This window comes from Bombina bombina, chromosome 10 (assembly GCF_027579735.1).
Source record: "Bombina bombina isolate aBomBom1 chromosome 10, aBomBom1.pri, whole genome shotgun sequence".
NCBI lineage: Eukaryota > Metazoa > Chordata > Amphibia > Anura > Bombinatoridae > Bombina > Bombina bombina.
Window position 1 is genome coordinate 24831925 of NC_069508.1, and position 72089 is coordinate 24904013.

Below are 72089 nucleotides of genomic sequence, written 5' to 3' on the forward strand. Positions count from 1 at the left end.
CACAGTCATACACACAGTCACACACACATATATATATATATACACACACACACAGTCACACACACATATACACACAGTCATACACACAGTCACACACACATATATATACACACAGTCACACATATAAACATACACACAATCATACACACAGTCACACACTCATATATATATATACACACAGTCACACACACATATACACACAGTCACACATATAAATATACACACAGTCATACACACAGTCACACACACACATATATACAGTCATACACACACATATATACACAGTCATACACACAGTCACACACAGTCATACACACACATATATACACAGTCATACACACAGTCACACACACATATATATACACACAGTCACACACACATATACACAGTCATACACACAGTCACACACACACATATATACACACAGTCACACACACACGCACATATATACACACAGTCATACACACAGTCACACACACATATATACATATATATATATATATTTACACACAGTCACGCACACATATACACAGTCATACACACAGTCACACACACATATACACACAGTCATACACACAGTCACACACACATATATACACAGTCACACACACAGTCACACAGTCATACACACAGTCACACACACACATATATACACAGTCACACACACACATATATACACACAGTCACACACATATACACACAGTCATACACACAGTCACACACACAGTCACACACACATATATACACACAGTCACACACACAGTCACACACACACATATATACACACAGTCACACATACATATACACACAGTCATACACACAGTCACACACACATATATATATACACACACACACAGTCACACACACATATACACACAGTCACACATATAAACATACACACAATCATACACACAGTCACACACTCATATATATATATATATATATATACACACAGTCACACACACATATACACACAGTCACACATATAAATATACACACACACATATATACACATATATATATATATACACACAGTCACACACACATATACACACAGTCACACATATAAACATACACACAGTCATACACACAGTCACACACACACATATATACACATATATATACACAGTCACACACACACACACATATATATATATATATATACACACACAGTCACACACACATATACACACAGTCACACATATAAACATACACACAGTCATACACACAGTCATACACACAGTCACACACACACACATATATACATACAGTCACACACACATATACACACAGTCACACACACAAATATACACATACACACAGTCATACACACACAGTCGTACACACAGACATATACACACAGTCACACACACATATACACAGTCACACACACATATACACACATATATACATAAACACAGTCATACACACACACAGTCATACACACAGACATATACACACAGTCATAGACACACACATATACACAGTCACACACACACATATATACACACATATACACATAAACACAGTCATACACACACACAGTCGTACACACAGACATATACACACAGTCATATACAACACACACATATATATACACAAACAGTCACACTATACACATGCACAATAGCACATACACACCTGTAGCTGGAAATATGTTTAGATTATTAACAGTTGAAGTGTTTAACCATGTTTAAAGGGATACAAGGCGTTTTTATGTATCTTCCAATAAACTACCATAACAGTGTCTTAACACTATGATACTGCAATAAACCCGCCCCACCACTGGCATTAAGTGAAGGAGCTGATCCAGACTTGTTACAGGAGAGTCAAGGCTAGCCACTATCATTTTGTTAGCAAATCTTGCATTGTTTTGCAGAATCTTACCTTACCACCTCTGCTGAGCCAATTAGGGACAGATATCTGTAGCAGGCTTAAATTATGACAGTTCTTTCAAATGTCAGAATCGGAAAAATGTTGAGAGTTAGATTACAGTAAAGCTGTACAAAATAAATAATGCACAATGCAAAGGTGTAAAGGTTTTGTGTCCCTTTAAAGGGACAGTTCACCCAAAAATGTTCTCCCCTTTAAATTGTTCCCAATGATTCATTTTACCTGCTGGAGTGTTTTAAAATTGTTTACAAGTAGCTCATTTACCCCTATTTTGGCATTTGAAATAGCTGATTTAGCCTGTGGTTTCCCAACCTATACTGAAAGTTTCTATACTGGAGTATATTCTATTGACAAGCCTAAGTAAACACAGCCAGCAGAAGAAATTACACTCCCAGTGGGGTGCAGGATAGTTAAGTAATAAAATGATAATTTTCCATTGTTCTCTCCAAGTATTGAGCTTTGGTTTTCTAGACAAATATAAGATACGGAAGCAAGTGTGTGTACATAAAAGTGATAAAATAATGAGATCTGATGTTACCTGAAGGTCAATCCATTGTAATAAGCTGAGGTTTAAAAGCACACAACCAGCTACTTTATATACACAAATAAACCTGAAAATGCAATTTCTCATAAATTTTATACTCTTCAGCTGGTATAACAAGTCATTGAAAATACATTCATATAAACACAATTGTACAGTGTACTGTCCCTTTACGTTAATGGCAGTAGATATGTATCAGTGTAATGAATATAGCTGAAGGTAAAACAGAGGGGGTGCTTTAGGAAAGGCTGATAACACGTGGCAGATTAGTCGGTGTGTACAATACAGCGCAATCCAGTACTTATAAAACACAGGGTGTACACAATGAAATAGCCTCTACTCATTAAACAGATTATGAAACTCCCAGAAGTCAGTACAGGTTGTCCTAAACCAAATGAGACTCAGCCGCAATATAAAGAGCATAATCTATTTAACCGAGGGTGTGATAACGGGAGTCCAGCCCTTAGGTGAAACCCATTGCCTGGTTCATTTACAATCCTTTTTGTGTTTTATAATGAAGACCTGTAGGAGCTCATCCTGTTGCATAAAAGGGACATCAGTGCTTCTCTGTGTGTACAATCTTGTCTTGTCCCACACTCCCGGGCCTAGAGGGTCCAATAACCAAAAATAGTAACTTAGACTTTCAAAATGCTACAGTTTTCCGGAACCAGATATACGGTTTGCAGGTCTCTAGACAGCATTGGACAAAGCACCATTTTTTTAACGAAAAGTAAGAGATGTTTAGTGCTCCATCTATCATCCTGTGGCAGACAGGAGCGTATAAATTATCCTTTGGCAGGCAGCAATCGGCTGTCCGCATTTACCAATGCACACGAGCTCCTGTGTGCTCGCGTGCAAACCCGCCCCCAACCTGTGCACAGCCAATCATATGCGGGCAGGAGCTGTCAATCTTCCCGGTCAGACGAGACTGGGAAGATTTAGATTCTCTACCTAAGAGGGGGAGAACAGGGCAGGAGGGAAGCTTGATAAATCCTGACTACAGCTTCACTTGTGCGAACCTGCAGTCAAAGAGCCCATAATCTCTTTTTAGCTGCACTGCTGAGTAACTACATTGCCCGTGACTTTTCAGGATGGACATTAATATTAAAGTGAAGGCCAATTTAGATGAATTGGTGCCCGGTTTTTAATAATATTATTAAAAACAGGGGCACTTTAATTAATCAATATTGACATTTCACTTGTTTTCTTCAAAAACTTACCTTTTAATCCTGACAGCCACTGCAGCGTTTCCTCCATCCGTCGCACGCCCTCTTCCCGGGTCCAAAATGACAAATCCGGCTTCCTCCAATCACAGTGTTGCCTCAGGCCATGATTCCCACGGGGGGAAAGCCGTGATTGGAGGAAGCCTGATTCGTCATTTCTGATTTGTAATTTCTTGTTTTGAAAATGTTTTCACTTGGCTAGTGTTATTCTAGGTCTTGTGATTATACAGCGTTTAGGAGAAGGGTCTGACTCTAGACAGGAAACGAGACCTCCACTCAAAGTTTTTTTTTTTTAAATCAACTTTAACATAAACAACCATTAGACACAATAATTCTGAAAACTAAACATTTTGCTTTCTTGTTCTTATGTAATTCACAGTGGTTTATGCTTGATTTTCATTTATAAGGTTAACATATGTTATTGTAATGAATCAGATTATTTAACCTTATAAATGAAACCACTGTGAATTAACATTAAAGGGACAGTAAATGTAAAAGACAATGTTACAATTACCTGGTCTCCTCTCCAGGCACTAATTAACTGCCATTATCCTTAAACCTTAATAACCTACAATTTCACAACCCCTGCACTGACACACAAAGCACTACCCAGGTGGCATCGCTCTCAGGCACTAAAAATACCCTGTAGGTAGTTGCGCCCTATGATATTGCTAATGCAATCTGAGAAAGGAAAGTGATGAGAAATCTGCGGTACAAAACCAGTATGTGCTGCAGTAAGCAATATCTTCTTAAAGGAACAGAACACGCAAAAAGTTTCTTTCATGATTCAGATAGAATAAAGATTTTTCAAACCTGTCCTCAGGCTTCCCTGACAGGCCAGATTTTCAGGATTGGATGAGAGCAATAACCATGTGTTTACTAATCAGCTGATTGTTTCACCTGTACTCTAGTTCAGATATCCTCAAACTCTGGCCTGTTAGGGAGAAGACAGGTTTGAAAACCAGTGAGCTAGATCATACAATTTAAAAAAAAATTCCAATGTACTTCTATTATCAAATTGTTTCTTGTTCTCCTTAGTTGAAAAGCAGGAGGGTAAAGTACAGGAGTGTGCACGTGTCACTCTGCAGTACTATGTTGCCGCAGGTTTACAACAATGCAAGAGCACTAGATGGCAGCACTATTTAATGTCATGCAGGGTTCCAGACATTTACACGCTATCTCTTCAACAAAAAAAAACACGAGAAGAAAGCAAATTTGATAACAGAAGTAGATTGGAAAGTTTTTTATAATTGTTTTCTATATCTGAACCATGAAAGAAAAATGCTTGGGTTTCATGTCCCTTTAAATTAAATGACAAATTCTCAGTGGTTACAGAGAGATTCTGGTAATTATTTCAAGGTGTCTTGGGTGCTTAACTTATTTCCATACAGAAGAAACAAATCAGCTGTGAGATGGGGCATCTTCCTGAGATACTGAAATATGCAATGAAAACAATCTCAGAACATGAGTTTGGTGTTTGATGCATGAAAGGCAGAATCTTGAGGTCTTTATTCCATTCATCAAAAATGAGCAGCAAAGCAAATCTGACTTGATGTGAAATGACACGTGACTAGAGCTAGCGGTAACGCAGTAATTATTGATTTGACGCACAACAATCGCCATAATAGAGGTCTCAGGGTCACCCCCCTCAGGCAACAAATCATATTGCTAAACCACAAACAGGGAAACGGCTGACAAGGCATCCTGTCCTCAAGCGTAATATTCACCACCGCTAATCATGACCACAGTATATATTGCTATCCACAGTATCAGTAGGGTGGTAAATACATTCATTTGTTCCGTGCATAACATATCACAATTAACCCCTGCATCCCAAAATTCTACAGCAAAGTGCCTCAGTGCATAGTAGTCCATCATAATAGGTAACAAGTTCTTAGTATAGACCATACTTAGAAGTGCTATGATTGCCCAAAAATGTATTCCATTTGGAGTAAACAACTTTCCAGTTTACTTCTATAATCAAATTTGCTTCATTCTCTTGGTATCCTTTGTTTAAGGAGCAGCACTTCTGGGAGCTAGATGAGCACACTAGCTGAGCCAATGACAACAGGCATGTATATCAGATAGCTCCCAGTAGTGCCTTGTTGCTTCTTAACCTACCTAGGTATGCTTTTCAACAAAGGATACAAAGTGAACACAGCAAATAAGATAATAAAAAGTACATTGGAAAATTATATCACTTTTTGCATTCAAAATTTAGCAACAGAAGGAAGACATCTGAGAAACTATAACTCATTATCCTGCTTTTCTCTCAACAGCTTCTCAGAATACTGATGACTATTTGTAATATCACTGGAAAGTGCAGAAATAATGTGTTTAGCTTTAAAGTATAAGGAAGAACAAACTATAATTTGTCAGAGATTATTGCAGATAGTGATTGTTCACATTCTGTGTTTGTTATATATGTTTTTTAGTGATGGGTACACATTATGGGGTCGATTTATCAAAGCGTCAACTGAAAATATGATTGAATTCCACGTTGTATTTGTCACGAGATTGATCCACCCTAGTTATCAAACAGTCAAGATCGGCAAACGTTGAAATTTATAACGTAAAATATGCTCCTGCGATCTCAATCCGACACAGATCGATGCTTGCGTCATTACAGATGTTTAGAATTCAGATTCAATTCTATTTGACCCTTTTCCTAATTTATCAAACATTTAACAGGTACGCTCGCGTCTATTCCGACGCAGAGTACCTAGTTTTCAATCCGCCACCCTTGAGGTCGCGGATGCCATAGAACTCAAGGGGAGTCTGAAAACACAGAAAGCTTATGTTCGATGCTGCAAGAGAATGAAGTATATTACATAACAGTAAATTAGAAACTCTATTAAAATTGTATACCCTTTCTAAATCAAACAATATTATTGCTCCACATTTGGTGCACTAGTAGATATAGGGAAAAAAATGAAAAATACATTACTACTTATGAATTATGCTACAAATTTGTCTCTCATTACAAAGCAAGGGGACAATATTATTTCTACAAATTTGTTGAAAAGTTTTGCACCAAACTTGTCGCACTAATAGATATAGAGATAAAAATGAAATAAATACACAACATAATATAGCTAACTTTCTTTTCTCTTGTTAAGTGTATCCAGTCCACGGATCATCCATTACTTATGGAATATATTCTCCTTCCCAACAGGAAGTTGCAAGAGTCACCCACAGCAAAGCTGCTATATAGCTCCTCCCCTAACTGCCATATTCAGTCATTCTCTTGCAAGCCTCAACATAGATAGGAGGTCGTGAGAGTCTGTGGTGCTTTATACTTAGTTTATTCTTCAATCAAAAGTTTGTTATTTTCAAATGGCACCGGAGTGTGCTGTTTATCTCAGGCAGTATTTAGAAGAAGAATCTGCCTGCGTTTTTTCTATGATCTTAGCAGACGTAACTAAGATCCATTTGCTGTTCTCACACATTCTGAGGAGTAAGGTACTCAGAGGGGGAATGGCGTGCAGGTTTTCCTGCAGATAAGGTATGTGCAGTAAAATATTTTTCTAGGAATGGAATTGACTAAGAAAATACTGCTGATACCGAAGTAATGTAAGTAAAGCCTTAAATGCAGCGATAGCGACTGGTATCAGGCTTATTAATAGAGATACATACTCTTATAAAAATGTGTTTTAAAACGTTTACTGGCATGTTTAATCGTTTTTTAACGAACATTGGTGATAACACTGTAATGTTGGTATAGCCTTAAATGCAGTAAAAGCGACTGGTATCAGGCTTATTAATAGAGATACATACTCTTGTAAAAATGTGTTTTAAAACGTTTGCTGGCATGTTTAATCGTTTTTTAACATATGTTTGGTGATAAAACTTATTGGGGCCTAAGTTTTTTCCACATAGCTGGCTTAAATTTTGAATAGAAACAGTTAACTGAAGCCTCCAACTGTTGTAATATAAGTGGGAGGCGCAGTTAAAATTACAAAATGAATCATCTAGATTCCCTCAGCAGTCCCATGAATACTACAGGACATTTCTAAAGGGCTAAAAAGACTTCAAAAATCGTTTATAGGGAAGGTAATCCACAGCTCTGCAGTGGCAGTTTTCTTGTGTCTGTTTTTAAAAACGTCTATGTCGTTTTTTTTATCTGTTTTTTGCATTAAGGGGTTAATCATCCATTTGCAAGTGGGTGCAATGCTCTGTTACCTTATTACATGTACTGTAAAAATTTCGTTTATTTTACTGCCTTTTTTCACTGTTTTTCAAATTTTGACAAAATTTGTTTCTCTTAAAGGCACAGTAACGTTTTATATATTTGCTTGTTAACTTGATTTAAAGTGTTTTCCAAGCTTACTAGTCTCTTTATTAGTCTGTTCTAACATGTCTGACATAGAGGAAGCTCTGTGTTCATTATGTTTTAAAGCCATGGTGGAACCCCATCATAGAATGTGTACCAGATGTACTGATTTCATGTTAAACAATAAAGATCATTTTTTGTTTTTAAAAAAAAAAAGAAAACATTATCACCAGAGGATTCTGTCGTGGGGGTAGTTATGCCGACTAACTCTCCCCACGTGTCAGATCTTTTGACCCCCGCTTTAGGGACTCACGCTCAAATGGCGCCAAGTACATCAAGGGCACCCATAGCGTTTATTTTACCAGGGGATTCTGTCGAGGGGAAAGTTATGCCGACTAACTCTCCCCACGTGTCAGACCCTTCGACTCCCGCTTCAGGGACTCACGCTCAAATGGCGCCAAGTACATCAAGGGCGCCCATAGCGTTTATTTTACAAGACGTGACAAAGGTGGTGAATAATACTCTGGCAGCAGTATTAGTCAGGCTACCTAAAATTAAAGGAAAGCAGATAGCTCTGGGGGTAGATACAGAGCATACAGACGCTTTAAGAACCATGAATGATACTATCTCACAATATGCTTAGTCTGTGGGTGAATGACTCAGGGTAGATGATTTAACCTGATTCTGATATTTCTACATTTAAAATTTATACTTCAGAACCTCCACTTGTTGCTCAGGGAGGCTTTGGCTGCTCTGAATGAATGTGTACAATCACAGGGCCAGAGAAATTGTGTAGACTGGTTAAATAATATGCAGTGCCGGTGTGTGCTGATGTTTTTCCAATACCTAAAGAAGTTACTAAAAAATTTTTTAATAAGGAATGGGATAGACCAGGGTGTGCTGTTCTCTTCCCCCTCCTATTTTTTTAGAAGAATGTTTTCTAATAGTTACCACCACACGGGACTTCTGGCAGACAGTTCCTAAGGTGGAGAGAAGAGTTTCTACTCTAGCTAAGCATACCACTACCTCTGGCAAGGACAGTTGTGCTTTTTAGATCCAATGAATAAAAAATGTTTATTCAACAGGGTTTTATCCTGCAGCCCCCTTGCATACATTGCTTCTGTCACTGCTGCTGCGGCGGTTCTGGGTTGAGTCTCTTGATGAGGCTTTATAGTTAGCGACTCCATTGGATGAATATATTGACAAGCTTATGCTAGGCAAATTCCTTTGTTTTCTGATGCCTTTGTTCATTTGACTAGACTAACGGCTAAGAATTCTGTTTTTTTACTATACTGGCGCGTAGAGCGCTATGGCTTATATCATGGTCAGCTGTCGTGACTTTAATAAATAAGCTATTTAACTTCCCTTCAAGGGGCAGACCCTATTCGGGCCTGGTTTGAAGGAGATTATTGCTTATATCACTGGAGGGTGGCATCCACTTCCTCTAAGGCAAAACAAAAGGGAATTTTTGCTCAGTCCAAGGCGGTCTGGAGACAATCGGACCTGAAACAAAGATAAGCAGGCCAAGGAGCCTGCTGCTGCCTCTAAGGCAGCATGAAGGAACGGACCCCTATCCGGTAACGGATCCTATAGGGGGCAGACTTTCATTCTTCGCCCATGTGGGCAAGAGATGCCCAGGATCCCTAGGCATTGGAATTTATATCCCAGAGATATCTTCTGGATTTCAAAGATTTCCCCCCAATAAAAAAGGGAGTTTTCGCCTTTCACAATTATCTGCAAACCAGATAAAGAAGGAGGCATTCTTACATTGTGTACGAGATCCATCCAGTTCCAAGAGAGGAACAGAGACAGAGTTTTTACTCAAATCTGTTTGTGGTTCCCAAGGAGAGGGAACCTTCAGACCTATTTTGGATCTAAAGATCTTAAACAAATTCCTCAGAATTCCGTAATTTAAGATGGAAACTATTCGTACCATCTTAACTATGATCCAGGAGAGTCAATAGAGGACTACAATGGATTTGAAGGATGCTTATCCTCACATTGTGATGCATAAAGATCACCATCGTTTTTCAGGTTTGCCTTTCTAGACAGGCATTACCAGTTTGTAGATCTTTCTTTGGGATATCTACAGCCCCAAGAATCTTTATGGAGGTTCTAGGGTCGCTTTGGCGGTCCTTAGGCCGCGGGGCATAGAAGTGGCCCTTTATTTAGACGACATCCTGATACAGGCGTCAAACATCCAAATTGCCAAGTCTCATACGGACGTAGTACTGGCATTTCTGAGATTACATGGGAGGAAAGTGAACAAGGAAAGAGTTCTCTATTCCCAATCTCAAGGGTTTCCCTCCTACGGACTCTGATAGATTCTGTTGAAATGAAAATTTACCTGACGGAGTCCAGGTTGTCAAAGTTTCTACATTTCTGCCGTGTTTTTCATTCCATCCGCGCCCTTTGGTGGCTCAGTACATGAATGAAATCGGCTTAATGGTAGCGGCAAGGGACATAGTACCGTTTGCACGTCTACATTTTAGACCGCTGCAACTATGCATGCTCAGTCAGAGGAGCGGGGATTCCACAGATTTGTCCCCCTGTTAAACCTGGACCAAGAGACCAGAGATTCTCTTCTCTGGTGACTATGTCGGGTCCATCTGTCCAAGGGTATGACCTCCCGCAGGTCAGATGGGACAATTGTTACAATAGATACCAGCCTTTTAGGTTGGGATGCAGTCTGGATCTCCCTGAAGGCTCAGGGATAGGGGACTTAGGAGGAGACCCTCCTTCTAATAAATATTCTGGAATTGGGAGTGATATTCCATGCTCTTCAGACTTGGCCTCAGTTAGCAACTCTGAGGTACATCATTCTCAGTCGGACAATATACACGACTGTGGCTTTCATCAGCCATCAAGGGGGAACAGAAGTTCCCTAGCGAGGTTAGAAGTCTTACAATAATTCACTGGACAGAGACTCACTCTTGTCTATCAGCTATCCATATCCCAGGTGTTGAGAACTGGGAGGTGGATTTTCTAAGTCGTCAGACTTTTTCTTCCGGGGGAGTGGGATTTCCTCCGGAGGTCAAGACCAAGCAGAAGGCTTTGGTGTTTTTGACAGTGCCTGCGTAGCCACGCAGGACCTGGTATGCAGATCTGGTGGACATGTCATCCTTTCCATCACGGTCTTTGCTTCTGAGACAGGTCCCCCCTACCTCAGGGTCCTTTCAACCATCTAAATAGAATCAATCTGAGATGGACTGTCTGGAGACTGAACGCTTGATGGTATCAAAGCATGGCTTCTCGAGTCAGTCATTGATACTTAATACAGACATGTAAGCCTGTCTCTAGGAAAATGAACATAGATATGGTGTAAATATCTAATTTTTATGAATCCAAGAGTTACTCATGGAGTAAAGTCTGGATTCCCAGGATATTATCTTTTCTCCAAGATGTTTTTGAGAAAAGGGTTGTCAGCTTTGCTCTGCCATGGAGCTTAAACCTGGTTCTTAAGGTTCTTCAGGAAGTTCCGTTTGAACCTTTTTTTGCTCCATAGATATCAATCTTTATCTTGGAAAGTTCTTTTTGGGTAGCTATTTCCTCGACTCGTAGAGTCTCCAAGTTATCTGTGTTACAATGTGATTCTCCTTATCTGGTTCCTTCGTACGGATAAGGTAGTCCTGCGTACCAACCTGGTTTTTTCCTAAGGCGGTATCCAACAAGAACATCACTCAAGAGATATTTGTTCCATGCTTGTATCCTAATCCTTCCTCAAAGAAGGAAACGTCTATTACACAATATTGGACGTGCTTGTGCTTTAAAAATCTTACTTACAAGCGAATACAGTTTTCATCAAACGTTCACCCTTGTTTGTTGTCTATTCTGGACAGAGGATGAGGTCAAAAGACTTCAGTAGCCTCTCTGTCCTTTTGGTTAAAAAGCATAATTCATTTAGCTTATGGAGACTGCTGGTCAGCAGCCTCCTGAAGGGATTGCAGCTCATTCTACTAGAGCTGTGGTTTTTCACTTGGGCCTTTTTTAAATGTGGCTTCTGTTGAACAGATTTACAAGACGGAGTCTTGGTCTGCGCTTCATACTTTTTCAAATTTAACAAATTTGATACTTTGCTTCTTCGGAGGCTATTTTTGGGAGAAAGGGTTTTTTTTTTTTACAGGCAGTGGTAACTTCCGTTTAAGTACCTGCCTTGTCCCTCCCATCATCCGTGTACTTTAGCTTTGGTATGGGTATTCCATAAGTAATGGATGATCCGTGGACTGGATACACTTAACAAGAGAAAACATAATTTATGCTTACCTGATAAATTTATTTCTCTTGTAGTGTATCCAGTCCACGGCCCGCCCTGTCACTTTAAGGCAGGTAATTTTTTCACTTGAACTACAGTCCACCACTGCACCCTATGGTTTCCTTTCTCTCTGCATGTTTTCGGTCGAATGACTGAATATGGCAGTTAGGGGAGGAGCTATATAGCAGCTTTGCTGTGGGTGACTCTTGCAACTTCCTGTTGGGAAGGAGAATATATTCCATAAGTAATGGATGATCCGTGGACTGGATACACTACAAGAGAAATAAATTTATCAGGTAAGCATAAATTATGTTTTTATTTTTTGTGAAAAATCTATTTGCACCATGTTTAAGCCATGTAATACAAGTCCCACTCTCCACTTCGCACCAAATTTGACACAACACTTTTCATACCAATTATGACGCAAACTCACAAACAACCCACACACTAGTGAATTTTTCAACCACTTTTGATTGGAATATGCATAATCACATGATTTATGACATTGGCCAATCTGATTCAAATATACATTTTAAACTATCACTAACTAATCAAATTGCTCGATACTTGTGTCATTGATCACTCATCAGAACTTGTAAGCGCCATTTGTTACATTGTGTATTATACTTTGAAAGTATGTGTATGTGAGATTAGTATTAAAGATAAACATTGATGCTGACATTAGGACACACAGTGTAATATTTTAGACGAGGATTTTAAAATTCAAATTGATGTTTGATTCAATATAATCTTAAACTGTTAGCTCAAAGGGATAGCCCACCTAACATTAAACTGTCATGATTCAGATACAGCAGAAATTAAAATCACCTCTCTACTGTCATGCTATTTTCAGTGTATTTCTTCCTTTTCTTGAATTTCTTTTTCATTAAGAAATGTCATCTTATATGCCAGCCCATTTTATAACACCTGTGTAGGGGTGGTTTTTAAAACTAGATTGCAATCAGGAGGGGCTACACAGGTACAGAGAGCAAACTGGCCCAGCTCTTAAAATATCAATTGATTGCAAATAAATACATATGATACTCTGATTACGTTATATTTGCAATTATTCCTGCTCAGAAGAATAATAAATTTACACTATATACATATAGTGGTATAAATAAACACAGAAATATGAAAGACAACATTAGAACAAAAAAATAATTTGGGACGTGTAAATATATTTGCAAAATATTTCTGACACACACACAAGTATGTTCAAAGATATATGTACAAATTCTAGCATTAATAATCATTTATTAAAAAATGAGATAAAAGCATATCATGACTTCTAGATATACAAATACAGATTAATTTATGTGAAAGTATCATCTAACAGATTTTTTTTGTATAACAAATAAATATAAAAATAAACTTTCTATGAGATATTGTTTGTTGAGGTATAAATCTATTTCTTGGACATTAACAGATGAAAAATAAAAGATTAGCTTTAGACAAATGTGCTTGTTCATGGACAGTATTGAAATGGTATAAATAAAGTTGGGAAAAACCTGAATAACCGCAACATCGCTGACTGTTAGTTAACAACAGCCCGATGCTCTTCGCACCGTACTTGACGCATGTGTTTTTGACAGCTTTTTTGATAAATAAGGGGATCGTATTTAGATCCGCTTCATCGAAGTCTGGCGAGCATATTGACATCGGCAATACACTGAAATTGACGCTTTGATAAATTGACCCCTAAGTGTTTGTTATATATTTTTGTAACAGTACAAATATACTTTCCTTTTATTTTGGAAATACAAAGCCAGAGAAGGAAAAGGGGATAATTAATTTGCATAGAATTACCCAGAATCCAAGGCTGCCGTGGAAGCCCTGAGCACGCTTGTGTGGGTTTTGGAGACAAATCTGTATGTACAACAGGAAAAGTGTTTAATTTTACCAATCGTATGACATGTAATAGAAATACTATAAAGAATAAGATGCACAGATACTGATATAAAAATCCAGTATAAAACTGTTTAAAAACTTACTTAAAAGCTGTCAGTTTGGCTCTGTTGAAAAGGTAGCTGGAAAGCCCACTGCAAGTGGGAAATAAGACCCTTCCCCCCTCCCCCTTCTTTTGCATATGAAAAGACCCTTTACACAAACAGGAGCAAGCTGGAATAGGTAGCTGACGGTATTCACATAAAACTTTGGGGCTTGGTTAGGAGTCTGAAAATCAGAGCAATGTTATTTAAAAATAAGCAAAACTATACATTTATTTAAAAAAAAAAAAAAAACTTTATGGGCTATATAAATAGATTATCTACAAAACATTTATGCAAAGAAAAAATGAGTGTATAATGTCCCTTTAACATCAGGTTAATCCCCCTTGATACATGGTGCCCTGCACATAATGCTTTATTGCTGATGCCGCATTATGATATATAAATCATAGCAATTTGTTACCCTCAGATGAGCATTTTCCCCTTAGTGCTGTTGGTATTGCATTAAAGAAACGTGTCACATTGATATTGCCTGTTCTTTTGAGGATATTTTTCTTTATAATCAATGATGTCAAGTGCTGGCCCACAGGTCAACATTTCTTTCAGTCTATCCAGAGGGTAATATATCAAATTATTTTTGTCCTTCAAAATGATATCTTTTTATTTCAAGAAACAATCTTATAATATAATCAGTAACTATAAATTTGAACCTGGTTAGACAATGATTTTGCTTGAACATCTGGAAGTATTACAATATTATAATCTTACAAGACTGATCATGTTTTGAATGTTAGATGATATTTTGGATTCCTAAGACATGGGTCAGTCAAGGTGGTTTCTTATTAAAACGGAGGTAGAATGATGTAGAAAGTTCTAGGTGTGATAACCTCCTGGCTCCCAGGATTGGTTCAGCTGGTCCTAAAGAATCATTATGGATTTGTTAACCATCAGATAGGACATATTGCTGGGGGAGGGATATTACAATATATATGCAGCCACAAATCACCTGCTAGCTCCCAGTAGTGAATTAATCCTCATAAGCCTACCTAGGTATCTTCTTCAACAAAGGAACAAAGCAAATTAGATAATATAAGACAACTGGGATGTTGTTTAAAATGAAATGCTCTATCTGAATCATAAAGCCATAATTATGACTTTAATTTCTCTTTAAGCCCTGTGAGGTTATAAGGGAACACTGTACCCAAAAATTTTCTTTCGTGATTCAGATTGAGCATGAAATTTTAAGCAACTTTCTAATTTACCTCCTATTATTAAATTTTCTTATTCTCTTGGTATCTTTATTTGAAATGCAAGAATGTAAGTTTAGATGCCGGCCCATTTTTGATGAGCAACCTGGGTTGTCCTTGCTGATTGGTGGATAAATTCATCCACCAATAAAAAATTGCTGTCCAGCGTACTGAAACCAAAAAAAAAACTTAGATGCCTTCTTTTTCAAATAATGATAGCAAGAGAACGAAGAAAAATTGATAATAGGAGTAAATTAGAAAGTTGCTTAAAATTGCATGCTCAATCTGAATCATGAAAGAAAATTTTTGGGTACAGTGTCCCTTTAAGTAATTAAATATATTTAAAACAAAAACAAAAAAAAACACAGCACACAAAATTCACCAATAATCTCTTTTATTTAGAAATAAATTAAGGAAGGAAAATTACAACATAAGTAAACTACAGAAAAAAAATAATTTATGCAAAAACACAGAATTAAACTATTAAAATATGTACATTTCCACAGTGGTTTTCTGATGTCACAGCAAAACAAACCAGAAGACATCAGAAAACATTGTCATTTAACATAAGCTGCCTGCTGAAATATTAGTCCAGGAACTTCCTAACACCGGTATAATGTTATTTGTTTGTAGTTCTTATATGGGCAGCCCTGGGATACAACTCAGTGGACCTAATCACCTTTACTGCAGCCCTAGGATACAACTCATTGGACCTAATCACCTTTGCTGCAGCCCTAGGATACAACTCATTGGACCTAATCACCTTTGCTGCAGCCCTAGGATACAACTCAGTGGACCTAATCACCTTTGCTGCAGCCCTAGGATACAACTCAGTGGACCTAATCACCTTTGCTGCAGCCCTAGGATACAACTCAGTGGACCTAATCACCTTTGCTGCAGCCCTAGGATACAACTCAGTGGACCTAATCACCATTGCTGCAGCCAATCACAGCCCTTGATACAATGTCAGAATAACTGCAGTATGCACCCCTGACCCCAGTCCCTCTGGGGGAGATCACACTAAGAGCAGGAACAATAAATAAGATGTATTTTAATTTGCTTAATTTTTTTTCTTATTTTACGGCCCCCTGTATCATGTGACACACATCAGCCAATCACAGACTAGTATACGTATACCATGTGAGCTTGTGCACATGCTCAGTAGGATCTTGTTCCCCAGAAAGTGGGAATATAAAAAAGACTGTGCAAACTGTAATAATGGAAATAAATTAGAAAGTGTCTTAAAACTGCTGCTCTAAATCATGTTTATTTTGACTTGAGTGTCCCTTTAACGGGAGGATAGCACATTTGTATTACACTATTTCTTGCATATAAAGGGTTTAACACACATTTAAATCCAGCTTCAAAACAGCATTGCACTAACTGGGAGCTAGCTAAGCACACCTGCAATTAGCAGCTAGCCCCAAACAGTGCATTTCTGCTCCCTGAACCTACCTAAGTATGCTTTTCAACAAAGAATGAAAAGAGAATTAAAGGGACAGTCTACTTGAAAACTGTTATTGTTTAAAAAGATAGATAATCCTTTTATTATTCATTCCCCAGTTTTGCACAGCCAACCAATTAGCGTGGTTCCTGCATAACCATTATCAGCACGCTATGTATATGGCACATAAGAACTAGAACTGTCTGGCTGTAAAAATCTAATAAAATGCACTGAGATAGGAGGCAGTCTGCAGAGGTTGAAACAGGCAGATTTAGAGGTTATAAACTATAACAATATCGGTTATGCAAAGCTGGGAAATAGGTAAAGGCATTGTCTATCTTTTTAAACAATACATAAAATGAAGTAGACTGTCCCTTTAAGTCACTTTGATAACAGAAGCAAACTGAAATGTATATTACAATTGCTTGTTCTGTCTGAAATATGAAAGCTTAATTTTTTGGGGTATTAAACGTTGTGTCTAATGTCCCTTTAAGGACGCATTATCTCATAGGATTGTCAACAGCAAGTACAAATGTGATAACCGCGGCAATACCGTTACCATCTCTGTAGCTCCCATAAAGCTGTTCTTGCAAACACCACCTGTAAGCGCCATACACATACAAACTGATTCCATCACCTCACGTGGGATTCAACCACTTATTCCGTTTACTGCGGACTCCTTTTTGGTCTATGACAGAAGCAAAACCCTTGCTGTAGTCATTGCTTAAAATAAAAAAAATGTATAAATGACAAAGCTGCAATATCAGCTCAAAACAGAAACAAAGTTACAAAAATAAGTAAAGTTTGTGACTAAAACTAAAAATCAGTTAAAACAATTAAACATGTTAATCTCCTGATTTAATATTCTCTGTTATGTCCTGTATGTAACCCCGAACAATTCACATTGCTGATACAAGTTACAGCATAACAGTGAAAGGGTTAATACTATCATTACTCATGACACACACAATGCACAATAACATTATTTAAAATGTAATTCCCTGTCTTATGTTGCTTTATAGAGATATTCATGACAGAGCACAACATTACTGACCCTAGATAATTATCCGATTACCCCGCAAATTGGGTTAAAATACATAGATAAAGTCACACTTTACCTTTAGAGGGTTAGAGGGACAGTCTACTCCAGAATTGTTATTATTTAAAAAAATAGATAATACCTTTATTTCCCATTCCCCAGTTTTGCATAAACTACACTGTTATATTAATACACTTGTATTTTAGCTAATCAGTCCTGACTCATAAATAATTCATAACACATGAACTAGAACTGCCCTAGCTGTGGAAAAACTGTCAAAATGCACTGAGATAAGAGGCAGCCTTCAAGGGTTTACAAATTAGCATATGAGCCTACCTAGGTTTAGCTTTCAACAAAGAATACCAAGTGAACAAAGCAAATCTGATGCTAAAAATAAATAGCTAATTTAATTCATCTGTGTGTATATAATCTGGTGACTGTTGTTCTATACGCCTTGCAAGATTCATAAACATGTCACTGCTATCAACAAAGTTTGGTCCAAGATAGGGATAATTATTTATACCTAAAAAGCTATAGGAATGCAAAGATTACATGCTAGAAATGTGTTTAATTTTAGCCCTACTAACCCTGCAAAGCAGTAAAACACAAAGAAAGTATCACTAAGGAGCCTCAGAGAACTGCTAGTCCCCAATCAGAAAGCTAAAACAAAAATATCATTTACTATTTAATATTAAATTAAACGTTAAACTAAAACAGTATCGCTGAATCAACAACTTAAATCAATACAATCAAGGGGTTAAATTGCTGCTGCACAACATACTCACAGGCAGTGATTTAACCCAATGACTGCCACAAATGCACAGAAAGACGGGATTCATTATTTGAGATGCGGTACAATGATCTGGGAACCTGCACGCTGCAGCTTCTGATTTGTGCTCTGAAGTATAAGCTACACAATGGGAATTTCTAGCGCTCGCATGGGAACTACCAATCCCATCATGCGTCTATTAAGTGACAATGCAACGTCAGCAGCCACAGGGTACACATGCACATGCATTACAATACTTCTGGAACAGAATGATGGCAGGAAAATAATACAATGCAGGGTTCACAAACATTAGTGCCGGACACTTAAGCTCCCTATAGCACCATGGATTAGTCAAGGCCCGTGCTAATTTATGGCATTATTTATTTGTACCGTCCATAAAGTCCATCCTATTTATTACACAAATTAACACATAGTACTATTCTGAAAAATAAGCAGCGTTAATCACAGCTTAACTTCAGGAAATAAGGTCCATAGGATATAGAGCCAGTTCTTAAAGGGACACTAAACCTTTATTCGTGATTCAGATAGAGCAGTAATTTTAAGCAACTTTCTAATTTACTCCTATGATCATTTTTTCTTCGTTCTCTTGCTATCTTTATTTAAAAAGCAGGAATTTGATGCATAGGAGCCGGCCCATTTTTGGTTGGGAACCTGGCTTATGCTTGCTTATTGGTGGGTAAATGTAAGCCTCCAATAAGCAAGCGCTATCCACGGTGCTGAACCTAAAATGGGCTGGCTGATAAGATTTACATTCCTGCTTTTAAAATAAAGATAGCAAGAGAACGAAGAAAAAAATTATAATAGGAGTAAATTAGAAAGTTGCTTAAAAGGGATAAGAAAGTCAAAATTAAACTTGTATGATTCAGGTAGAGCAGGTCATTTTAAGACACCTTTAAATTTACTTCTAGTTTTAAATGTGCTTCGTTCTCTTAGTATCCCTTGTTAAAAAAATGAATACGCACATATCATACACTAGTGGGAGCTGCTGCTAATTGGTGCCTGCACATATTTGTCTCTTGTGATTGGCTAAATAGATCATTTCAGCTTCCTTTCAGTAGTGCAATGCTGTCCCTTCAGCAATGGATAACATGAGAATGAAGAAAATGTGATAATAGAATTAAATTGGAAAGTTGTTTAAAATTTCATGCTCTATCTGAATCATATATAAAAAAAAAAGAGTTCAGTGTCCCTTTAAAGGGACATGCCACCCACATTTTTTCTTTTATGATTTAGAAAGAGAATGCAATGTTAAACATCTTTCTAATTTACTTATATTATCTAATTTGTTTGATTCTCTTGAAGTTCTTTGATGAAAAGCATATCTAGATATGCTCACTAGCTGATGATTGGTTGCTGCACATAGAAGCATCATGTGATTGGCTCACCATGTACATTGCTTTTTATTCAAATAAGGATATTTTAAAAATTAAGCAAAATAAATTATGGAAGTAAATTGTAATGTTGTTTAAATTTCTATTCTCTATCTGAATCATGAAAGAAAGATTTTGGGTTTAGTGGCCCTTTAAGTTTAATTTTAAACATGTCACCACCATTAGCAAAGATCAGTGGTTAACTGTTGTGTTGTATTTTTTTTAATTTATTTTTTGTGTTGTATTTAATACAAAAGCTGCGTTGCTTGGCACTCTGAGATACAACCCCCTTCCTATCTAGGGATCCTGGTGTAAAACAAGATATAGCCATTCTCTTAAGGAGCCAGACTCCCAATAGCAACAGTGTACAATAATATACAAGGTCAACACAAACATGTACACAAAGTTATAGCAATAAATATCCAAAGCATCAATAAGAATAGAATTTGTACCCTCTATGGTTCGCAAAAAAACAACAAAAGACAAAATCAATTTAAAATGAAAACAGTATAAAAACTACACTGTATCTACAATCTAATAGAAACTATATTCTGTAGTATAATCGCACATTACTCACAACACAACAACAAAGATGCCACAACACCCCTAGGTACATTTGGTACAAGTTATTTTTGCATACTTCACAAAACTGTGCTGTAAACAAAACTGACATAAACCTGTTGTTTTGATTATTATTATTTAAAAATAGATATGTTTGGCTATTTTATGTTTATTTGGAATCATAGGATTCAGTAATAATAATAATAAGGAAATATTTACAACTAATCACAGAAAAATATAAAATGAACATTTATGTCAGTGAGAGGGTTACTACGCTCAGCAATGTCTATCGTCATTGTTTAATTCATCGTTCGAAACCATTCAGAGCCAGAATAACCCTCCCGTTACTGCGGGCATTTACAGATTGTTTTCATGTTTGGGTCAGTGGTGAATTGAAGCAGCGTTCTGCAAACGCCGAGTCCTCACAAAATGCTTCCACTGTACACTGAGCCGAATACAGAAAATAATCATTTGATTTTTATCTTAGATGAAAGGACACAGTATTCTGTTCTTGCGGAGATCAGGCACTGTTCTTTGTTTCATGTAAAATAGAGCGGTTTTACAAGCGCATTCTGGTACAGGATTATTAGGGGACTATAAATGGGTTATTTTCCTCCAAAACCTAAAAAGACATGAAACCCAAATCTTTTTCTTTCATGATTCAGACAGAGCAGCAATTTTAAGCAACTTTCTAATTTACTCCTATTATCAATTTTTCTTCGTTCTCATGCTATCTTTATTTGAAAAAAAAAACAAAACAAAAAAACAGGAATGTAAACTTAGGGGCCGGCCCATTTTTGGTTCAACACCCAGGGTAGCTCCTGTTGATTGGTGGTTAAATGTGGCACTACCCAGTTGCTGAACCGAAAATGGGCCAGCTCCTACACTTTTTTAAATAAAGATACCAAGAGAACAAAGAAAAATTGATAAATGGAGTAATTTAGAAAGTGCTTAAAATTGCTGCTCTATATGAATCATGAAAATAAATGGGTTTTGTGTCCCTTTAATCTGCTTAATCTTCATAGTGTCACGGTTTTGCCAAACTAGTGATACCATATGTACCTTTATGTCTAATTGATAGCATTTTACTTTGCTTTTCACAGCATTAATGCTCAAGGCCCCAACTCGTGTTCCCGTTCTATTTGTTTAGAGTATGTTAATACCTAAACACCTAAAAATGTATCAAATAGCTCTACTCACAGCGACATCACTCTAAGTAATAAATGATCAGCTTAATTTCTGTACAATTTGTTCCACTAAAGAGACACAATTTCAAATGTTGTGTTGTCCGATTTAGGTTATCTACCATTAGATGAACTCCCAGTGTTTATTCATTCAAATCTATAGAGAAAAAAAAATGTAGCACAGATTATTGTTTGTGTATTCATGTGTAAACCATTTTCACCATAATATTAAAACTGGATCATTTCATGCACATGATAATTAAGGCTGATTGGCAAAGCATGGAAAGATCTGAACAATGCTGGTAGGAAATAAGCAATTCTAACACCACCATTTTGCCATCTATCCATTATTGGCTCAGTTATTTTGAGAACTAACAAATTCTAAACATAGTAAAGACAACTAACAAAATAATTAAAAAATCACCCCCTTTCAACATTGTAAAGGCAGAAAGAATTCTGAAAAAGACCCACAAAAAAACAAAAAAAAACCTTCCATTAAATACTGGCCTAAAAAAGTAATCTCACCCGTTCAACTGAGGCAATTTATCTTTTTGATAAAATCAACAATTACTGATTTTATGTAATACAAAATAAGATCACCCAAAATAGTGGGTAACAAAAAAAAAAAAAAAAGAAACAATTACATTTCCAGTCCAGAGGCGTTCATTTTTCCCCGCTGTGTTATATACATGGTCCAAAGGACAATGCTGCAAAAGAGAGGTTGTTGGATTTGAAGTGCAATGTGTCCTAGTGTCATTATTCCAATAGTCACATGTGTTTGAGCCCTCATAGGTATAAGAGGTTTACTAAAATGCTGCAAGGTGCAGTGGACAACCTAGTCAAGTTTGTAGGCTATGAGGATGAAGCTTGGATATTGCAATAAAAATGAGAACTGGTTCGTTAGAGACTCTAGGCTTTAAATAGGGCTGGTAAAGTGCTTGGAGAGAGCCAGAAATATTCAACTAAGTTATACTGCATATGCCCCATGAAAAAGCCAAAGAGTACATCAGTCACATTATGTCTTCCCAGCATGACCCGAGACAAACTGACCACCACAGCCCAAAGCATCACCAGAACTCGGACGGGGTAAGCGAGGACCAAGTGGTTGAGAATGAAGCGTGACACCATGGCTGCTCGAGTGGCATGGCCTGAAGGGAAGGAATATTTGTCCACGGAGAACGTAGCAAACATATCCATGCGATTATGCACGGGGCGTCGACGCCTTACGATCCCTTTTACGATACCTACGAGGATAAGGTCCAGTAGCAGTGCTGTAGGACAAGATCACTGTTAGCAAAGGAATCTGTGCATCACATATCAGTATTTTGTAAAATCATAGAGATAAGACCCGCCAGACCCATATAAACTGCTGTTTACTACTCAGTTCAAAGTCTAAGATTGTACATCAGTGTTTCTCAAGGTTTCTGCTTTGTGACACTCTTTTTTTTAATAAAAAGTAACACCCTGAAACAGGTTATGCCATATAATGATAAAAATGCCAACTAATGAAAAATATTGAAAAACCTGCAATTAGATTAATCCAAATAATTGCAAATATGTAAAATATTTAGTGAACTGTATTATATAAAATAAATATTTGTCTTATATACTACTGGTAGCCTTAATTTTTTTTTTAATTCTTTAAATTGTAACATATTTAGTAAACTGTGTTTTTTATATAACTTTTTGTCTTATATACTATTGGTAACCTCTCGTTTTTTGTTTTTTTTTAATTGCTTTAAATTATATTACCCTTCTGTCCCTAACTAACTGTACAGCTCTGAATTTGTGAGCTTGCATTATATATATGGATGGAGATTTCTACTAGGCAATTAAAGACACAGGAAACCCCCAAATTTTCTTTCATAATCTGGATAGAACATACAACTTTCCAATTTCCTTCTATTGTCAAATTTGCTTCATTCTCTTGTTATCCTTTGCTAAAAGAACAGCATTGCACTACTGGCAGCTAGCGGACACATCTAGTTAGCCAATCGCAAAAGACAAATGTTTGCAGGCACTAATCAGCAGCTAGCTCCCACTAGTGTAAGGTATATGCGTATTCCTTTTCAACAAGGGATACAAAGCATGTTTGATAATTGAAGCAAACTTAAAAGTGTCTTAAAATCACATGCCCTGAATCCTGCAAATTTAATTTTGACTTTTTTTATCCCTTTAAGAAGCTGCAGTGAACACATAAGAAAAGAAGTTTATGTATATTTGCCATGGAGTGGACTAGTAACTTTTCTCTGGCTAGTAAAAATATATTTTCCAAACCATGTATAATATTATACAGCTATATCATGGATTTTAAGTTTTGTATTTACCTAACATTTCATGGGTGTACATACCAAAAAGTAGATTAAGGATGACTTCTCGGCCAGCAGAGCTCTCGCTCTTGTTGAGACAGTATACTGTTCCTACAATCCATGGAATACCATGTCCAGAGATCTCCACCAGCTTCATCATAGGACGGGCGCTACCCCACGAGGAGCCCTCCCTGGCACAAACACCCATCGTCTTTGACAGCCAGAGGTCTACAGCCAACAGGGACCTAAGCGCAATCCCGAGGAAAGAAGGATTTAACTTCATGCAGTCTTCTTCTGGAAGCTGCTGCTGCTGAGATGAAGAACTAAAAGAATCCTTGCGGTGAACAGGACTGTCAGACGTCCTCAGTCGCGCCGAGACTGGCTCTGGAATACTTGTTCTATTTGTAAGCAGAGACATGAACTCAAATTTTCCATTAGGGTTAGAAGTGCTGGCGTTTGCCGCCCTTGTGACCCGTGGGCTTGGCATCTCAGTAGATTGAGCCTCCTGTGATTCTTACTCATAAACCTGTAGAAAGGTAGAATGCATATAATACAGAAACAAAGAGCAGGGCCAGGCAAATCCTCCGTTATATGTCCCCTAAATGTCTAAAATTGGTGCAGAAAATCATTTGATCTAGTTTTTTTACAAATATATTCGTAAAGTAATAGAAAGGTCAAAACTGAAAATGCTTCTAGTAAACGTTATTCAAACAACAGACATTCTCAGGCGGCTTGTACGGCACATATTAAGTCTTCACAAAAGCAATACACACCATCTTCAGCTCTCTGAACTTGAATACTGGTGCACGCCCCTCACAGGATATGTGTGTATGCCGCAGAAAAAAAGTAATAGCTTTTACTAGAAGCATTTTTGCTAGTGGAGGTTAGTATTTTGTAAACACGCTTCTACTTCACACCAAAATGCACCCAATTTTGTCCTTTTCTATCCCTTTAATGCACAATAAGAAATGCTGAACTCGCATAACCTGACAAGGACAAAAAAATGAAATAAAAGAGAGTGGACAGTGACAAAAAAAGCAAATCACAGAGAAATAGAGGTAGGAAGCAGATAGAGAGAAATTAGGTTGGCAAAGGGTAGCATAAGAGGGCAGCAAAGAGATAGAAATGAGGTGCATTTAGGGACCCAAAGGAAGAAGCAAGAGACGCGCCCCGGGTGCCTTCGACGGACCACACCCACGCCACCTGCCACGCCTGGACAGGGGCGACCGACAGCAAAACTGAGTTGGGAACTATGTCCCTAATGATGAAGATGCAGCAATGCAAAACATGGTGAAAGAATAGTGAAGAGCACAACGTGCAGAAAGTACCAGGATAACAGCATTATAGAGCAAGATATAAGGAGCACAAGAAACATATGAGGGCACAGAAAAAGAAACAAGGAGGGCACAGCTACAGAAATGAGTAGGAAGACAGGAATAGGGTGTATTAAAGAGACACTGGGGAGGAGGCACAGCAATAGGAATATGTAGGTCACATAGATAGACTTGATGGGGTTATGAACAAGAAAGCTTGGGGACACAATGACAGCTGGGCAAGGTACACAGGTACAATTGAGGGGGTAATACACAAGTGACAGTTGGGGACACAGTGACAGAACTCAGTAGTGTACATAGGTACAATTGAGGGGGTAATGAACAAGTGACAGTTGGGGACTCGGTGACAGAAGTTCGTAAAATACATAGGTACAATTGAGGGGGTAATAGACAAGTGACAGTTGGGGACACAGTGACAGAACTCAGTAGGATACATAGTTACAATTGAGGGGGTAATGAACAAGTGACAGTTGGGGACACAGTGACAGTACTCAGTAGGATACATAGGTACAATTGAGGGGGGTAATAGACAAGTTACAGTTGGGGACACAGTGACAGAACTCAGTAGGGTACACAGGTACAAGTGAGGGGCAAGGAACACGTGACAGTTGAGGACACAGTGAAAGAACTCAGTAGGATACATAGGTACAATTGAGGGGGTAATAGACATGTGACAGTTGGGGACTCAGTAACAAAACTGAGTAGGATACATGGGTACAATTGAGGGGTAATAAACAAGTGACAGTTAGGGACTCAGTGACATAACTCAGTAGGGTACATAGGTACACTTAAGGGGTAATATACAAGTGACAGTTGGGGACTCAGTGACAGAACTCAGTAGGATACATAGGTACAATTGAGGGGGTAATGAACAAGTGACAGTTGGGGACACAGTGACAGAACTCAGTAGGATACACAGTTACAATTGAGGGGGTAATGAACAAGTGACAGTTCTCAGTATGGTACATAGGTACAATTGAGGGGTTAATAGATAAGTGACAGTTAGGGACTCAGTGACCGAACTCAGTAGGGTACATAGCTACAATTGAGGGGGTAATTAACAAGTGACAAAACTGAGTAGGATACATAGGTACAATTGAGGGGTAATAAACAAGTGATAGTTAGGGACACAGTGACAGAACTCAGTAGGATACATAGTTACAATTGAGGGGGTAATAGACAAGTGACAGTTAGGGACACAGTGACAGAATTCAGTAGGGTACACAGATACAAGTGAGGGGTAAGGAACAAGTGACAGTTGAGGACACAGTGAAAGAACTCAGTAGGATACATAGGTACAATTGAGCGGGTAATAAACAAGTGACAGTTGGGGACTCAGTGACAGAAGTTTGTATAATACATAGGTAAAATTTAGGGGGTAATAGACAAGTGACAGTTGGGGACTCAGTGACAAAACTGAGTAGGATACATAGGTACAATTGAGGGGTAATAAACAAGTGACAGTTGGGGACTCAGTGACATAACTCAGTAGGGTACATACTACATAGGTACAATTAAGGGGTAATAAACAAGTGACAGTTGGGGACTCAATGACAGTACTCAGTAGGATACATAGTTACAATTGAGGGGGTAATGAACAAGTGACAGTTGGGGACTCAGTGACAGAACTCAGTATGGTACATAGGTACAATTGAGGGGTTAATAGATAATTGACAGTTAGGGACTCAGTGACCGAACTCAGTAGGGTACATAGGTACAATTGAGGGGGTAATGAACAAGTGACAGTTGGGGACACAGTGACAGAACTCAGTAGGATACATTTTAGGTACAATTGAGGGTTTAAAGAACAAGTGACAGTTGGGGACTCTGTGACAGAACTCAGTAGGGTACACAGGTACAATTGAGGAGGTAATGAAAAAGTGACAGTTGGGGACTCAGTGACAGAACTCAGTAGGGTACAAATGAGGGGGTAATATACAAGTAACAGTTGGGAACTCAATGACAGAACTCAGTAGGGTACATAGGTACAACTGAGGAGGCAATGAGCGAGTGACAGCTGGGGACACAGTGACAGAACTGAGTAGGGTACAAAGGTACAATAGAGGGGGTAATAAACAAGTGACAGTGGTCGACTCAATGACAGAACTCAGTAGGGTACATAGGTACAATTGAGGGTTTAAAGAACAAGTGACAGTTGGGGACTCGATGACAGAACTCAGAGTACATAGGTATGATTGAGGGGGTAATAGACAAGTGACAGTTGGGGACTCAGTGACAGAACTGAGTAGGGTACATAGGTACAATAGAGGGGGTAATAAACAAGTAATAGTGGGGGACTCCGACAATGACAGAACTCAGTAGGGTACATAGGTACAATCGAGGGGGTAATAAACAAGTAATAGTGGGGGACTCAGACAATGACAGAACTCAGTAGGGTACATGGGTAGAATTGAGGGTTTAAAGAACAAGTGACAGTTGGGGACTCGGTGACAGAACTCAGTAGGGTACATATGGAGTGATGACAATGTGTAGGAGCCGTGACTATTAAGAAGATAATGATATGCAGGTGTGATAGATGGCGTTGGTCACAGGCAAGAAACATCAAGTGATGAGGTAATATTTTGATATATATAAAATGCTCGATCCCGGTACTGACCTCGATTACACCAAGATCCCTGTCCTCGGGATTCACGTCCCCAGTTACGCTGTGTGTCTGATGTCACCTCCACGTCCCTACGCTAACTCCGGAACTTCCTCTGTAGTTTTGTGAGCGGAAACCTGTAGAGAAACAGCGGGCAGCCATGTTGTGGTTGGTTAAAGGAAACTACTCACTTGAGTGCATATGATAGACAGACATGTTGCGAATGGCAAGCCCGTGGTTGCCTTTGCTGATTGGCCCATTTTAGGATTGGCATTACCCAGAGACGTGCCATCTTTTGTTTGGCATCCTTCTAACTATAATATTATTATTGCTATTTGTATTTATTTTTAACTACAAATTACTGCATTTTAGAATAACAACACTTTTTACAGACCTGACCATTTGAATAACATTTCATAGTGTATGTTCATTTATATCAGGTCACTTGTCACAAACAAATCTACTATAATATTCAAATGTGTTCCTCCTCATTTTCATAATTATTTTTTTGTTTTACTTCATTCATTTCGAAAAAATAGTAATCCTGAGTATTTTATGTAAGGAGGTTTATTTCTTAATATTGTATAATGTAGGGTAACTAGGGTTGCCAGCTGTGCCTTATGCTTATAAAAATACGGGAGGACCAATAGGTCACTGGACACAGACATAGCTGGGTTCCCACAATGTCCCTCGAAAACGAAAAGCTCAACTTTAGGCCCCACCCTTGATCCCAGCACATATATTTTTAACCCCTTGGTTACTAGTAACACATGTACGTAGTAGTGATGTGACCCCTTGGCTGCCAGAAGTAAACACAGCAATGATTGAACGCCTGTAACACATATAATAGCAGACATCCCAAGTCTCCCTGAAGTTCAGGGAGTCTCCCTGATTGTAATAGCGGCTCCCTGATGCCAGCAAATGGAATGCAATCTCCCTGAAACTCCAAATACTCTGATCCAATGTGGCCGAAATCCGGAAAAGTGTTTCTTTAAGGAAAGCCTTTAGTTGCTGGGACGTTATAGAACCCTCAAAGCATGCATCAGTAACCAAAAATCCCCCACTGAGTTTAATAAAAATAAAACACAAATGCTACCTTATTTACTGCTCGTAATTAAACTTCATATTCTAAAATATTTGAGCATTCAACAAGCGTACCATCACTGGAAAATAGGTTTGTTGTATGTGGTAGTGCAATAAAGCTACTTTTTTTTAAATTTGACTTTAGTGGGAAGCTACATTAATGATACGTCTTTATCTTATTTAGAGTTTCAAGGTGTCCAATATATAACTGGGAGGGGGTGGGGGTTTGCGGCGCAGTAGTGGGAGAAGTCACCTCCCTGAAATGAGTTTTTGAAGGTTGGGATGTCTGTAATAGAAAATGCACATTGTAACTTCTTTTTTAGCCATATTTCTAATGCATAAAGGCCTAGAAGGACCTCTACATTTAGCCGACAGGGGTCTTTAAGTGCCCAGTATTTTTGTACAGATTGTACTGAACAGCCTGCTCAAATACTGGACACCTTATTTGTATGGTTCAGATAAACTATAATTAATATAAAATTGATACAGACATAAAGGCTTCTAAATGTGGGGACTCTACTATTAAATAATGACAGACCTAGCACCTGTAGTTTCCTAGCTACACTGCACAATTACATATGCTAATTAGTATGGCTGGTAAGCCCAGAGGTAATCACATGACATGATCCTGAGGCTCAGCCATATTGCTGTAGATATTACCAGACCAAGCAGTTCATGTCATTTTAATAATCTATTCCCCCAATATGAGCACTGGAAACTCAGGATTTATAATGGGAGTATTGTTAGAACTTAAAGGGACAATAAACCCCTTGTAATTGCAAGACATTTCTGTAACCGTTCTACAGAATAACATATCAGCCAAGTGTAAACATTTGTTTAACAAAATAAAATCCTGTTTACTGCAACTGGTTTTCAATAGAAAAACCGCACCCCACATTTGCCTTATTTGGAGGAGGCAAATAAGTTTGAGTCAGCAGACAACAAGGCTTATCATTGCCATTAAAGGGACAGTAAACCTTAAAAATAATGTTATATAATTCTGCACATAGTGCAGAATTATATAACATTATATTAGCCAAACATTTATAAAACATAATTTCCCCTATTAATTTAAAAAAAAAAAAAAAAACGCTGTTTTACAGACCCGCTCTCTGCTCTCTGCTTAGCGGGTCTGTTATATTTACTCAGCGCGGGTCTGTGAAACAGTGTTTTTTTTTTAATTAATAGGGGAAATTATGTTTTATAAATGTTTGGCTAATATAATGTGCAGAATTATATAACATTATTTTTAAAGTTTATTGACACTTTAAGTTAGTATAAAGAGAATTGTTTTACAAATGTTATCTATTAAAGCCAATTAGGAATAGATTTGATGCAGAGTTAGCTCTGAAAAGTCAGCAGGATGCGGTTCCAACTCAATGTACAATTATCAGAGCTAAATTACATGAAAAGGGGCAAAATAAATAATGAGTATATTACAAAGTTGTTCTATTATGCATAATTAAACATCCTATGTTAAAGCTACACTAATAACATAACTAAACTGACAGTCATGTATAATGTGATGCCTGGTTGTCATGGTGACAGTCGTAGAGTGGCTTATGTGATGCAGCTGTTTTGTCACAAAACCAACTGACAACACAAAGCCACCAGACCAGCCTCATAACTGCTGCTCACATTACTTGAGTTGCCAGACTGATCCTGCTGAGCTTCAGTAATCACTGACATGTAAATATTAGTTATCTAATATCTTTATTTCACAGCTAGCACTGGTGGGAGCTGCAGGTATGAACACCAATTACTACAGGTACTGTTACTATGATCACCCCAACTCAGTAACTGAATAATACTAAGTCATCTTTATATACATTGTAAAATAATACAGATAAATGACAGAAGTAATAGCTTAAACTTTGTAGGTTCCTATAGGCACCAGTACTCTGATATAAAACATAGCATACAAACTGTACATAACAATAATCAATATTATCTTCACATCTTTATTTAAAAATACATATAATTTAATAAATATTTAATTTTTTAAAATAATTATTTTAAACATATTATAGCATTATAAGTATTATAGCCATAACTGTAGAACACACCAATGCCTTTCTGTGCTTCCTCTACATATCTTTATAAGACTTGCAGCTGGCAGTAAAGGCTTTAAACCAGCTTTAAGGATGGTAAAAAATGCTCTAAAGCAAGGACTTCTCGTAAAGGCCTAGAATATAAACCCCACGGCATAGGTCTGCAATTTATACGCTGCAAACTAACTGGTGCTGGGACCCTCATTAAACACTGTACTGTAAGGTGCAGCATCTGATGCAGCTGTTATTTCTGCTTGACCCGGATGAAGAAAACGAAACTAGCGATCCAAAATGAATTCATATCAGACAGATGTGCATCTGACCAGTAGTATATACTCGCTGATGGCAGATGTCCTCACGCGGCAAACTCACTGGTTCTGAGACCCTCATTAAACACTGAACTGTAAGGTGCAACATTTGATGCAGCTGTTTATTCTGCTTGACCCAGATGCAAACTCACTGGTTCTGAGACCCTCATTAAACACTGAACTGTAAGGTCCAGCATCTGATGCAGCTGTTTGCTCTGCTTGATCCCGATGAAGATAAGATAACTGGCGATCTGAAATAAATTCATATCAGACAGATGCGCATCTGACCAGTAGTATATACGCGCTGATGCCAGATGTCCTCACGCTGCAAACCTACTGGTGCTAGGACCCTCATTAAACAATGTACTGTAAGGTGCAACATTTAATGCAGCTGTTTATTCTGCTTGACCCAGATGCAGAAACTGCAACTGGTGATCTGAAATAAATTCATATCAGACAGATGCGCATCTGACCAGCAGTATACGCGCTGATGGCAGATGTCCTCACGCTGCAAACTCACTGGTTCTGAGACCCTCATTAAACACTGTACTGTAAGGTGCAGCATTTGATGCAGCTGTTTGTTCTGCTTGACCCAGATGAAGAAAAGGCAACTGGCGATGTGTAATAAATTCAGATCAGACAGATGCGCATCTGACCAGCAGTATACGTGCTGATGGCAGATGTCCTCACGCTGCAAACTCACTGGTTCTGAGACCCTCATTAAACATTGTACTGTAAGGTGCAGCATTTGATGCAGCTGTTTGTTCTGCTTGACCCAGATGAAGAAAAGGCAACTGGCGATGTGAAATAAATTCAGATCAGACTGATGCGCATCTGACCAGCAGTATACGCGCTGATGGCAGATGTCCTTATTGGGATGTTTATATTAATAAACTGTAAGTATCTAAGGTAAGATTTTCTGAGATTAATAAGTTTGTAAGCTCTTTGAGCAAGACATCGCATTACCACACTAGATTGTAAATACAGATCCTGTTCCAAGAGCCCACAGACATGTGCAGTGAGGTCAGATCATTTCTCACATTTCTGTTGCGCATTCCTTTACTTTCCCATTTCATAAAAATCTTTAGCTTTAATTTGTTTCTGATATACATCTCTGTGACATTAGAAAATGAATCATAACACCAACAATAAAGCATAATTACATATACACTGCTATAACTTTAATAAACTGATATTAAATCAAATTGAATGGCTTAAATTCACTCTCATTGCACATATCTGTATAATTTAATAATGTTAAGGATATTGGTGAAGAGAATACAATATGATTGATATATTTGCACTTATAGTAGGGACACCAATAATACTACTAGGATATAAGCACCTTGCAGCTGATTTACAATTTTATCTAAAAACTGCAGCACCCTGGAACAAGGACTGTCATGTCTGCAACACTAAACTTGAATGACTACAGTCAATGTGGGAGTGGGACACGCACTACTGTTGGATTTGTGAAGCAGATAGTCTTAGTGAAGCACAAGATTTGATACGTCATGGGGTGGTCCTTTGTTTTCTAACTCAGATTGAAAAATAAAAAATACTGCATTATAAGGTACAGCGTGTCATGCACCTATGTTTTTGCATTGGATTAAAAATCCTTACAAGATGTGCATAGACTGATTCATATCTGGCAAGCAGTATGACTAAGACTGGAAAACTCTATGGCAGTGGCAGGAAGATTGAAGATTTCAGAGGGACTAGTGTTATGTCACATGCTGAGTGCAGTCTTACATCAGGCTTTCTTTTATTTCTCTACACTATAAGTACCCAGAGTTAAGTTCTCCTTAAATACAAGATTGTAATCTCTTTGAGCAAAGCACTTAAACACTAGATTGTAAGCTTCTTGGAACAGGGTATGCACTTACACCCATTGAAATCCTTTAGAGCAGGGACTCCCATTGTACCAAATACATGCATTGTTGTTAATAGAGTGAGATAAACCCTCCATTTAATTAGTTCAGCAAGGAATAAATATACAATGGATATAATATAGAAATTATCCCACAGAGTGTATTAGTAATTTAAAATGCATTTTTTTAATATGGCACCCCGTATGCTCCTGTCAGTTTAAACCAGTAGTGTAGCAAACTGTGAAATACATGAGGCTTAAATAACACAGCATCAACCATAGGCAGCCTGTTTCGCTACTTTGGGACTCTTTCTCACTCAAGTCATTATGGTTGATGCTGATATCCTCGAGCATTCCACCCTTTGCTATAGGGCTGCCCATTATATTGAAATGGATTTTAAATTATGTGTTGCAATTTTGCACAGATAAGTATATTTGTTTTTTGCTAAGATTAAGACAATGGAGGGATGAGCCCAAAACGGGCCAAACAGGCTGTTTATGGTTGGTGCTGCTGTTCTACTCAAGCATTCATTTCACGCTTTGTAAGTGTGGTTTTGAAAATTATTGTAATCATCAGCGAAACTGGCATATAACTGTAAACCTTAAATCAATGCTTGAGTCCAATAACATAGCACCTACATCATACTGAAGAGCCCCAAAGAGGGCGAAACAACCTGCCTATAGTGAAAAAACACTTTACATTTGTAGTATTACAATATATTATTTCACTGCAAGACACCACTCATTTTGTACTGGGTTTGTATGTAAGCAGAACTACTATAGAATAATAAGGCTTCCTATCATAAGATTCAAGATTTTGCCTGATTTGCCAGTGCCCTTGACATATTAAAAGGGTTTCTACCTAAAACTATTAAATGGTCAGATGTTCTGCACATATCTGCAATAAATATGTTTGTATGTTTATATATGAGGACACAAAGAATATCTGTCAATGATAGCAGCAACTTGATCACCCGAAAATCCCTAGCAGTTATGTCCATGCTTATTTCAGTGCAGGCCTCCATTTCCCAAGTTGCCTACTTGCCTCATTTGTCAGTGCCATAATGATCTAACTATCTATAATAGGACCACTACTCGGATAAACAGACAAGCCTCCCTTAGAAAATGTAACCCACACTGCATAAATGTAAAGTTCAAAATCCTCACATTTTCATATATGACGTAAAAAACAAGCTCATCATACTGTAACACACAAAGAGGCCTATTTATCAAATGTCTGTCTGACCTGATCCGACAGTGCGGATCAGGTCCGACAGACATCGCTGAATGGGGAGAGCAATACGCTCTCCATATTCAGGATTGCACCAGCAGCTCTTGTGAGCTGCTGGTGTAACGCCGCCCCCTGCAGACTCGGGGGGTGTCAATCAACCTGATCGTACTCGATCGGGTTGAATTGTGGTGATGTCTGTCCGCCTCATCAGAGCAGGCGGACAGGGTTATGGAACAGCGGTCTTTAGACCACTGCTTCATAACTGCTGTTTCTGGCGAGCCTACAGGCTCGCCAGAAACACGGGCCCTCAAGCTCCATTCAGAGCTTGATAAATGGGCCTCATAGTAAAGAAGGCTTAATTATAGTATACTGAGAACTTGAAAAACAGCCCTATTGATACTTTAGGGGTAGAAAGAGGATAACTACATTATTTGTTTACAAAATGAATACTAATGTATGATTTTTGCACATGTCTAGTAAATTCTTTATGCCTTGATAAAAAATATAATGTTCTAATTCTTGAGAGCATTTATTGTTAAACGTTTGCAGTACACTACAGGTTACATCCTATGGGACCTACTAAAGGGATATGAAACCCATTTTTGTTCTTTCAGGATTCAGATAGAACATTACAGGCAATTTTTAAACGATTTTCCAATTTACTCCTATTATGAAATGTGCTTAATTCCCTGCTTGTTTACATTTAAGGCTAAATTTAATCCCTTAAAAACTAGAGATCCCAGTAATGCATTGTAAAGTCTCCACCTCAAACATTCCTGCACAGGAAACATTGGGTTCCGGTCACGTTTTACCCATTCTCACATTGCAGATGTGATATTCTTGATGTGATATACATGTTAATGAGACATTCCATATTGTATCATCTCACTAGGATAAAAATATTAAAGGGACAGTCTACACTAAAATTGTTATTGTTTAAAAAGATAGATAACACCTTTTAATACCCATTCCTAGCTTTGCACAACCAACATTGCTAGATTAATATACTTTATAACATTTAAACCTCTAAGTTTCTGCCTGTTTCAAAGGCTCTATAGACAGCCTCTTAATCACATGCTTTTTTATTTGCTTTTCACAACAGGAGACTGATAGTTCATGTGAGCCATATTTAAGATTTAGCACAACACAGTTCTAAATGCAAGTCAATAGATAATACATAAAAAGTCATGTGATCAGGGGGCTGTCAGAAGATGGTTAGATACAAGGTAACCACAGAGGTAAAAAGTATATTAATATAGCTGTGTTGGTTATGCAGAACTGGGGAATGGATAATAAAGGGATTATCTATCTTTTAAAATAATAAACATTCTATTGTAGACTGTCCCTTTAACTGCTTAATGCATTTTATAAGAATAGTATTGGGGTTATGTTCAGCCTCCCTCTAGTCATGAGTGCTATCATGTTGTAATCTAAACTTTCAATGCATTTCAGCACTGATGTGCAGTAACTCTTCTTAAAATACCTGCAGTGTAACCTAGGTTCCAAAATGGTGGATTATAGAGGGGTGGTTGAAAAGTATTAAGTGTTTACTGTCCCCCCAAGTCGCATCCTCCAAGCATTGAGAGAGATCACTTTTTACTTGTAAAGGAGGTGCCTGCCATATAGAGTTAAATTATTAGTACACACCTGCGGCTAGATCTTGCAATTAGAATTCTTGTATATGCCAAACCATGAGATATATTAGTATTGCTCATTCTCAGGTGTGCACCTGTTTTGTTAAGTTTCCCATATATGTGTATATACGAATGTGTGCACAGAACAGAATAGTTATGACTGAGCTGACTATATCAAATGTATATACACAAACCATTTACTTATACACATGAAATGCTTTCTAGGATCTGAGCTTGACAAGACCATACTCTGAGCTTCCCAGCCCCATTTTCCAATCTAACAATGCACCTGTTTCCAGAACATACCCAGGTGACTGGGATGGTTCAAGATGTGCTGGTCCATAGGAGTAAATGGGTACTTGTGACAGGGCTTCATCTTACACTACCTATTCCTATCATTAGTTTGTTTAATTTCCCTTCTCCCACCTTCTCTCCTTGGTCTTTGGTAGAGCACTGAATGTGTAAATATGGCACTATCCTGCAAATTCAGGGCAGCTGGCACCTTTGAGGTCTGAGTGTTACAGTAAGGGGTATCCATGGGTCTATAGGTCCCTTTAGGTTTAGGGGAGGGCTGTAAAATAGTTGGGGGGGTCCCAGTCTGGTTTTTCACCTAGCCAGTAAATGTATTATTTTATGGTTCCACTGTTGCATCCTGTATATTATGCCCATATTCAGTATGATTAAAGGGATGTCTCATTGTTGTTATAAAAAGCACGAATATGTGTCTTATACTTAATAGAAATAACTGCAATATGTATTATTCGTCTATTTAAATGGATTTTACCTTTTCTTATCTGTGCTTCTTGTCACAGCCCTAGAAGGAGGAGGAGGCCTATGCAGGAAGGTTTATCTTAGCCTGGTGTTGTAAAACTTCTAGGCTAGTGAATAGACTAGATAACAGGAAATCAGATTTGCTCATGCCCAGATATGACAGAATAAAACAGGGTCAGTCAACACCAGAATTGTTGTTGTTTCAAAAGATCAAAAAAAAGATCCCTTTATTACTCATTCCCCAGTTTTGCATAATCAACACTGTTATATTAATATACTTTTTACCTCTGTGATTACCTTGTATCTAAGCATCTTCTGACAGCCCCCTGATCACATGACATTTTATTTATTATCTATTGACTTTCATTTTAGCAAATTAGTAAAGTGTCTGCCACAAGCCACAGGCTCGATCACAATGTTATCTATATGGCTGACATAAACTAGCTTTCCACTGTTGTGAAAAGCAAATGAAAAAGTATGTGATAAGAGGCGGCCTTCAAGGGCTTAGAAAATATTATATGAGCCTTCCTAGGTTTAGCTTTCAACTAAGAATACCAATAGAACAAAGCACAATTGGTGATAAAAGTAAATTGAAACATTGTTTAAAATTGCATGCCCTATTTGAAACATGAAAGTTTTTTTGGACTTGACTGTCCCTTTAAGTTTTGAAAATCCTTTACCCTTATCACACTGAGGGGCTACACTGATAATTTCTAAGTGCTAATTTTGCAATAAAACAAGTAAGTTATTTGCTGTTTTTTTACACAATCTTTTTCTTTTTATATTTACTTGGGTTTAACATATTTGTTTTTACCAAAGGAGCACTGTTTGATATCCCTTTAAAACACTGAACCACAAGCACAAGTCTAATATCTAAACCTCTGTTATTTTTCCAAGTGTTTAAATCTATAAATAAAATAAAAGCTAAATGTAAAATAAAATATAAATCCTCCTGACTCTAAACCTGTTGACTTGTCTCCAAGTATGTATTGATTTCGCATGCAGCGTTCTTGATCTCATAATTGAATAAATATCTATTTAATTATCTTACTATTGTGTGTGTTATGACGCATCGCTATAATTTCAAACACACCCTAAATTAATAATTAGTTTTGCACTGTCAGTGTGCTCTGTGTATATTGCTATAGTTTGTTCAGAAGTTGTAATTTTAATCTAATTATATTTCTAATTGGTTCCAGGACCGGTCTTAATTATTTGTCATAAGTAACTGATACTGGTTTATAGCATGCAAAACTGTGTGTTCAATGTAAGGCCCAGGGGCCATAGTGCACCATCAAGGGAATTTTATATGGGTTCCCAGTGAGGAATCTTTCATATAAGTAAAGGAGTTTTATTTCAGCACTTTCACCATAGTTCCCAATTTTCTAGCAGTTTGTGGGATTGTCATGGTTTTATACCAGTCAAGTCACTTCCTCTATTCTTAGGCTTGTCAGCTGCCCTTCAAAGAAATACTGGATGACCTTAAAGGGACATTCCGGTCAAAATTTAAATGTGCATAGATCAATTACATCTTTCACCAGAAACATATTTGCAATATACATGTATTGGGAAAAGGTTTACTAGTAAATGTTATCACTGTTTTAGTGTTAGTATTTTTCTCTGCACGTGCTAGATATTCTCAGTGCACCAGCTTTTTTAATACTGCAGCTGCTCAGAGAGCAGCGGGGCTTGTATCGTGTGAGCAATTAACAAACTGAGTCATTACCAGATGGTACAAGCACCTTAAGCTCTCTGTTTAAAATGCTGGTGCACGGTGCATACTTAAATACACATTTGAAACAGCTATAGCTTTTATTAGAAGCATTTTTGCTAATGCATGTATATTACAAAAATGCTTCTATTCAAAACTTAAATGCATCTATGTAAATTCCAATTTTGTCTGGAATGTCCCTTTAAGGTGAACCGGCACAGGTGGTAGGTGGATTAAGACAATGGTCCCTATCTAAACCTCTACCTTATGCCCTACCAGAGACCCTGATATAAATATATATATTCTAATTAGCTATAGACATGCACTCATTCCAATTTCTTCAACTCTTAGCCTGGGTGCATCCCTTTTTTTCATATCCATGAGGCTCAATAACTGAAGGGCACTCTCAGGTCTTTATTATAAAAAATCTTTGTTTTATTTATATTCCATCAAAATTCTGTGTCATCGTTTCAGCTTAGTAACAAAAATTGATGTCTTGAAAAAGGCTTCTGGATTAGCCAAAATGTTGGCACTGAATTTTGATGGAATATAAATGAAACAAAGATTTTTTATCGTAAAGCCCTGAGAGCGCCCTTCAGTTATTGAGCTATATATATATATTGACTGCCAGTTGTACACACACGCAATGTATATACACCAACATGACTGACAACCAAAACAGAAAGCAGTGCTGTAACCATTCTGTGACTTCCAGTAGCCCATGTAACAGTGATTTTTTTTTCTCGGCTGACAATAATAAATAAAGTAGTGCATATACAGTGCCAGTTATTGCTGCCACCATATTTATAATGGATAGAAGAATTCATCTGACACTCAAGGGAGTCCAAAGTCTTCTCACTCACTAATTTATACTGCTCATACAGGGTGACATTACTTTGTGTGGCACAGTCCTGCTTGGGACTAAGTATCCAACACTGTGAATGTTCAACCTTTTCTCCATTTTTAAAAGTTTACTCTTGTACCCTGTTTGGAAAAGAAGTGTCACTTTATACGTCTGCAATTCTCATTGATTGATCCATAATCACATGTCCTTCTCCATCATCTGTCCCATTGGTCGGTAGTAAATTAAACTGAATATTTTCTTAAACTTGCAACTTCTGTCTGAACCATGACAGTTTCATGTTGACTTGAATTTTCCTTTAAGGGATTCTGCACTATTTTTGTTACTGTCATAAAGTTTACCTCAGCTCAGCGGTCTTGTTTTTAATGGAAAAAAAAGTGTAACAAATACTGATATAGTGATATAGCGATAACACAAGAATTAAGTAAAACGTACAAATATATCCTTATCCATTGCATTGTCACATTTATAATTAATAAAACATTGTATCACACTTATTTGCACTAGCATTCCATATTTTATGTGTGTTCTGATGTGTATGGTGAAAATACAGTGATTGCTGACACAATACTCACTGATGCAATGACTGAAGTTTAGCAAATCAATCCTCTAACCTCTATATCAAAATTCAAGTAATCTGAACTTATTTTAATGTTAATATGTTAATGATCTAATTTGTACATGATCCTTTGACTGTCTGTGTGTAATGTGATATGAGGCTTTTGGATATAACCAAACAAGACTGTGTTTACTGTAAGATATTGGTCACTATACTTTGCAGCTGTAAATATGGGTCTTATTGTTTGCAAAATGTGCGTTATTTTGCAGTCCAGGTACACATGCGTTGAAAGGTGTCCTAAGTATGTTTAACTTGTCTTCTTTGCTGTGACAATTTGTGTTTGTTGTCTGACAGTAAGGGACAGACATACCTGAGTTTCTGCATTTATTAAGCAATCACTGTTCAAAATGTTGCAGGGTCAATGTTCAGAATATCTTTCTGGATGCTGTCCAGTCTCTCTTTGGCAGAGGAAAAACCACAATTTTCAGAATTAAACTACAGAAAACTAGCAAAATAAATCATTAACATATGTTACAAGTTGTTTTTACTAAACATTTTGGGGAATTTCATTTTGCTTTTAATACCCCTTACAGTTTTGCTGGGTCAGTTTCTGTCCTTGGAAGCAATTAAAGGAGGACATTTGCTCAGGAAAAAGACCAGAGTACAGCAAAAAGACAAAATGTAAATCATTATTTATGCAAATGTCTGGTCTGCTGTGCTGGTTAAAGCAATAACTAATTGAGACTGAAAGTGCCAGGAATTGGAAATGGGTTAAACATTAATTGAATGTCCCAGAGTCACTTCCCATTTACTCTACTTAAATAAATCACCCATAAATAAAACCTATATTTGTATATACAGTATAGGTCACGATAAATGCATGTGACCTTTCCTTGTCTCAAGAACATTTGGTTTACGATAAATTGCTGTATGTAGGCTGTCTGCCAGAGGGGGGTAGAATTGATTGCTGTTTTATATGCTTTGCATTATCAGCATGTCCAGAGTAACTGAGACACTAACTTCAGAGAGCATTAGCTGCTGAGAGTGACAGCAGAGAGACAGAGCTACTTGCAGGAGACTCACTTCGGGAAATATGCTTTCATTAAAGGGAACTTGCAGCTATGCATGTTAAAGGGACATTAAACAAGTTGAGATTGTAATACTAAATGTTTAATTATATATAATAAAAAAACATTTGCAAAATCCTTTCATTAATTATTTATTTGTGCAGTTTACAGAATTATCAACCAGGCCAGATTGGTAAATCAAACCGGCCCTCAGCCCAGTCCCCCCCCAGCCCTTTATCTTGCCTGCTAAGTGTTCTAAGGGGCTACTGATCTGCTCCCCAGGCCCCCACACCCTGCTGCCATTAGTGTCCTTGAATAGATGCATTATGCGTGTGCACAAGGCTCACTCTGTGATCTCCCTCTGCACCCTCTGCCAACTGATGTGGCCCTGCGGTGCCGGAGGCCCACCAGGAAATCTCCCGGTACCCCGGCAGGCCAGTCCAGCACCGTTTACAACTGTCTCTAGTTGACATCAGCAGAGAAGGCAATCTAGGTTACAACATGGCAGCTCCCATTGGTTTATGCACACTAAAACTTTACACTTGCTTTTTATTTTGTAGCTAAGGGTCACTGAAAGTTAAATGTTTGAAGTATAATTTGATAGAGATGGTTTCTGAACATATCTATTAGTCAATGTATCACTTGGGTCTATGTAAGCATAATTAACCATCACTTGTAAAGGTTAAATAGATATGCTGGTTAGACAAGGATTGAAACCAAAGTAAAGTATATGGTAGATTTTCTTTTTAATATATATTTAGAATATATTTATAGAATTTACCTGTATGTCCAAATCTCATAATACTTTTTCCAGATTAGATTAATTTCAAGTATCAGACTCGCTAATACCGAGAGTTGGGGAAACAAATATCCAGGACTTTGTTATTTCGAACCATGCTCCAATTTCTTTGACTCTAAATGAACCAGTTAAAGCTAATTATAATTCCTTTTACTTTCCTATCTAGTTAAGTCAGTCAAATTTGTAGAATTTTTGAAACAAAGTTGGAGGGAGTATAGCATTAACAATATAGAATATAGAGAGAACATGGCAATTTATTGGGAAGCAGCCAAAGTGACACTAAAAGCGGAGATAACATCCTATTACATTAATTTGAAGAATGAAGGGAATATTGAAAATACTAAACTGCCAATAATCTCTCAGTGGCATACTCTCAATTTAGACTACACCCATCTAGGGAAAATAGATATAGTTATCTAAAAGCCCAAAAAGAGAGAGACCTGTTTCCACTGATACCTGGTCTGCAAAGCATGGTCAGGGCAGGTATATCACCTACACTGCGCACTGTGAAGCGGGCGTAACCCTTACACTACCTGATCGATACAACATCATACCTGATGTTTTAAAGCACGTTATTCCAAACAATTTAGGAATGTTAGGTGATTTATGCCCTTTATGGATTAAAACCAGACTCTGCATCAACTATGTAATTTTCCATGGGAGTTTTGCCATGGATCCCCCTCCGGCATGCCACAGTCCAGGTGTTAGTGCCCTTGAAACAACTTTTCCATCACTATTGTGGCCAGAAAGAGTCCCTGTGGGTTTTAAAATTTGCCTGCCTATTGAAGTCTATGGCGGTTCGCCCGGTTCGCCCGTTCGCAAACTTTTGCGGAAGTTTGCGTCTGCCGTTCGCGAACCCAAATTTTTAGGTTCGCGACATCACTAATTACTAACAATTCAGAGGAGATAACCTCACTCTTTCAGAAATTTTATGAAGATTTATATATCTCCCAGAATCCTGCGATGGAGGGTATTCAGAGGTTTTTGAAGGATTCAAAACTACCAGAGATAGATGCAGAAGACATTGAGATGTTGAATGCACCTATATCTGATAAGGAAATTATTAATACTATGAGACACATGAGGAAGGGGAAAGCCCTGGGACCGGATGAGCTCTGTGACGTGAGTCACCAAGATCTGAGGGCCTGTTATGGAACATTCTTTGGGCAGGAGGTACATGGGCTTAAGGATACCCAGAGACTGCATGGGAATGTGGAATTTTATATGCTGGACACCCCATGTACTTTCATAACTCTGTCTTATTTCCATGTCACCCTGTATCCATAAATACAGGATGGGTACAGGGTGTGAGTGCCCCTTGTGGGAGCAATTGTGACTCTATAAACCAAGTGGGCATAAAGGAGTTAATAGTTAATAAGAGCTGTTTATATATTTTGTAATAAGATCTATTTTATTTACGTTTCTGATCTGATTGTGTCTCAGAAGTCTGTCTGGGTAAACTGATTGTGTTCCTGTGTGATTATGTTAACTAGACTGCCCAAAATCAGATTGTCTGAGTAAACTTTCCTCCCCAGTTAATTAACTTGATATGTTAATCTGTTTTACCTGTGAATAGACAATTGTTAGAGGTTTGATGTATTGTTTGTATGTTTGCTTTACTGTTTAACCAATTGCCTCTGTAACCTGAAGCTTTGTGACTCTGGAATGCCAGGGTGTATAAATAGGTATGCTGCTTTTAAATAAAGTGTTCATTTTTTGTATTCAGACCACTGAGTGCTGCCTCAGTTCTGTTCCCCTACATAACTTTAGACTGCGGTCAAAGGGAGATACAAGGAGCTATTGCTCTGGATAAAGGGATGTCCAGGACAAGGGAAGTGTTCTGACGGAGGTACTCATTCGGGGTACCAGGCAGTCCATCACATTTGGTGGCAAGCACTGGGATTGATTTCTTGTCCTGCTGACAGAGGAGGAACGGCACTGTCACCCGCAGCTATGGAAGTGGAGCTCCTATGTCGAATGCAGCAAGTGCTGACCCACCTTGATGAACCTGTTTCTGCACAGGACAATCTGGGTTGGAGGGAAGTGCTGCCTAGCTATCAGTCCCTAAGCAGCACTAAAAAGATGCGCCAATGGCAGCCAGTGAAGGATCGCAGCCAGAATTTCTCCCCAGCAGCGGGTATATTCTATGAGAGAGGCAGAGGTCGGCCGGGTGAGTGATGCTCTGTTTGGGACAATTTGTTTGGGGTACTGTGTGGATACGGGCTGTGGGGAAATGGATCTACGGATTAACTTTGAAGTCAACCCGTATGGGGTCTCCTCCTGTGTTAGTCTCCTTCCGAAGGGGGAGATATGTGACGTGAGTCACCAAGATCTGAGGGCCTGTTATGGAAAATTCTTTCGGCAGGAGGTACATGGGTTTAAGGATACCCAGAGACTGCATGGAAATGTGGAATTTTATATGCTGGACACCCCATGTACTTTCATAACTCTGTCTTATGTCCATGTCACCCTGTATCCGTAAATACAGGATGGGTATAGGGTGTGAGTGCCCCTTGTGGGAGCAATTGTGACTCTATAAACCAAGTGGGCATAAAGGACTTAATAGTTAATAAGAGCTGTTTTTATATTTTGTAATAAGATGTATTTTATTTACGTTTCTGATCTGATTGTGTCTTAGAAGTCTGTCTGGGTAAACTGATTGTGTTCCTGTGTGATTATGTTAACTAGACTGCCCAAAATCAGATTGTCTGAGTAAACTTTCCTCCCCAGTTAATCAACTTGATATGTTAATCTGTTTTACCTGTGAATAGACAATTGTTAGAGGTTTGATGTATTGTTCATATGTTTGCTTTACTGTTTAACCAATTCCCTCTGTAACCTGAAGCTCTGTGACTCTGGAATGCCAGGGTGTATAAATATGTGTGCTGCTTTTAAATAAAGTGTTCATTTTGTGTTCAGACCCCTGAGTGTTGCCTCAGTTCTGCTCCCCCTCCATAACTTTAGACTGCGGACAAAGGGAGATATCAGGAGCTAATGCTCTGGATGAAGAGATGTCCAGGACAAAGGGAAGTGTTCTGACGGAGGTTCTTATTCGGGGAACCAGGCGGTCCATCACAGGCTCCTTCTTGAATTTTATTGATTATTAAAAGAAGAGATCATGTAGGATCTAAAGGAGCTTTATGAACAATATTACCAGCAGAATAAAACAATTACAGCTCAATTTAAATTAGCAAATATAATATTATTGCCAAAAGATGATAAATATCCTACCCAGGTGTCCTCATATAGACCTATCTCGCTCTTGAATCTTGATTATAAGATCTTTATGAAGACTGTAGCAGATAGATTGAAAGTAATTTTACCAAAACTTTTACATATAGATCAAGCAGGTTTTGTTATGGGAAGAACGACTGAGTTAAATATTAGGAACATTTTACAGGTGATTTGTCATTATAGCGGAGATACTGGGGGCATTGATGTCTCGGCCCTGCCGGAGGCCTTCCTGCTATCTCTGGATGCAGAGAAGGCCTTCAACAGAGTCGAGTGGAAGTATATGGAAGCGCTGTTGTCTGTGTTTTGTTTGTCGAGTGGAAGTATATGTTTGAGACCTTGAAGACGTTTGGTCTGAAGGGGAACTTTTTGAATTTGGTGTCTAATGTATATTCGGATGCTAATGCTTCCATTTTAGTGAATAATTGTATGTCACCTTCTTTTTGTCTAGCTAGGGGAACCAGGCAGGGAGGCCCTATGCCGCCACTTTTATTTGATTTAGTCCTGGAGCCCCTGGCTATAAGACTTAGAGAAATACTAGTCAGTGTTAGAGTATGTAAAGAAAGTTTTCAGTTAGCCCTCTTTGCGGATGATTTAATGTTGTGCGTATCTTTGCCAGAAAAAAAGTTGGCAAGATAATAAGTATTTTGGAGGAATATGGGAAGATCTCGGGATATACGATAAATTACTCTAAGTCTAAAATTCTATGGTTAAAAAGAACAATAAGTAAGGAACAGACATATCCATTTCCTGAGACAAAGAGTTTGAAATATCTGGGTATATATCTTTCGGCAGACCCAAGTAAATGGTATAGCCTTAATATATCAGTAATTCTTCAAAAGAGTGCTGATAGTTTAAATAAGTGGGTTAACTTGCCTCTTTCTTTGTCAGGTAGAGTGGCAGCTTTTAAAATGTTTACCCTCCCTAGAATACTTTATCCACTTAGGATGTTACCTTTGGCTATTAAAAAACAAGATATTTTTAAATTTCTAAAAGCTTTAAGGTATTTTCTTTGGAGAGGGAAAAAAGCAAGGATTAGTCTAGATAAACTATACCTACCAAGTATAAAGGGGGGATTGGCCTTACCTAATATTAAATTATACAATCAAGCAATTCTTTTGAGGTGTCCCCTGGACTGGTTAGCACAAACAGACAATTTTACAAATTGTAATATGGAGGAATCAATAAGTGCCCCTTATTCTTTGCCTTTTATTCTACATGCATCAAATAAAGAGTTAGGACCAGAAATTTTTGCTCACCCATTGTTGAAAGACATTCTTGTAACTTGTAGAAGAACGATGAAGGTGAAAGGAGGGCGCTATATTATTTCAAAATATCTGCCCTTTTTAGGGAATCCGAGATTTACACCTGGGTTACAAGGTGGGGTATTTCAGGTCTGGAAAAGGAAAGGAATTGTCTTACTCAAACATCTGATCCTTTAACGACAAAACCATATATTTTTAGTGATTTTCAAAGGATTTATAAGTTCCCTAAAAAAGAATGGCTACATTTTAGACAGGCAAAACACCACTTAGGTCAGATGATTAGGGCTGTACCGGAATTAGGTCATAGTCACCCACTATTGGACTGTCTTAAAATTTAAAAAGGCCTAATAGCTTGTATATATGCTATTTTACAAAGTAAGGTAGAGGAAAAATTAATTAAAGAATATAATAACAAATGGGATAAAAGCTCTCCCCTATTCAGTTTGGGAGTCAAGATCGAGAAGAGTTTGAGGGTTATAAAGGGTCTAACAGGTTCAGCCAACTTTGGAGAATCCCATTTTAGACTTATACAATTTGACTATATTACGCCGAGAAGAGCACAAAAATGAAAGTTGCAAATTGAGAACGTTTGTAGGAAATGTAGAGAATCAGATCCGAATATCTTACACTTACTAGCGACATGCCCAAAATTACAGTAACTTTGGGGTAAAGTTGAATTCTTCCTCTCCTCAATCTTAAAGGAAAAGATCAAAATAACAGTAGAAAATATATTATTTGTAAATAAAGTATCGGAATGGGGGCCTAAGTACAAATTTATTCAATGGGGAATTGTGTTAGTTAGATCTTTGTTTTTTAAGAATTGGATAAATAAGGAAATCCCCTCAATAAAAGCAATAAAAGACCGGCTAGCTAGACAGGCTTAAATGGAGGCACTTGATACTAAATTCTATAAACCTGGCGGAATTAAGAACTATAAGAAGGTTTGGGGAAGCTTCATTGAGTATTCAGGGAAGGACTTTCAGTTAAAAATAAACTAAATTATACCTGTAGGGGATTTTGCTACTCAGGAAGAATGAGAGCGTGGAAGATTTGATGATTAGGGGGGGAGGGAGAGAGAGTGGGGGGTAATATTTTATTTTATCCTCTTTCCCTTTTTTTTTTCTTTTCTTTTGTTTTGGTTGGGTTTGGGTTTGTTGTGTTTTGTTTGTTCTTGGTCCGGCAGCGATTCTCGCTCAGTTTTTGATGGCATTATTTAGCCTAGATGATGCCAAGTTTAGGTTATTGGGCTTTAGGTCAGGGGTACACTTTTTAAAAAAAAAATAATTTGAATAACTTTGAATAACTTGAATTGAAGAATGACATATTAGAATCTTTATGAGAGACATAGTTGGGGTCTCTTTTCTTTTATGATATGTAAAGAATTGTGCACATAGATATAAGAATGTAAAGTCTTGTATAAGAATGTGATTTCTTGTTTTTTTTATTCTGTATTGAATATCTTTTTTCTGAAAAAATAAAATAAATAAAAAACTTTACACTTATGTATCTGTTGTAATAAAACTTACAAAATAAATAAATACATCTGCATATTATTATCAGGCCAATCTTTACTTTCATTATATCATTCTATTTAGCATCTGTTTAGTATTTAATGCCCTCTTAAAGGGGCTAATTATATTGGACCACATAAAGTTGTTTGCGATTATTATATAAATTGTTTGATATTATGTAGTAAAAAAAATGTACTATATTACTTTACTTCTTTAATGTAATTTAAGCCTGAAATTTCTTAGTTTTCCAATTCTAAGAATTGATAGTGCACATGGCAGCTTCAGATGCCTAACCCGGCACTCTATCTGCCCCTAACTGACTTCAGCTGAGATGATTAGATAAGATACTGCAAAACAATGATGAGTTTGCTATCAAAATTACAGTGGCTAGCGGTGTCTGCAACAGTAACAAACATAAAGGTTTATCACTAGTAAAAAGAAATGTGTATATATATATATATACTGTATATATATATATACTGTATATATGTTTTAAACATTCCTGGATCATCTAATATAAAAACATTGAGCTATAGCTTAAACAATCGTGTTACATAAAGATATTTGTTTGGTAACATTTAAATATAAATGAAAAGTGGGAGGAACCAATATGTATATTATATTAGATTTCCTTTTGTAACGTCACAAATATGAATATTACTGTACACTAAGAAAAACTTTTCAACCCAGCAGGTCGGGTAGAGAAATAGTTAAAATCTATATGAAAGCTATAAATGAAAACCAAATAATGTGATGGTTGAAGGAACAAAACCAAAACTAAAGTTAAAGTAACAGGCTAGGAAGTGGCTGTCATCTCACAGGACATTCCAGCAAATGTCAGGAGGTTTTCAGACATTCAGTATAACTCTTTCATGAAACTAATATATTGTGGGGGTGGAAAACTCACAGCAACATTATAGCTCAAAAATTTCAAAATTCCTAAGTATTTGAACCAGTGTCGTTGCCAGGGGCACTAACAGTAGCCCCCCCCCCCCAAGCATAATGGCTGCCCATGTGCCCTTGCAACAGTGGTCATCCCTTGCTTTCCTGCCCCAGCTTCAGCCACCTGTGTCAGTTCTTACCCCGCCCACTGCATTCCCTGCTTCACCCTCCCTTCCACAAATTACCACAAGGATTCTGGGAATTGCCCCCACCTTTAATTTCTAGAGACGCAGCTACTCATCTCAGATGAGAATTGTGAGTTAAGCTCCTTTATAACCAATAAAACCGTTCACTTCTTTTCACCTAGAACAAGTTTTGCCATCAAGAATATGGTAAAAAATATATTGTCTATAAAACAGTTCACTCTAACCTACGCTCAGAAGAAAACTACAAAAATAAAATAAAAACAAGACAAACTCATCAGGTTTGAAGTAGTTAGACGCTGCCGCAAGATGAAGTACTTCACAAGGGCAATATAGATGGTAGGAATTTTTCTCTTTTGGCCAAGGTTTAAGTGAAAAATCTTGATCACACCCGTGAAACACCCGAAAATCCTACAGTCTCTTGTTCTATCCAGTGAGTTTACTTTACTATAATAGGCAGGCATGTGAATATCTTGTACTTACAGTTATGTTAACCACACTTCAAGCAAGTTTCCTCAGTTCTTGTGGTTATATTTGGTTTAACCGCTTAACAATAGAGTCACGTTTAATGTGTGAGATTTTATGTATAGGGCAGTTATAGATGTTAAAGGCAGGAACAGCAGATAACGATACGCTTAGATAGACAGGTGAAGTTAGGCTCAATGAATTGTAAAAATAATACCACATTTACATCAAGATCCATATGCAATTTCACAAGCGCCTATGAATCTACCGCATTATGTTTTAGCCTTCACACCGTATTCGAGCAGGGTTTACAGTAAGTGTCTCAGAAGTGACGGAAAATAGCAACAACAAAAAAGTGTGTTAGTACTAACGATTCAAACAATATTAACCTCAAAATGAGTTATGGGATGTCATATCCAGACACTGTAAGCCAAATGAATATTCTTTATGGGGATATAAGTATTTTATATATGTATATGTGTTTATGTATGTACAGTATATATTATGTTTAATAATAATAAGCAATATAATGTCAAATAAAAAATCATGCAAATCAGTAAGACTATGTGATTGATGAACAAATCATGGAGAGAAGTCACGTAACTGCTTTGAGCTCAATTTATCATCCATTTGCCCTGTATGAGTTCATTAATCTACTTCCCTTATATAATTTCAGTGTTAGTTAATACTTGTATGGGTCTTGTTAATGGGACATAATAGAAGACAAATTTCATTCTCTATCGATCACCAGTTACCCTGCAATGCTATCTGCTTATCCAGGGTTAAATACATAGGCAAAGTACCACTTCAGAGTGCCACTGGTCTCAAGCGGAAGCTGCTTGTCACCCAATCAGCCGCGCTAATCACACAGCTGAGTAATCCGCTTGTGACCAGCAGTGCTTTTTGGTTCCCAACCAGTACTTTAACTATGTGCTTTACCCATTTATAGAGGTTAAACACACAGCATTGCGGAGTCACTAGTAATAAAATACATGATCTTATATCACCCTTTAACAAGCTCAATTGTAATTATTAGTATTGACCAGTAGATGGTGATCTCACAACAGATTTCTAATACTGCAGTTTGTTTTTTACATTTCTTCATTCATAAAACCCTTAACGAGACATCATTTAGACTGAGAGTAAAGTACAATTTGAAAGAAAATGTTCCTAGTTATTTCTATTATTAAATTACCCATTTTTCTTTTTATTCTTTAATGAAATTTAGCTAATTTCCATGAGCATACTGAAATAGTCTCGTGACTGTGCACGTCTTGAGCACTATATGGCAAAAGTGTTTGCAACAATGTTTGTAACAATGTGATACATATAGGGCTAGATTACAAGTGGAGCGCTAATTTATCTCATGCCTCTGGTTAATTTGTTAAATGTCCCACAATTGCCCCCAAAATAACAAAGTACATTTACATTGCAGACTGTGTTATCCCTGTAAATATATATGTAAATGCTTATAATGTATACATATAAAGTTACGTGTCAATATGTGTGTATATATATATATATATATATATATAAAAACACATACATATATATTTGTACATCTTCATATATATATTTACATCTGCTGCCCATCGCTGCGCTACTTACCCCCTTCCCTGTGCTAGGTTTTCATTGGAGCCTATAGAAGCGCGCGCTCATGAGGGCAATGCTTCTGTGCAGTGCGTACGTAAGGTCGCGTTCCCATTGCACCTAACTTGTAATATAATAATATTTCTCTTGTTAGGTGTATCCAGTCCACGGATCATCCATTACTTGTGGGATATTCTCCTTCCCAACAGGAAGTTGCAAGAGGATCACCCACAGCAGAGCTGCTATATAGCTCCTCCCCTAATTGCCATATCCAGTCATTCTCTTGCAAGCTCTCAACATAGCTGGAGGTAGTAAGAGGAAAGTGGTAAAATATAGTTAGTTTTTTCTTCAATCAAAAGTTTATTGTTTTTAAATGGTACCGGAGTGTACTATTTTATCTCAGGCAGCATTTAGAAGAAGAATCTGCCTGCGTTTTTCTATGATCTTAGCAGAAGTAACTAAGATCCACTGCTATTCTCACATATGTCTGAGGAGTGAGGTAACTTCAGAGGGAGAATGGCGTGCAGGGTATCCTGCAATAAGGTATGTGCAGTTAAGTTTTTCTAGGGATGGAATTTGCTAGAAAATGCTGCTGATACCGGATTAATGTAAGTTAAAGCCTAAATACAGTGATTTAATAGCGACTAGTATCAGGCTTGCTATCAGAGGTATATACTCTGATTAATGTGCAATATAAAACGTTTGCTGGCATGTTTATTCGTTTTTATATATGCTTTGGTGATAAAACTTATTGGGGCCTAGTTTTTTCCACATGGCTGGCTTTATTTTTGCCTAGAAACAGTTTCCTGAGGCTTTCCACTGTTATAGTATAAAAGTTACAGTTGGTGCAGTAAAATTACAAACTGTGACATTCAGCTTCCCTCAGCAGTCCCCTGCATGCTATAGGACATCTCTGAAGGGCTCAAAAGGCTTCAAAAGTAGGAGCTGTGGCAGTTATGACTGTTTAAAAAACATATTTTTCGTTTTGTTAATCTGTTTTTTGTATTAAGGAGTTAATCATCCATTTGCAAGTGGGTGCAATGCTCTGCTAACTTGTTACATACACTGTAAAAATCTTGTTAGTTTAACTGCCTTTTTTCACTGTTATTTCAAATTTTGGCAAAATTTGTTTCTCTTAAAGGCACAGTAACCTTTTTTTTGTATTGCTTGTTAACTTGATTTAAAGTGTTTTCCAAGCTTGCTAGTCTCATTGCTAGTCTGTATAAACATGTCTGACATAGAGGAAACTCCTTGTTCATTATGTTTAAAAGCCATGGTGGAACCCCATAGGAGAATGTGTACTAAATGTATTGATTTCACTTTAAACAATAAAGATCAGCTGTTATCTTTAAAAGAATTATCACCAGAGGATTCTGACGAGGGGGAAGTTATGCCGACTAACTCTCCCCACGTGTCGGACCCTTTGACTCCCGCTCAAGGGACTCACGCTAAAATGGCACCAAGTACATCAAAGACGCCCATAGCGATTACTTTGCAGGACATGGCGGCAATCATGGATAATACCCTGTCAGCGGTATTAGCCAGACTGCCTGAATTCAGAGGAAAGCGCGATAGCTCTGGGGTTAGACGTAATACAGAGCGCGCAGATGTTTTAAGGCCCATGTCTGATACTGCGTCACAATATACAGAAGCTGAGGAAGAGCTTCAGTCTGTGGGTGACGTCTCTGACTCGGGGAAACCTGATTCAGATATGTCTACTTTTAAATTTAAGCTTGAGAACCTCCGGGTGTTGCTTGGAGAGGTTTTATCTGCTCTGAATGACTGTGACACAATTGCAGTGCCAGAGAAATTGTGTAGACTGGATAAATACTACGCGGTGCCGGTGTGTACTGACGTTTTTCCAATACCTAAAAGGTTTACAGAAATTATTACTAAGGAATGGGACAGACCCGGTGTGCCGTTTTCCCCCCCTCCTATTTTTAGAAAAATGTTTCCAATAGACGCCACCACACGGGACTTATGGCAGACGGTCCCTAAGGTGGAGGGAGCAGTTTCTACTCTAGCAAAGCGTACCACTATCCCTGTTGAGGACAGTTGTGCTTTTTCAGATCCAATGGATAAAAAATTAGAAGGTTACCTTAAGAAAATGTTTATTCAACAAGGTTTTATCCTGCAGCCCCTTGCATGCATTGCTCCTGTCACTGCTGCTGCGGCGTTCTGGTTTGAGTCTCTGGAAGAGGCCTTTCAGACAGCTACTCCATTGACTGAAATACTTGACAAGCTTAGAACACTTAAGCTAGCTAATTTTTTTGTTTCTGATGCCATTGTTCATTTGACTAAACTAACGGCTAAGAATTCTGGATTCGCCATCCAGGCGCGTAGGACGCTATGGCTTAAATCTTGGTCAGCTGATGTGACTTCAAAGTCTAAATTACTTAACATTCCCTTCAAGGGGCAGACCCTATTCGGGCCTGGTTTGAAGGAAATTATTGCTGACATTACTGGAGGTAAGGGTCATACCCTTCCTCAGGACAGGGCCAAATCAAGGGCCAAACAGTCTAATTTTCGTGCCTTTCGAAACTTCAAGGCAGGTGCAGCATCAACTTCCTCTGCTACAAAACAAGAGGGAACTTTTGCGCAATCCAAGCCGGCCTGGAAATCTAACCAGGCCTGGAGCAAAGGCAAGCAGGCCAGAAAGCCTGCTGCTGCCTCTAAGACAGCATGAAGGAACGGCCCCCTATCCGGCAATGGATCTAGTAGGGGGCAGACTTTCTCTCTTCGCCCAGGCGTGGGCAAGAGATGTTCAGGATCCCTGGGCGTTGGAGATCATATCTCAGGGATATCTTCTGGACTTCAAAGCTTCCCCCCCACAAGGGAGATTTCACCTTTCGAGATTATCTGTAAACCAGATAAAGAAAGAGGCATTCTTACGCTGTGTGCAAGACCTCCTAATAATGGGAGTGATCCATCCAGTTCCACAGATGGAACAAGGACAGGGATTTTATTCAAATCTGTTTGTGGTTCCCAAAAAAGAGGGAACCTTCAGACCAATTTTGGATCTAAAGATCTTAAACAAATTCCTCAGAGTTCCATCGTTCAAAATGGAAACTATTCAGACAATCCTACCTATGATCCAGGAGGGTCAGTACATGACCACAGTGGATTTAAAGGATGCTTACCTTCACATACCGATTCACAAAGATCATCATCGGTTCCAAAGGTTTGCCTTTCTAGACAGGCATTACCAGTTTGTGGCTCTTCCCTTCGGGTTAGCTACAGCCCCAAGAATTTTTACAAAGGTTCTGGGGTCTCTTCTGGCGGTCCTAAGACCACGGGGCATAGCAGTGGCCCCTTATCTAGACGACATCCTGATACAGGCGTCAAACTTCCAAATTGCCAAATCTCATATGGACATAGTGTTGGCATTTCTGAGGTCGCATGGGTGGAAAGTGAACGAGGGAAAGAGTTCTCTATCACCCCTCACAAGGGTTTCCTTCCTAGGAACTCTGATAGGTTCTGTAGAAATGAAAGTTTACCTGACGGAGTCCAGGTTATCAAAGCTTCTAAATTCCTGCCGTGTTCTTCACTACATTCCGCGCCCTTCGGTGGTTCAGTGCATGGAAGTGATCGGCTTAATGGTAGCGGCGATGGACATAGTGCCATTTGCGCACCTACATCTCAGACCGCTGCAATTATGCATGCTCAGTCAGTGGAATGGGGATTACACAGATTTGTCCCCTCTGCTAAATCTGGATCAAGAGACCAGAGATTCTCTTTTCTGGTGGCTATCTCGGGTCCATCTGTCCAAAGGTATGACCTTTTGCAGGCCAGATTGGACAATTGTAACAACAGATGCCAGCCTTCTAGGTTGGGGTGCAGTCTGGAATTCCCTGAAGGCTCAGGGATCGTGGACTCAGGAGGGAAACTCCTCCCAATAAATATTCTGCAGTTAAGAGCAATATTCAATGCTCTTCTAGCTTGGCCTCAGTTAGCAACCCTGAGGTTCATCAGATTTCAGTCGGACAACATCACGACTGTGGCTTACATCAACCATCAAGGGGGGACCAGGAGCTCCCTAGCGATGTTAGAAGTCTCCAAGATAATTCGCTGGGCAGAGACTCACTCTTGCCATCTATCAGCGATCCATATCCCAGGTGTAGAGAACTGGGAGGCGGATTTTCTAAGTCGTCAGACTTTTCATCTGGGGGAGTGGGAACTCCATCCGGAGGTGTTTGCTCAATTGTTTCATCGTTGGGGCACACCAGAATTGGATCTCATGGCGTCTCGCCAGAACGCCAAGCTTCCTTGTTACGGATCCAGGTCCAGGGACCCAGAAGCGACGCTGATAGATGCTCTAGCAGCACCGTGGTTCTTCAACCTGGCTTATGTGTTTCCACCGTTTCCTCTGCTCCCTTGACTGATTGCCAAAATCAAACAGGAGAGAGCATCGGTGATCTTGATCGCGCCTACGTGGCCACGCAGGACCTGGTATGCAGACCTGGTGGACATGTCATCCTTTCCACCTTGGCCTCTGCCTCTGAGACAAGACCTTGTACTACAAGGTCCTTTCAATCATCCAAATCTAATTTCTCTGAGACTGACTGCCTGGAGATTGAACGCTTGATTTTATCAAGGCGTGGCTTCTCCGAGTCAGTCATTGATACCTTAATACAGGCACGAAAGCCTGTAACCAGGAAAATCTACCATAAGATATGGCGCAAATATCTTCATTGGTGTGAATCCAAGAATTACTCATGGAGTAAGGTTAGGATTCCTAGGATATTGTCCTTTCTCCAAGAGGGTTTGGATAAAGGATTATCAGCTAGTTCTTTAATTGAAATACTTTTTATTGATTTTCTGATAACCATTATACATAACACATGTATCAAGAGTGGAAGAGTCATTGCAAATACAAACATCAAAGAAACCATACCATGACTTCCTCTCTCTTACATCAGGTAATACTATCGCAACTTACCGGAACTATCCGGTCTCACTCCACCTTCTTTTTAACAACAACACATAATAAACTAAACATTATAAACAAAACAAAAAACTGTCCCCCCCCTTCCCCCCCTCCCTCACCAGGTGTTTCCCAGCACTTCAAACCTCTCATATATTATCTATTTCTTCACAGAAGAAGGAAATTGCCTACCAAACCTTGCAACCTAAGTCAGACATGTCCATAGGGTACAGACAAGATCTGTCCTGTAGTAGGGAATTCCCTCTATTCCTAGCTTATCAGCACAGGTATCGTGATCCCTCTTTCTCATCTCTGTCTTGAGTGACTTGTGGTCATGTATAGACCTTCAGGATCCAGTAAAACCATATTTTCTGAAATTGCTCAGTGTTCCCATGCGCCCAAGCTGCTAATTCTGACAATCATCAGCTAGTTCTTTAAAGGGACAGATTTCTGCTCTGTCTATCCTTTTGCACAAGCGTCTGGCAGAGGTTCCAGATGTCCAGGCATTTTGTCAGGCTTTGGTTAGAATTAAGCCTGTGTTTAAACCTGTTGCTCCTCCATGGAGCTTAAACTTGGTTCTTAAGGTTCTTCAAGGAGTTCCATTTGAACCCCTTCATTCCATTGATATCAAACTTTTATCTTGGAAAGTTCTGTTTTTGATGGCTATTTCCTCGGCTCGTAGAGTCTCTGAGTTATCAGCTTTACAATGTGATTCTCCTTATCTGATTTTCCATACAGATAAAGTAGTTCTGCGTACAAAACCTGGGTTTTTACCTAAGGTAGTTTCCAACAAGAATATCAATCAAGAGATTTTTGTTCCATCATTGTGTCCTAATCCTTCTTCAAAGAAGGAACGTCTTTTACATAATTTGGACGTAGTCCGTGCTTTAAAGTTTTACTTACAAGCGACTAAAGATTTTCGTCAAACATCTTCCCTGTTTGTTGTTTACTCTGGACAGAGGAGAGGTCAAAAGGCTTCGGCAACCTCTCTTTCTTTTTGGCTTCGGAGCGTAATATGCTTAGCCTATGAGACTGCTGGACAGCAGCCCCCTGAAAGGATTACAGCTCATTCTACTAGAGCTGTGGCTTCCACCTGGGCCTTTAAAAATGAGGCTTCTGTTGAACAGATTTGCAAAGCAGCGACTTGGTCTTCGCTTCATACCTTTTCAAAATTTTACAAATTTGATACTTTTGCTTCTTCGGAGGCTATTTTTGGGAGAAAGGTTCTACAGGCAGTGGTCCCTTCCGTTTAAGTACCTGCCTTGTCCCTCCCTTCATCCGTGTACTTTAGCTTTGGTATTGGTATCCCACAAGTAATGGATGATCCGTGGACTGGATACACCTAACAAGAGAAAACATAATTTATGCTTACCTGATAAATTTATTTCTCTTGTGGTGTATCCAGTCCACGGCCCGCCCTGTCCTTTTAAGGCAGGTCTAAATTTTAAACTACAGTCACCACTGCACCCTATGGTTTCTCCTTTTTCGGCTAGTTTCGGTCGAATGACTGGATATGGCAGTTAGGGGAGGAGCTATATAGCAGCTCTGCTGTGGGTGATCCTCTTGCAACTTCCTGTTGGGAAGGAGAATATCCCACAAGTAATGGATGATCCGTGGACTGGATACACCACAAGAGAAATAAATTTATAAGGTAAGCATAAATTATGTTTTTGCGCTTCAATTGTAATCTGGCCCATAGTGCTCAAGATACTTGCAATTAAAATTGTATGTTCTGTCTGAATGAGTGAGTTTCACTTCTATGTATATTCAATTAGCTCATGACAGTTTTTCCCAAACTAATCAAACCATTACATCTATCTAGGGAGTCTGGTACAGTCAATGTTTAAAAAACTGTCTAACTCAAATTCTAGGTGCCCAGTACCAATTACCAGTTCACCCTTCTCCTTCTACCACGGAGACTCAATGGAACTGAATATTTTGTTTTATAAATTGTTTTGAAACACTTTTTATAAGTAAATAATACACTGCATTTTTGGGATACAATGATATAAATGTACAAATACTGTAAATTAAGAAGTGTATACATAGCAATATTATATAGCAACAGTAGGTTCTTTAGGTTATGGATTTAGGACTTGAACCTTTTCGTCCTCACTGCTCCCCATACATATACCAACCATGCACTCACTACTCAGGTAGCCCATATGTCATTGCCAAAGTGATTTGTGTCATTGCCAACTGTATGAGCAGACAGTCTCTAAATTGAGTTTTATGTGGCATATTGAGATATGCTCTGCCTGTCCACATGCAATAAATCTATAGCTCTTACTAAAGGCATTTCTACTAAAACATACAGTATGTATTGCAAAAATGTTTCTAATAAAAAAAAATGCACTAATGTGTTTTTCAGTTTTGTCTATAATATATTAAAGGGATGTTAAACTCAATTTCTAAACGTCTTCTCAGTGTTGTAGTTGTAATTATTGTTTGAGGTTCTCGTTTGATGTAGGAGATATTGCGCATTGGGAGCCTCAAACAACTATAGCGGCAGGAACACACAAATGTTTGACAATACAGGTGAAATGACACTTAAAGAATTTTGAAAATGATGTCACCTATACAATGAGGCCCTGAGTGTGTAACTTATAGCCCATTAAATGATTGTATTATTGTAAGTAAAACAATTACATGTTGTTTTAAATCATCTATTCAGACCAACAACAGATCCATTTGCTCCAAAAAAATAAATATTGCGTCGTCTGTACATCCTCGGGGTAACTTTTAAGTAAAGTGCTACCATTTCAGTAAAGCTTTCCCCTGAAATTCTACTCAACAGTGAATTACCTGTCTTAAAGGGATACTGGACACAAAATGTACTTCCCAATAATAGGTTTAAAGGGACAGTAAACATCTTAAGCTTTTTGTATAAAATGTTTAGTTATACATAATGAAACAACTTTGCATTATATTTAAATTTTTAATTTTGCCACTTTTTTCATGTAATATTAGCTCTGAAATTGGAGTCATTTTTAATGATCAGAATTTGAAATGTACCCCACTGACTTATCAAGGCTAACCCTGCTACACATTTATATGTAGTGGCTTTATTAGATAACAACTGCAAAGCAATGAATTTCATACTAACTCTATGTCAATGGTTATCCTTGTTGTCTGCAGACTAAAGCCCTGATTGGCTCCTACAAATAAGGCAAATGGTGGGCGGAGTTTGGCTATTGAAAAATAACTGCAGTAAAAAGGATGTTAATTTGTTTTAAAAACATTTAGACTTGGTTGATAAGTTATTCTATATCTGCACAACAGAAACGTCTTGTAATTACAAGGTGTTTTCTGTCCCTTTAATTAAACAGAGTGAAAATCTTTGCAAGTGGTTGGCTGATGTGTGCTGCATCTCATTTATACTGGTTCCTAATTGGCCAGAAGGGTGAGGATAAGATAAATAACACTCAAGAGGTGTGTACCTGGAATGTAAAACAATGAAAACAAAAAGAAAGTTTTAAATTATTTTACAGCATTTATTTTATATATAGATCATTTGCAATACAGTGATTCATTTCTAGTGCATGTATACAAGTCTCATGTTCCTTTAACATACTTTTTTGCTGAAAGAAGTTGAAAATAAGTTAAAGGGACAGTCAAGTCAAAATGAAACTTTCATGATTCAGATAGGGCATTCAATATTAAGCAACTTTCCTATTTACTTTTAAAATCAAATTTGCTTTGTTCTTTCGGTATTCTTTGTTGAAAGCTAAACCTAGGTAGGCTCTTATGCTTATTTCTAAGCCCTTGAAGGCCACTTTTATCTCAGTGCATTTTGATCGTTTTTCACAGCTAGACAGCGCTGATTCATGTGTGCCATATAGATAACATTATGCTCACTCCCGTGGAGTTATTTATGAGTCAGCACTGATTAGCGAAAGTGCAAGTCTGTCAAAAGATCTCATATAAGGAAGTAGTCTGAAGAGGCTCAGATACAAGGTAATCAAAAAGGTAAAGTGTGTATTAATATAACAGTGCTGGTTATGCAAAACTGAGGAATGAGTAATAAAGGGATTATCTATCTTTTTAAATAATAAAACATTTCTAGTAGACTGTTTCTTTTTAGACTAAAAGCTCACAGCCTCTGGATCTTTTTGCACTGAGTGCACCAAATCTGCTTCACTTTTGTAGAGCAGCTGAAGTGCACAATATGCAGATTATGATGTTAAATAAATGAATGCGCTGAGAACCTTTGGGGATTCTATTTCATGACAATGTCAGATCATTTGAGTGGTATTATAAAAACTCTAGATATGTGACATAAATACCCTTACAAATGCTTGTCATTGTTGCAGCATTATTAGACACACAGCAGCAAGTGGGTTAACCCCTTAGCTCCCAGAGAGGAGGGCATTGCAGCTGTTTGCTGCAGCCAATGGTAAATAGTAAATCCCTATATCACTTTGATTATCCACAGAGTCAGATTACAAGTGGTGCACTAATAATAGTGTGTCACGTGATAAGCAACATGATATTACAAGTTCATGGTAAATCACATTTACCAGAGAAGTGTAAGGGGCCCATTTATCAATCTCTGTATGGAGCTTGAGGGCCCGAGTTTCTAAAGAGCCTTCAGACTCGCTAGAAACACAAGTTATGGAGCAGCGGTCTAAAGACCGCTGCTTCATAACCTGTCCGCCTGCTCTGAGGAGGAGGACAGACAATGCCGCAATTCAACCCATTTGAATACAATCGGGTTGATTGACACCACCTGCTAGCGGCCAGCAGTTCACAAGGACTGCTGGTGCAATGCTGAATGCGGAGAGCATATTGCTCTCCGCATTCAGCGAGGCCTGTCTGACATGATCCGCAATGTCGTATCATGTCCGACAGTCCTTTCATAAATAGGCCCCTAAGTGTTGCTGGCATCAATCTAGTGCAATTTATATGTTAATGTCGCGACCATGGTAAATAGCGCTCATCTTAAATGTTCAAAGTTATAGGTTAAGCTTGAGTGCAAGCCAAAGCTGTACAAGAATATTTAGTGTGACTTGAGACCTGAAGTCTAAGGATTAATAAAAAAATATTCACAAAACACATCAAAAACATATTAAAGTATTACCCTCATATATACACTTTTTATTAAAAAAATATTTTAATATAGATAAGAAGTCTTAAAAAAGGTTAAATGGGATATTATATATAGCAAGGTGTTTGACTAGAAAGGGCTACAATATATAATAACTAATAATAATAATAACTAGTATTTATATAGCGCCTTTCTCCCAGTGGGACTGAGCCGACCCTGCCGGGATTTGAACCTGTGACCTTGGATCTTTTAAACAGGCTTTTTTGTAGTATGTATATGTGTGTGTGTGTATATATATAAACATAGAATTTGACGGTAGATAAGAACCAATAAGCCCTATCAAGTCTACCCATATTATGTTACTGGTTTCTTAGGATAGCCTTATTCGTGTCCCAGGCATTTTTTTTATTATTTTACAGTCCCTGTGTTTACCACCTCAATTGGAAGTTTATTCCGTGAATCCACCACCCTTTCTGTGAAAAAAATGGTTCCTCACTTTTCTACTGAATCTGCTACCCTCTAACCCTCTACCCTCTAACTTAAGATTGTGACTCCTTGTTTTGGCATTAGTTTTCTTGTGGAAAATGCTTTCAGCTTTCACTTTATTTGTTAAGTCCCTTCATGTATTTGAAGGTTTCTATCATGTGACCTCTTTCCCTTTTCTCTTCTAAACTATACACATTTAGATAAAATAATATTTCTTTGTATGTTTTATATTTTAGACCATGTACTATTTAGTAGCCTCTTTTGGACAGTTTCTAGTTTATTTATATCTTTCTGAAGATATGGGGGCTGATTTATCAAGGGCCGAATGGCCACTGATGCCCCTGTTTCCATGCAAACAGCAGTTATCAAGCAGCGGTCTTAAGACCGCCGCTCCTTAACTGGTCCGCTGCCTCTCAGGCTGCAGTCTGCAAGGAAAATCTTCTGGATATTTAGGTTCTGAGGTCCTGGGCACTATGGTGTCACCTTATATTACATATCTTTGTAGAATAGTTCCAACTATCTTTCCCATATTCACACCTTATTAGGTGTGTGTTATTCCAAGTGTCATTTTCTTTACATGATATGCGTTTACTGAGCCACATTGCAAAAACCAGAGGTAACCATAGCATCTAATAGACAGTTTTACTATCTTATATCTCACCCTTGGCTCACATTAGGTTTGTGTTATTTAAAGTTGAAAATTTTCTTCATGCTTTCAATATAATTTATTCTTGCAATACTGATGTGCATTATACAATAGGGACAATAGTCAGAGCGTGGGGTAAAAAAGGTGGTATGGTTCTCCATTGTGTTGACTATGTACCTTTGGAAAAGGCATATGCCCAATATTTAAATTAAATCAAATAATTATTTGAATGATTATATATTTCCTTTACAATTGTTGGTATATACTGTATGTATGTATGTATTAATACATTCACCTAAGATTATTATAGATGGTATGACAGCTTGGGCACTTTGCATTTTCCAGCTTATTAGTGCCTATCCCACCGTATTGCATGTACATCTTACAACTGTTTTGCAATGTAAAATTGCTCTCACTCTTGCTTTACACTGGCAGTTAAATGGTTAATTCTTAGTGGGCATATGTTCCTTTTAAGTAAGGCTCCAGCAAAAGCCAATAAGCTGAATCCTTGTATTTTAAATGAGTGTGTAAGGCACAGCACTGACAGGCTATGGCTACAGCTTGACAGCGAAACGCGTAAGCCACCAGTGCTGCACCCACTATACTATGCGACAATCCTGTATCCAAGTCTCCAACTTGTTTTAAAGTTGTTTTTGAATAAAGTGTTACTTTTACTCAACTTAAAGGAGGGAACTGTTGCTTTCATTTTTAAAAATTACTGACAGAGATATCCATTGAATTGGAAAGATGGAAACAAAAAGCCTTTCCTGGCTAAGGTCGCATACATGCAATAAAGATGACCATCTTACTGAGAATATTTTACTTCTTCCAGACCCTACCAATTCCTCTACCTGACTCATATCTACCTAAACTCCAGACTCTATTACACAAATATACAGGGAGTGCAGAATTATTAGGCAAATGAGTATTTTGACCACATCATCCTCTTTATGCATGTTGTCTTACTCCAAGCTGTATAGGCTCGAAAGCCTACTACCGATTAAGCATATTAGGTGATGTGCATCTCTGTAATGAGAAGGGGTGTGGTCTAATGACATCAACACCCTATATCAGGTGTGCATAATTATTAGGCAACTTCCTTTCCTTTGGCAAAATGGGTCAAAAGAAGGACTTGACAGGCTCAGAAAAGTCAAAAATAGTGAGATATCTTGCAGAGGGATGCAGCACTCTTAAAATTGCAAAGCTTCTGAAGCGTGATCATCGAACAATCAAGCGTTTCATTCAAAATAGTCAACAGGGTCGCAAGAAGCGTGTGGAAAAACCAAGGCGCAAAATAACTGCCCATGAACTGAGAAAAGTCAAGCGTGCAGCTGCCAAGATGCCACTTGACACCAGTTTGGCCATATTTCAGAGCTGCAACATCACTGGAGTGCCCAAAAGCACAAGGTGTGCAATACTCAGAGACATGGCCAAGGTAAGAAAGGCTGAAAGATGACCACCACTGAACAAGACACACAAGCTGAAACGTCAAGACTGGGCCAAGAAATATCTCAAGACTGATTTTTCTAAGATTTTATGGACTGATGAAATGAGAGTGAGTCTTGATGGGCCAGATGGATGGGCCCATGGCTGGATTGGTAAAGGGCAGAGAGCTCCAGTCCGACTCAGACGCCAGCAAGGTGGAGGTGGAGTACTGGTTTGGGCTGGTATCATCAAAGATGAGCTTGTGGGGCCTTTTTGGGTTGAGGATGGAGTCAAGTTCAACTCCCAGTCCTACTGCCAGTTTCTGGAAGACACCTTCTTCAAGCAGTGGTACAGGAAGAAGTCTGCATCCTTCAAGAAAAACATGATTTTCATGCAGGACAATGCTCCATCACACGCGTCCAAGTACTCCACAGCGTGGCTGGCAAGAAAGGGTATAAAAGAAGAAAATCTAATGACATGGCCTCCTTGTTCACCTGATCTGAACCCCATTGAGAACCTGTGGTCCATCATCAAATGTGAGATTTACAAGGAGGGAAAACAGTACACCTCTCTGAACAGTGTCTGGGAGGCTGTGGTTGCTGCTGCACGCAATGTTGATGGTGAACAGATCAAAACACTGACAGAATCCATGGATGGCAGGCTTTTGAGTGTCCTTGCAAAGAAAGGTGGCTATATTGGTCACTGATTTGTTTTTGTTTGGTTTTGGAATGTCAGAAATGTATATTTGTGAATGTTGAGATGTTATATTGGTTTCACTGGTAAAAATAAAGAATTCAAATGGGTATATATTTGTTTTTTGTTAAGTTGCCTAATAATTATGCACAGTAATAGTCACCTGCACACACAGATATCCCCCTAAAATAGCTATAACTAAAAACAAACTAAAAACTACTTCCAAAACTATTCAGATTTGATATTAATGAGTTTTTTTGGTTCATTGAGAACATGGTTGTTGTTCAATAATAAAATTAATCCTCAAAAATACAACTTGCCTAATAATTCTGCACTCCCTGTATAAGGCATGGGACTGTCCACAGAGTATCTAAATCTACACTTTTCTTATCTAAACAGTATGGTGGACTAGGTGTCCCATGTCTGATAAAATACAGAAGAGCAACAATACTACAAAGGATTTTAGACTGGTGTAAACATGCAAAGCAAAAGGAATGAGTCCATTTAGAACATCATCTTCTACATGACAAACAACTAGGAGGCAGATGTTGGCTCCCCATGAAAACTTGGCCCGTGAGTTCCCTTACATATCCCATAATACAGGAAATATTTCATACATGGAAAACTATTCTCCATTTACCTAATCCCATTTCATCAGTACCCTCCCTCCTGACCCCCATATTACTAGATGACTTTCTGCCATTTATGCAATTTCTCTGTCACTCCCCAATGACAACATTAAATGACGCTATACCGCTTTACACAATCTCAAATGGGAAAATACTGAAAACAAACAAAGAACTAATTGAAAAGGGTATAGTACCTTTTAATAATTGGCTTGCCTACCTCCAACTACAGCACTGTGTATCAACTCATCCCAGCAAACACAATCTCTTTAGACAAAGACTACCTTTTGAAACACTATCCTCAGAGAACCTTGCAATTAAGGGCACATTATCATTAATATATATAAACTTCTCAATACACCAAACCCTTCATCGTTACCTTATTACGCCAATGCCTGGTTACGTGACCTCCTATCCCCACCATCTAAAAAGCAATGGTATACCATCTTCATACGAACCGCAAAAGCATCTATATCTGCATCAATTCTAGAAACTAATTATAAAAATCTTATCAAGATGGTACCTGACCCCCAATAAACTTAAAGCAATTTATCCAGATGCCTCGGATAGATGCTGGAGGGGATATGGGAAAAGGGGTACCCTTATCCATATATCTCCAACTTTTGGTCCTCTGTTCTAGAAGAAATAAACAAATTACTCTCAACAAATATACCACTCGACCCCGCCAGCCTATTACTGCATAAACCTATCCCAAAATTGCCCAAAACATATAATCATGCCCTACTCATCCTTCTAAATAGTGCCAAGCAAGTCATCCCCAGAAACTGGAAACAAAAATCCACCCCTTCTATCTCTGAATGGCGATCCCAAGTACACTCCACTGTCAAACTTGAAAAAGTCCACTACCAATTAACTGGCCAAATGGACCTATATTATAGCATAGCCTTGACCCTGAACACTGAGATGTAAATATGTCAACCCACAACTCATTGTTATACAACAGGCTTTCCAAATCTAAATGACAATTATGTAATATATTATAAATCTATGCAGAGGATGACCTGATGATTATAAGTTACAACTGTTTTTATGCTATCTTGTCTGTTCTGTTAGTATGTTCATTTTATAAAATGTATTGTCAATGCTATTTCATAGAATATACTTTTCATTTACATCTACTATATGCCTCATGTAGAGGAACAAACTTCTAATGGACAATATTGTGTAAACTACTTTCAATGGATAGAGACTGTATGGTATGGACTATTGCACTATTATTACGATTCTCATCTCCTATTACGAGATATTATGTAAAGTCTGTTTCCTCTACCTATTTGTAACTCTAGGAAAATCTTTCAATAAAAGTTATATAAAAAAAATTAAGTATATTAATATAACAATGTTGGTTGGGCAAAACTGAGGAATGGGTAGTAAAGGCATTATCTATCTTTATAAACAATAACAATTTTGGTGTTGACTGTCCTTTAAGCCAGCATTCTACCCACTTAACAATCTTAGCATCTACTGCAAGGCAATACATTTTGTGAATAAGTTTGTTACGTGGGACAGTGTAAAATGCTTTGCTAAAGTCTATATATGCCCCAATATCCCAATTTTTTTCAGCGTCAATTATATACCCTCATCCTTAAAAAAGATAAAAATCCATCAGATCCTGGGTCATATAGGCCAATTTCTTTATTGAACATGGATTATAAATTACTCACTTCTATTGTTGCTAATAGACTTAGAAACCCATTACAGAATGTTATACATTTAGATCAGTCTGGTTTAATGATGGGTAGATCACCAACAAAAAATATCCGTAGGACATATATGATTCTGGAACATTTTTGGAATAAGCTGCATAAGAATAAAGTATTACTTAAACAGGATTTTGCCATGGTTATAATTGATGCTGAGAAAGCTTTTGATTCAATAATTTGGGAGCATCTTTACAATTCTTTGTTCAACTTAGTTTTTTCTGGAAATTTGATAACATTTATTAAGACCATATACAATTTTCCTATCTCTGCTGTCCTGGTTAACGGGAGTGAAACACCTTTTTTTAAGTTAAAAAAAGGGACCCGGCAAGGCTGTCCCCTTTCCCCTCTCCTTTTCAATATCACCATAGAGCCCCTGGCAGTATATCTTAGGCAAGAATTGAATGTAATAAGCCTGGGGAGCCAAGTAAGTGTGCTTTCACTACATGCAGATGATCTCTTACTCTATTTCAAAAATTCTAAAAAAACAAAACATTATAATAGCCCTTAAGATCATTAATCTCTTCAGTTCAATCTCTGGATATAAGGTAAATGCAGAAAAATCAGAAATCGTATGGATACATAAATATAAGGATAGCTTCACACAACACAATGTTAGAGAAGTAGAAAGTTTTAGATATCTTGGAATTAATTTACATAGAGATCTTAATATGTGGTATAAACTTAACTACTCACTCTTCTTCTCATATATAATACCTAAACTGCATCGTTGGAGTCTCTTCCCTCTTTCATTAACTGCTAAAGTAATGATTATAAAATCTATTCTTTTTACTCAATTATTACATATCATGAATAATCTACCCCTGTTTATTCTAGATAAGGATATTAAGATTTTCAATAGGGAATTTGCTGGGTTTTTTTTAAAGAAGAATAGACATATGCTTTCTATAGCCAAACTTTCTCAGCTTAAAGAATTCAGAGGCCTTGCATTTCCGGATTTTAGGTCTTACAATATCTCTATACTCGCATGGTATGGAGTTGACTGGCTCCTCTCCTCTAATTATTTAACTAATATAAAAATGGAGGAAAAGCTTATACAGCCTTTTTAATTAAAGCTATCTTACACTGTCCATATGCATAACTTCCTGGAAATATTAAAATGATGCCTAGTATTTACAATGTGGTTAAATCTTGGCAGCAACTCTGTTCCCAACTAAAGATCAACTTTCACATATCTGCTTTCCTACCAATTAGAGGCCATCCGGAATTTCAGCCTGGGTTTCAGTCTGAGGTATTTAATAGGTGGGCTGATAATGGTCTAATTTCGGTAGTACAATTTCTTGACGGGGAGTTTACTATGAGAACTTTTGAGAGTATTGCCACTAAGTACAATCTGTCTAATAATAGCTTCTATGCATATCTTCAACTCCGGCACTATATACATAAAAAGTTGCAGTTAGGACATTGGTTGGAACAATTTGGTAAAGTAGGTGATTATATTAATCTTTACAGGCAGGGGAATTATTAAATCTCACTATTGTATAGAATTTTTCTGGCAAAGAAGGCCAGCTACATCTGGAGAAGTTATCTTTATATTGGACTAAGAACTTTGAAGAGGTTGATAATTATATAATTAGTAAGGGTATCAAGTGGGTATGTGGTGCTCTTCTTTCTTCCTCTTGGAAGGAATCTCATTTAAAGCTTCTTAACCCCTTAATGACCACAATGTACCCTGTATGTCACTGGTCGTTAAGGGTTTTTTCAAGACATAATAGCACAAGTCTAGCAAGAACACGCTATTAATGCCTTCCCTCCAGCAGGCTTTGTGGAATAGAGCAGTCTCAACGCTGGTGGCAAGACCGCACTATAAAACAATCAAGTCCCAAAAAAAGACCAGCGACATACAGGGTACGTCGCTGGTCCTTAAGGGGTTAATAATAAATATATTACACCAAAAAGACTAGCTAGATGGTCGCAAGACCACCAAGATTATTGTTATAAATGTCATTCTTCTGCAGCGGATCTACTTCATTGTTTTTGATATTGTCCGAAAATAAGACAGCTATGGCAGAAAGTTAATTTTTGGCTAAATAAAAATACAATGGATCACTTTGTTATAGAGCCAAAATTGTTTTTTTTTTTCTTATATCAGATTTCTGATATGCAGTGCCATAATTTGATTAACACTGCTATTATGAAAGTCCGAAATCTGATTTTGAAAAATTGGAAAAACAGTAAATCCCCATCTTTCAGACTATTCATTGAGGCAATCAAACACAGATCATGTTTGAACAACATAACATATCTAATGTACATAATAAACAAATACATTGTTTTTTTCAATAAATAGCTGAAAATTATTCAGACCTACCCTATATCGACACAATACATGAATATCAAACAATTTCATTGGTCAGACTACTTTGAAAGTTTAATATTACGTGAAATATTTCCAGTATCTTGGTATTAAAATGTGAAGGAGGAGCAATGGGGGCAGAGGAGGGGAACTGAGACTTGGTCGGAGCGGAGGTAGGGGAGAGTGTTTTTTTTCCTCCTCTATCCCCCTCTCTCCCAATCTCGTCCATTTAAAAAAACAATCACTGCATATGAAACTGCTATCTTTGTCTGATCCATGCTCAATAGGAACACTATGAATTGTATATATTCTGTTTGTCTAAAAGGATATTTACCTACAATTATTTTTATTATTTTTTTAAACGTAAAAACACCAGCAAGGTGATGTAAAAACAAATGTTTATGTATATACATATAGAAATATATTTTAAAATAAAAGGAACATTTTCTTCTAGTGAAGAACATAGAGGTTTAAATTATTCCTAATGCACCTAAGGCTTCAGCGAGGTTGATCTAGAGCAGTGTCGGGTTAGTGTGCAAGTGATAAATGGAAAAGGCTTTCTTTAGCACGCCCCATAGAAGTCTATGGGGAAGAGTTAGCACCATCGCATTATCCAAAGTCCTTTTTGCTTTTAACTTTGTATATGCACGTTAATAAGACTGCGCTGTTTTTTAACTTTAAGCGCAGTTAGCGCTCAAGCGAAAAAATAAAATTAGCATGCTACTTGTAAATCTGGCCCAGAATTCTTTCTTCATTGCACATAAGAGTGGTTGTTTCTTTAATGTGTTACAATATGTTTTTTGAAAATTGTATTTTCTAGAGCTGAATAAACCTACTTTTATTTAGATATGCTGCTTGCCTTTGTTTACCAATATAATACAATTGAATAAGCATACTTCTGTATGCCTTGCTTCTACAAAATGCTCTTCTTGCTTGTTTGAGTATAACTAGATTTATTTAAAATGCCACTGAAATTATTTTTATATGTATAGGGTAGTTTTTTTTTCAAATTGGTCACTGCATTGTAATAAAAAAAAATAAACTGCATATAAAATATATATTTTAAAAGTATTTAAACTGACATTTTGCTAGGAAAAGTGCATTATTTTGCAGTCCAGATACACACACACCTTGAAATTGTATTCTTAAAGGCACATGAAACACAATTTTTCTTTAAAACTTCAGATAGAGCATATAATTTTAAACAACTATCTAATTTACATACAAAGAGAGAAGCGCTCTACCAGGAACGAACAACAGCTCAGTGGCTTGTTCTATGGCGATTTACCAACCGGAAGCAGCCTCTTTTAGACCAGTGTGCTTTTCACAGAAGAAAACTTTCCTGAAGTATATCAGTCTGATCCTGCCAAGTAAGGTCAGTCCAGCCACGAAATACCAGGCAATTCTCCTCTGAACAAGGAACATGACAACCCCAGACGATCGTTTCGGCCTCGTCAGTGAGGTGCAGCCACATTTCTCTAAGCACACTGGGCAAGGAGTCCACGTCTGGTTTCCCCCATCACCCATAGGGAGACTTCCCCAGGGTCATAATAATTTGCATACAAAGAGAGAAGCGCTCTACCAGGAACGAACAACAGCTCAGTGGCTTGTTCTATGGCGATTTACCACCTGGAAGCAGCCTCTTTTAGACCAGTGTGCTTTTCACAGAAGAGAACTTTCCTGAAGTATATCAGTCTGATCCTGCCAAGTAAGGTCAGTCCAGCCCCGAAATACCAGGCAATTCTCCTCTGAACAAGGAACATGACAACCCCAGACGATCGTTTCGGCCTCCTATGGGCCTCGTCAGTGAGGTGCAGCCACATTCCTCTAAGCACACTGGGCAAGGAGTCCACGTCTGGTTTCCCTCATCACCCATAGGGAGACTTCCCCAGGGTCATAATAATTTGCATACAAAGAGAGAAGCACTCTACCAGGAACGAACATCAGCTCAGTGGCTTGTTCTATGGCAATTTGCCACCCGGAAGCAGCCTCTTTTAGACCAGTGTGCTTTTCACAGAGGAAAATTTTCCTGAAGTATATCAGTCTGATCCTGCCAAGTAAGGTCAGTCCAGCCCCGAAATACCAGGCAATTCTCCTCTGAACAAGGAACATGACAACCCCAGATGATCGTTTTGGCCTCCTATGGGCCTCGTCAGTGAGGTGCAGCCACATTCCTCTAAGCACACTGGGCAAGGAGTCCACGTCTGGTTTCCCCCATCACCCATAGGGAGACTTCCCCAGGGTCATAATAATTTGCATACAAAGAGAGAAGCACTCTACCAGGAACGAACAACAGCTCAGTGGCTTGTTCTATGGCAATTTACCACCCGGAAGCAGCCTCTTTTAGACCAGTGTGCTTTTCACAGAAGAAAACTTTCCTGAAGTATATCAGTCTGATCCTGCCAAGTAAGGTCAGTCCAGCCCTGAAATACCAGGCAATTCTCCTCTGAACAAGGAACATGACAACCCCAGACGATCGTTTCGGCCTCCTATGGGCCTCGTCAGTGAGGTGCAGCCACATTCCTCTAAGCACACTGGGCAAGGAGTCCACGTCTGGTTTCCCCCATCACCCATAGGGAGACTTCCCCAGGGTCATAATAATTTGCATACAAAGAGAGAAGCGCTCTACCAGGAACGAACAACAGCTCAGTGGCTTGTTCTATGGCGATTTACCACCCGGAAGCAGCCTCTTTTAGACCAGTGTGTTTTTCACAGAAGAAAACTTTCCTGAAGTATATCAGTCTGATCCTGCCAAGTAAGGTCAGGTCAGTCCAGCCCCGAAATACCAGGCAATTCTCCTCTGAACAAGGAACATGACAACCCCAGACGATCGTTTCGGTCTCCTATGGGCCTCATCAGTGAGGTGCAGCCACATTCCTCTAAGCACACTGGGCAAGGAGTCCACGTCTGGTTTCCCCCATCACCCATAGGGAGAATTCCCCAGGGTCATAATAATTTGCATACAAAGGTTGAGCGCTTCCCAGGTTGAGCGCTTCTCTCTTTTTATTTATGCAAATTATGACATTTTGGGAAGTCTCCCTAAGTGTGATGCGGGAATCCAGACGTGGACCCGTTGCTCAGTGTGCCTAGAGGGATATGG

General features: G+C 38.2%; 1 protein-coding gene across 1 annotated transcript; it reads right to left on the bottom strand.

Moving 5' to 3' along the window:
* Positions 1–21861: 21861 nt before the first annotated feature.
* PLPP6 (phospholipid phosphatase 6) lies at positions 21862–28113 on the bottom strand. Its single transcript, XM_053693871.1, has 3 exons — positions 28027–28113; positions 24118–24601; positions 21862–23037 (listed from the first exon to the last, which is right to left on the bottom strand). Exons 2-3 carry the CDS (start codon positions 24560–24562, stop codon positions 22676–22678), a joined length of 807 nt encoding a protein of 268 aa, XP_053549846.1. The 5' UTR covers positions 24563–24601; positions 28027–28113; the 3' UTR covers positions 21862–22675.
* Positions 28114–72089: the final 43976 nt, after the last annotated feature.

What these genes read in the sequence shown, in the direction of transcription:
- PLPP6 (XM_053693871.1), bottom strand. Translation starts at nt 24,562, where the DNA reads ATGCCAAGCCCACGGGTCACAAGGGCGGCAAACGCCAGCACTTCTAAC. An exon ending in CATCCTTAATCTACTTTTTG is followed by an intron (nt 23,038 to 24,117) that starts GTATGTACACCC and finishes CTTGTCCTACAG; the next exon opens with CACTGCTACTGGACCTTATC.